The sequence below is a fragment of the Hyla sarda genome, chromosome 12 (assembly GCF_029499605.1).
Source record: "Hyla sarda isolate aHylSar1 chromosome 12, aHylSar1.hap1, whole genome shotgun sequence".
In the NCBI taxonomy this organism is placed as follows: domain Eukaryota; kingdom Metazoa; phylum Chordata; class Amphibia; order Anura; family Hylidae; genus Hyla; species Hyla sarda.
In genome coordinates, this window is record NC_079200.1 from 85,077,553 (window position 1) to 85,149,641 (window position 72,089).

Consider the following 72,089-nt stretch of genomic DNA (forward strand, 5'->3'; position numbering starts at 1 on the left):
TGGGAATCCGATCATCCAATATGGCGGTCGGAGGTCCCTTTACCTGCTCCGGCCGTCATCCCGGGGTCTTCTTCTCTGGTCTGACATCAAGCAGACAAGAGAAGTAGATTGTGGATAGTACTGATTAGTGCTTTGCCTATGCAAATGTTCAGTGTCTGCAATCCAACGATTGCTGTAAATAGTCCCCATATAAATCGTAAAAAAAAAAAGCTTAAAATAAAATGTCAAAGCCCACAATAAAAATTTAAATGGCCCCTTTTTCCCATTTTATCCCAAAAAGCCTAAACAAATGTATTAACTCCTTAACCCCTTAAGGACCAGGCCAATTTTATTTTTGCGTTTTCGTTTTCCCGCCTCCCCTTCTAAAATCCATAACTCGGAGACGGACGGAGGCAGGTGAGGAGACCTCCGTCCGCCATTACAGATGATCGGTGTGGTTTTCAGGGGGCCTACAGCTGTTGTAGATTGATATCTCTCACACCAAGCGATTGCTACACCCATTGAAGCAGACAGGTTCCCTGTCATCAGCTGACTAGTGAGTCAGGTCTCGGCCGCATTGCAACCTGGGAAAAATCTGAGACAACAGTTATTTTGTATGCTGGTAAAAATAAATATTGGAGTGAAAAACACAGAAGAATTGTGAGAAAACCGTCACACACAGGTACAGACACTATATTATGAACTACACTAACTTTACAGCCCCTGTAGTATAGTCTAATAAAAAAAAAATTCTGAATAAACATATTTGGTATTGCTGGGTGTGTAAGTGTCTGATCAATATATAATGTTAATGATCCTGTTCAGTGAACGGCGTAAACATAAAAAAAAAAAAAAAAAAAAATTGTCCAAAATTGCTGCTTTTTTTGTCCCATCACATTCCAAAAAAAAGCGATCAAAAAGTTACATATAGGCAAAAATGGTAGTGATAAAAACTACAGATCACAGAATTTAGGGCTACGGTCCCACGTAGTGCTAACGCAGCATATTTCACCCTGCGCAAAGGGAAATATGCTGCGGCAGCCCTGTATGTTCAGTTTGGAAGCGGCGCCATGCGTCAGTCGCACTGGTGTGCAGCCCCGCCTCCAATCCTCACTGAGCACACAGGGCTGCTGCCAGAGTATGCTCAACAGAAAATACGCAGTGTATGCGCTACATGGGATCGTAGCCTAATATGTACTTCCAACAGCCACTCGGATTTCACTTCAAACGAATGTTTCTTGGTGTACAGAAACCCATACAGTCCCATCAACCCTAAAAGCGTGAAACGTGCAGGAGAGCGTTAGAAAATAAGCGCCACTCACCACGTCCAAGCTAGCGACAACTTCTTTATTTCTTTAATGTGCAGTAAAACATACAGGTGCAGGGAGACAGGAACGCCGGAGAATGGTCTGACGAAGTGCGGAAGCACGATACGGCTGTGACCAGTCTGCCGGCGGATTCTCCGGCGTTCCTGTCTCCCTGCACCTGTATGTTTTCCTGCACGTTTCATGTTTGACTCTGTCCTGGCTGAGCACCCCACCAGCAGCGACATATACACACACCTGTTTCATCAAGAGCGATTCTCAGGCTATACGGCTGGCAGTGCCGAACGCTGTTCCTCATTACAAGCATCAACCCTAAAAGAGTACCAACAAAAACTACAGTTCACCGGGAGCGGCGCATCACGACCCCTCCAGATATCTCTATGGGAGAGCTGTTTGGCTATATATCGATATATGGAGGGGGGCATAACGGCCCTCGCTTCGAACCTGGGTTACAATGCGCTGCTCCCGGGGAGAGTCGGGCCCCGTACAGAAGATTGCTGGGGTCCCAGCGGTTGGAGGATAGGGTTTGCACTATGACATATCTCCTTTAAAGGGGTATTCCACTGGAGAAAAAAATGTCTAAATCAACTGGTGCCAGAAAGTTAAACAGGTTTGTAAATGTCTTCTGTTTAAAAATCTTAATCCTTCCAGTACTTATCAGTTGCTTTGTACTACATAGGAAGTTCTTTTCTTTTTGAATTTCTTTTGTCTGACCACAGTGCTCTCTGCTGACACCTCTAGATGCTTGCGATGGGGATTTGCTCCTGCACTGGACAGTTCCTGACACAGACACAGAGGTGTCAGCAGAGAGCACTGTGGTCAGACTGAAAAGAAATTCAAGAAGAAAATAACTCCCTGTGGAAAATACAGCAGCTGACAAGTACTGAAAGGATTAAGATTTTTAAATAGAAGTGTTTGACAAATCTGTTTAACTTTCTGGCACCAGTTGATGAGGAAAAAAAAAAAATGTTTTCCATTGAAGTAAAGAGACTGTCACCTGAAGGTAGTCTTAGGTAAATGGACCCTCACCTGAAGGTGGATCAAGTTAAGTGGACCCTCACCTGAAGGTAGACTTTACAGAAATGGACCCTCACCTGAAGGTAGACTTTACAGAAATGGACCCTCACCTGAAGGTAGACTTTACAGAAATGGACCCTCACCTGAAGGTAGACTTTATAGAAATGGACCCTCACCTGAAGGTAGACTTTACAGAAATGGACCCTCACCTGAAGGTAGACTTTACAGAAATGGACCCTCACCTGAAGGTAGACTTTACAGAAATGGACCCTCACCTGAAGGTAGACTTTACAGAAATGGACCCTCACCTGAAGGTAGACTTTACAGAAATGGACCCTCACCTGAAGGTAGACTTTACAGAAATGGACCCTCACCTGAAGGTAGACTTTACAGAAATGGACCCTCACCTGAAGGTAGACTTTACAGAAATGGACCCTCACCTGAAGGTAGACTTTACAGAAATGGACCCTCACCTGAAGGTAGACTCAGATAAAGGGACCATCACAGGAAGGTGGATAAAGGTAAATAGACCTCAACTGAAGGTAGACTCTGGTAAGTGGACACTCACCTGTAGGTGCACCTAGGTAGGTGGTCCCTCTCTTGTAGGTGCACCTAGGAAGGCGGACTCTCACCTGTAGATGCACCTAGGTAGGCGGTCCCTCACCTGTAGGTGCACCAAGGTAGGCGGTCCCTCTCCTGTAGGTGCACCTAGGTAGGCGGTCCCTCTCCTGTAGGTGCACCTAGGTAGGCGGTCCCTCTCCTGTAGGTGCACCTAGGTAGGCGGTCCCTCTCCTGTAGGTGCACCTAGGTAGGCGGTCCCTCTCCTGTAGGTGCACCTAGGTAGGCGGTCCCTCTCCTGTAGGTGCACCTAGGTAGACGGTCCCTCTCCTGTAGGTGCACCTAGGTAGGCGGTCCCTCACCTGTAGGTGCACCTAGGTAGGCGGTCCCTCTCTTGTAGGTGCACCTAGGAAGGCGGTCCCTCTCCTGTAGGTGCACCTAGGTAGGCGGACCCTCACCTGTAGGTGCACCTAGGTAGGCGGACCCTCACCTGTAGGTGCACCTAGGTAGGCGGACCCTCACCTGTAGGTGCACCTAGGTAGGCGGACCCTCACCTGTAGGTGCACCTAGGTAGGCGGACCCTCACCTGTAGGTGCACCTAGATAGGCGGACCCTCACCTGTAGGTGCACCTAGGTAGGCGGACCCTCACCTGTAGGTGCACCTAGGTAGGCGGACCCTCACCTGTAGGTGCACCTAGGTAGGCGGACCCTCACCTGTAGGTGCACCTAGGTAGGCAGACCCTCACCTGTAGGTGCACCTAGGTAGGCGGACCCTCACCTGTAGGTGCACCTAGGTAGGCGGACCCTCACCTGTAGGTGCACCTAGGTAGGCGGACCCTCACCTGTAGGTGCACCTAGGAAGGCGGACCCTCACCTGTAGGTGCACCTACGTAGGCGGACCCTCACCTGTAGGTGCACCTACGTAGGCGGACCCTCACCTGTAGGTGCACCTAGGTAGGCGGACCCTCACCTGTAGGTGCACCTAGGTAGGCGGACCCTCACCTGTAGGTGCACCTAGGTAGGCGGACCCTCACCTGTAGGTGCACCTAGGTAGGCGGTCCCTCACCTGTAGGAGCACCTAGGTAGGCGGACCCTCACCTGTAGGTGCACCTAGGTAGGCGGACCCTCACCTGTAGGTGCACCTAGGTAGGCGGACCCTCACCTGTAGGTGCACCTAGGTAGGCGGACCCTCACCTGTAGGTGCACCTAGGTAGGCGGACCCTCACCTGTAGGAGCACCTAGGTAGGCGGACCCTCACCTGTAGGTGCACCTAGGTAGGCGGACCCTCACCTGTAGGTGCACCTAGGTAGGCGGACCCTCACCTGTAGGTGCACCTAGGTAAGAGGACCCTCACCTGTAGGTGCACCTAGGTAAGAGGACCCTCACCTGTAGGTGCACTTAGGTAGGCGGACCCTCACCTGTAGGTGCCCTTAGTAAGCAGACCCGCATTGCTTTCAGCAGGGGCCTCTTTGGCAATCATACACAGAATCCTTGAGCGCCGTCAACCCCTCCCACCAGGATACAGCCATACACACAAGGATCTCACAGTGTGCGGGTCGCCACGGTAACAAGCGAGTTTTCCTCGCTTCCGGCACCACTACTGACGTCATCTTCTCTTCAGATATAGATCTGTTTCAGTACAGTCCGCCAAGTGAGATCACAGGGCGCTCTATCCTCTACTCTATGGTGCCGTACACCTTCATAAAGGTGTGCTAAGATGGCGGAGACGGAGTAAGTGTTCAGCTTGTATCATCGGGTGACCCGGTAGTAAGGCCTACGGGGGGGGAGTACTCATCTGTTGATATGTCTGGCCCCGTTTTATAGGCGAATTCCCTGACCCCAGTGGTGCTGTCACTGTCAGCTGCTACTAGACATTACCCTGTATGTGACACGAGGATTTATATCAGTATTATCTGCGGCTTAGAGTGAGGTGCACCCTGGGAGATCGGCTGCTTCCAGTGACATATGTTGTGTTATGTGCTCCATGTGTATCGGCTATCACATTGTGACGAAAAACCAGTGACCCCTCACAGTCCATGTATTGGATGTGGTGGGGGAGGGGTGTGTGTGTGTGTTGGATGGGGAGGGGTGGAGGGGGGATGTGTATTGGATGGGGAGGGGTGGAGGGGGGATGTGTATTGGATGGGGAGGGGTGGAGGGGGGATGTGTATTGGATGGGGAGGGGTGGAGGGGGGATGTGTATTGGATGGGGAGGGGTGGAGGGGGGATGTGAATTGGATGTGGAGGGGGGATGTGTATTGGATGGGGAGGGGTGGAGGGGGGATGTGTATTGGATGGGGAGGGGTGGAGGGGGGATGTGTATTGGATGGGGAGGGGTGGAGGGGGGATGTGTATTGGATGGGGAGGGGTGGAGGGGGGATGTGTATTGGATGGGGAGGGGTGGAGGGGGGATGTGTATTGGATGGGGAGGGGTGGAGGGGGGATGTGTATTGGATGGGGAGGGGTGGAGGGGGGATGTGTATTGGATGGGGAGGGGTGGAGGGGGGATGTGTATTGGATGGGGAGGGGTGGGGGGGGGTGTATTGGATGGAGTGGTGTGTGGGGGGGTGTATTGAATGGGGAGGGGTGGGGGTGTGTGTATTGGATGGGGAGGGGTGGGGGGTTTTGTGTATTGGATGGGGAGGGGTGGGGGGTTTTGTGTATTGGGTGGGGGTGTGTGTATTGGATGGGAGGGGTGGGGGGTTTTGTGTATTGGGTGGGGGTGTGTGTATTGGATGGGGAGGGGTGGGGGTGTGTGTATTGGATGGGAGGGGTGGGGGGTTTTGTGTATTGGACGGGGAGGGGTGGGGGTGTGTGTATTGGACGGGGAGGGGTGGGGGTGTGTGTATTGGACGGGGAGGGGTGGGGGGGTTTTGTGTATTGGGTGGGGGTGTGTGTATTGGACGGGGAGGGGTGGGGGTGTGTGTATTGGACGGGGAGGGGTGGGGGGGTTTTGTGTATTGGGTGGGGGTGTGTGTATTGGATGGGGAGGGGTGGGGGGGGTGTGTGTATTGGACGGGGAGGGGTGGGGGGGGGGTGTATTGGATGGAGTGGTGTGTGGGGGGGGTGTATTGGATGGGGAGGGGTGTGTGTGTATTGGTGGGGGGGTGTATTGGGTGGGGAGGGGGTGTGTGTATTGGATGGGGAGGGGGGGGGGGGGTGTGTGTATTGGGTGGGGGGTGTATTGGATGGAGAGGTGTGGGGTGTATTTGGTGGGGGGTATTGGATGGGGAGGGGGTGTGTGTATTGGATGGGGAGGGGTGGTGTGTATTGGATGGGGAGGGGTGTGTATTGGATGGGGAGGGGTGTGTATTGGGTGGTAAGGGGTGTGTATTGGATGGGGTGAGGGGCATGTATTAATCTGGCCCTGCTCTCTTTTCTGTAGGATAAGGAATGACAGTCATGGAGATGTTAATATTACGCTTCTTACAACTCTGGCGATTACAAAGATGGTTCTTCCCACCCCAGCCAAGCCCATCATCCCTGTGCAGACAGGGGTGCAAGCACAGCAGGAGGAACAGTCTAGCGGCATGTCCATCTTCTTCAGTCTCCTTGTACTCGGTTAGTGTGCATCACTTTTTCAGGTTTTGTCTAGAGTTGGACCCCTCCATTCTGGGGCTCTTCAGGTTGAGGATAGACTTATAGGGGGAGATTTATCAAAACCTGTCCAGAGGAAAAGTTTCTGAGTTGCCCATAGCAACCAATCAGATCACTTCTTTCATTTTTGAAAAGGCCTTTGAAAAATGAAGGAAGCGATCTGGTTGGTTGCTATGGGCAACTCAGAAACTTTTCCTCTGGACAGGTTTTGATGAATACCCAGCACAGTATCCATCTCATTTTATACATGTTATCATAACTAGGTCCATGAGCCTCAAATCACTCTCAGATGGGTACAAGTATGAGGAGCTGTTTTAAGGGTTTTCCACCATGAAGGAGCTGACTGCAGAGGCAGGAAGTTATAGTAGTAGTAGTAGCAGCAAGCGGCTCCTCGTAACTCAGTATCCTTAACCCCTATAAGGGTGCGTTCACACTACGTAATTCCGCACAGTGAATTTTTACATCAGTGTGAATGGGTTTCCACGAGACCCGTTCACACTAAGCAATTTCAGTGGCGGAAAATTCCCTGAGCACTGCATAGCTGTCAATGGTGACGGCGCAGTGCTGCGGGGTCCTACTACAGACGGCGGCTGTCAGGCGGAATCTTCGCTCGCTGAATTCTGCGAGCGGAGATTCAGTGTTCATTCCCCAGTGTGAACGCACCCTCTGTGTGATGGTGGAGGATGGTCCGGATCTAGAAGCAGTTGTTTTGGAATCCATCATGCAGTTTGGGGGCAGGTGTCCTTATGATGGGGATGTGTGTTCCCCACATCACAGGGGTCAGCAGGGAGCGGGTGACTGGCCCAATCACCGCCTTCACATAACTTCCTATGAGATGTGAGGGTGAAGTGTGTGTGAGGGCTGAGGTTGGGCTCCCTCTTGCTGTATGGGGCATATAACAGGATATTGTATAATGTATGGTCTCTGGTTAATCCCCCTTTTTCTCTCTCTTAGCGATTTGTATCATATTGGTTCATCTGCTCATCAAATACAGGCTGCACTTCCTGCCCGAGAGCGTTGCTGTGGTCTCACTGGGTGAGTGTGAATGGAATGGCAGTCATGCAGTCTGTATTGTGTGAGGCTTTATACCGTAATTCTTATCATGCTGTTATATTTGCAGGAATCTTGATGGGTGCTGTGATCAAAATCATCGAGTTTCAGAAACTGGCGAACTGGAAGGTATGAGTGTATGCCTGCAGGTTACCAAGGATGCATATACTGGTTGGGTGTAATTCTCTAGTCACCTCCAGAGCTGCAGCCCTGGTCATGCAGTATTTCCTCACTGAGGTTTTGGCAGATGTAGGGTTTAATCCAGCAGCCTTAAAGGGGTACTCCTCTGCTCAGCATTCGGAACAAAATGGTCTGAAAGCTTAGCACCGGCACGTGGGAGAGGGGGGGGGGGTTGTGCTTACGATGTCATAGCCCCACCCCCATGTGATGTCACGTCCTGCCCCCTCAATACAAGTCTATAGGAGGGGGCGTGACGCCCCCTCCTGTAGACTTGCATTGAGGGGGCGGGGCCATGATGTCACGAGCGCCCGCTCTAATAGCCCCCGTCACTTCTTGCAATAGTGTTCAGTGCTCATGGCATGATCTCAGCTTGGCGCTGAAGCCTTTGTGGTGTTCATCTTTAGATGTGACTGGAGTATTAAACATGATTGAGGATATTTTATATAAACTTGTGCGGAGGAAGAGTTGGCGATAATAACCAATCAGATTGCTTCTTTTATTTTTCAGAGGTCTTTTTAACAATTAAAGAAGCGTTCTGATTGATTATCTACGACTGGTCAGCTTTTCCTGAGCACAGGTTTTAATAAATCTCCTCAGATGTATTTCAGGATCTATAAAGTAGAGGATGTAAAGTGTGTGACTACTTTCCTGATCAGCATCGTGCCGCCATCTTGTCTACCCTCACATAATCATATATGTAGCCTCACCGACTTGCCAGCATGTTAGCTGTGTTAATCTGAATGCTGCCTATCAGTAAATGAGGTGGTGTTGGAGAACTGCGTCCTAACTTCAGACTGGTCTCCATTAATGTCTGGCCTTTTATAAGTCATGCCTTATAATGTAGACAGTAAAGTGTCAGCCTTTTTCTTGTTCTGTACGACTGAAGTTTCTTTGTCTTTTATCACACAGGAGGAGGAGATGTTTCGGCCTAACATGTTTTTTCTGCTGTTGCTGCCGCCCATCATCTTTGAGTCAGGTTACTCTTTACATAAGGTAAATGCTGTGTATGGGGCTCCCTAGTTTACATCATGTGTTTGTCTAGGAACACAAGTGAGGTATCATCTGATCTCCCCTGATGGCATGGATCCCTCGTCCAGCTCTCCTCTGATGTCACAGATTCTGTCCACCTCCTGTCACATATAAGGCCAAATTCCATAGTTCTGCCTTTTAATTGTTGTCCTTATGTCCTCTTTGTATACTAGGGGAACTTCTTCCAGAACATTGGCTCTATAACCCTCTTTGCTGTATTTGGGACAGCGATCTCGGCCTTCATCGTGGGCGGTGGCATCTTCTTCCTGGGACAGGTGAGTGCCCTTTGTGTGTTACCTGGACTGTATCTACCATACAGGGCCCCAGTTAATCTGTGAGAGTCTCATTCTGTCCAGGTGTCGAGCTAGAGGGGCTGAAATCTCATACATCTCCTGTAGACCTCCCGTCATGGAAGGTCCCCAACTGACTACTAAAGGTTACATGAGCTCGCCCCTCTGCTCTTTAAAAGGCACTGTCATTTGAACAAACTTGCTTAGATCAATATACAAGTGAATATAAAAAAACTCTTAGACAAACATGCTTCTTTCTCCTATTATCAAACCTTCCCCCTCCTGCAGCTCAAATCTTCCCTGAAAATAAAGTCTATGGAGGGGGAAGGAAAGAGCTCCACCTACCAGCTCTGGAAGAACTGCAAATTATACATGAATCCTGCAGAGCAGAAATCTGAAAAATACCATGTATAATTTATGTATGGGCCAGAAATAGTGCTGCTTCTCATATACACAGACAGGGCAGCTTATCCTGAAAAGTCTTTTGAAATGACAGGTACGCTTTAAGGCCACATTCAGATGTGAATCTTTGGTTGCAGATTTTCACACTAGACCTTACTCTTTGCTGTAGATTTGTTTTCTGCCATGTCTGATATAGAGTCTTTCTGGGGCCCAGGGTCAGAGTGGTTAGTGTTGCAGCACAATAGCCTTTCCTGTTAATAGTTTTTGCTCTTATCTCCCCCTGCAGGCTGATGTGATTTACAAGCTGACGATGACTGACAGGTAATTGTGGGAGTTCCTCCTGGGGAAATTAAGATGTGGTTTGGTGCCAGCATACACGCATTGTTCCTTGGACACAGTGTGTTAAACAGAATTGTGTGTGCTGAGAACGCATAGAGGATACGTTTTTTCCGCCGCATATCGTTCACACATACAGGATCCTGTGCACATTTGATGCGCAGGATTTGTAACTGCCGATTTGAAGCTGTGTTCAGTCATTTAGGTTACATTGAAATCTGCAGCAGAAAATCCTGTGTATCAAATCTATGTACATGTGATTACTTAAGCAAAAAAAGTTTTAAAGAGACAATAATATGTTTTAGATATTAGATTCCTCTTTTGCTTATATGACAGCTTTGCACACTGTTGGCATTGGGTTTAGTTTGGGTGATTGTAAAGTCCATGCCATCTGAAGGAGCACTCCATTACTCTCCTCTAGAGATGAGTGAAGTGACAGTGATTCAATTCGTCACAAACCTCGCAGCTCGGCAGTTGCTGACTTTAGCCTGTATAAATTAGTTCAGCTTTCAGGTGCTCCGGTGGCTGGAGACTCCCTCCTAGGTCTGTATCCACCTTTTCCAGCCCACCGGAGCACCTGAAAGCTGAACTAATTTATGCAGGATAAAGTCAGCAACCGCCGAGCCACGTGATACGTGACGAATCGAATTTACTGTAACTTCGCTCATCTCTACTCTCCTCCTTGGTAAAATAGCCTAACATAGTATGGAGGTATGTTTAGGGGTCATTGTCCTGTTAAAAAACAAATGATGGTCCCACTAAGCACAAACCAGATGGGGTGGCATGCCACTGCAGAATCCGGTTGTAGCCATGCTGTGCCTTAGATTTTAAATAGATCGCCATAGTGTCAGCAGCAAAGCTGTATCTCCTCCATGCCGTATGGTGAGAACCAAACATGCAGAAACTTTCCGCTCACCTTTTCTGAGCTTCACAGAGACATGGCCACATGATGTAGTAATGTCTGACTAATGCCCCTTTCACAAAGACGTTGTACCCCGTCAGAGAACGTCTGTCGGGCCCCCTTTTTTTTTTTTTTTTTTGTGCCTTAACGGACGTTCTTTTTGGCGGGGCACCACGGGAAACAACTGGTCACGATGGATTCTGTTTACTATTATGGGGTCCGTTAGGCACAGTTGCTTTTTGACAGAAATAGGGGGAGGAAAAAAAGTAGCATGATGTATTTTTCCTCCCACTATTCTCCCCGTCTTTCCCGACGGACGTCACACTGCCGTGTCCGAACGGCAGTTTGAAAGAGGCCTCAATAAACAATTTCAAGGGGGCCTGGATGTTTTTTTTTTGGGGGGGGAAAATTTACTATTACAGGTTATGAATACTAGTCTTATGTGGATAGAACTTTGATCCTTGTACTATGTAACTGTGCAAACTATAGCTTTAACAAACAAAAATCTAATTTTGACTTAACAGACCAAAGTACACATTTCTCAGTCGCTCTTCATTGGGGGACACCTTACTGATGGGTATATGCTCTTGCCACTAGGAGGCACTGACACTAGAAATAAAAAAAAAAAGTCGTCTCCTCCTTGGCTGGATATACCCTCCCACTGGAAGTGAGGTAACCAGTTTTAGGCTGGGTTCACACTACGTTTTGTCCCATACGGGAGCTCCCGTATGTCATTCATTTCAATGAGCCGGCCGGAGTGAAACGTTCGGTCCGGTCGGCTCATTTTTGCGCCGTATGCGCTTTTACAACCGGACCTAAAACTGTGGTCAACCACGGTTTTAGGTCCGGTTGTAAAAGCGCATACGGCGCAAAAATGAGCCGACCGGACCGAACGTTTCACTCCGGTCGGCTCATTGAAATTAATGACATACGGGAGCGCATACGGTGACATACGGGAGCGCGAGCTTTTAGCTCCCCCCTGCCGTATGCGCTCCCGTATGGGACAAAACGTAGTGTGAACCCAGCCTTAGCTAGTTTCAGCAGGAGGCAAGACACAGGTTTGGGAGCTCCCCAGTCTTTTTTTTATTATTTTCTAGTAAGGGCTGTTCAGTTAGGTTCTTTACTACCTTTTATTTCCTTTTTTCAGGTGGGGGTTCAGGACCATGGCGCTACCTGTTCCCCCCCCCATATGCGGCTAAGGGGCACGGGACATTAATGAATGCACCATTAACCCCTTCTCGCCAACGGTCAGCGCCTGGGGTTGCACCTTGGCTCCAGTTCCCCCTATTTTCTCTGTTCGTCCCGCTGTCGCAGCCTGACATGATGCAGGTGACTTAAAAGCTGGCTGAAGACATCTCTAGGTGAGTATAAGAAGATAGGTGAGTATATGAAGATGGAGTCCACGGGTGAGTATGCCCCCCCTCCTCCCTTCTGGCACAGGAATTATGGGGTTAATATGTTCCTGTGTTTCTTTTGGGGTAGTTTTAGGGGGTCATTGGCCCGAACTTTAATGGGGTCTGGGCTCTCACTGTAAGTCTCTCCTTTCTGCTATGTCCAGGGCAGCCACCGGCTTATGCGGCAGCTCCCTGTACTTATTGCGCCACAGTCACGGCTCTCAGCTCCTCCGGCGCTGTGCTGGCCGGCGGGAGTCATAATGGCCACAGGTAGCTCTGCCCCCCTTCTTCCCGAGTTCAAAGCGGGAACCTGGAGTTCAACTGTAGGGAGACTCTCTCTCCCTGCTCTGGCGGCGTTGCCTTCAGAGAGCCGACAGGGGAGAATCTGTCCCTCTCCTCCCCACAGCGAGCTCTCCAGTCTGGTGTGCGGCAGGGGTCTTTATTTGTACCTGGGATGTCAGAGGCTGTATCCCTCCTCTGACTCCCTGGTTCGGGGCCGTAATCTTCTAGCCGGTGGGCACCGCTTCTCTCCCTCTCACGCCCGGATGGACGGAGACTCTGAGCTTTTCTCCGTCCCCGTCCTTTCTCCTTCAGAGCGGGACCCGTCTCTCTCCTCTTCCGCAGCCTTTCTAGTGTGGGGTAGACATAGATCCGCCATCCTTCCCCTCCTCACAGGTGTCGGCGACTGTGTTGCTGTCGGGGTCTCGGTATATATCTCTGTCCACCCCTAACATTAGTAAAGTGGGGTTCTATTCCTCACCCCGGCTGGTCGCTCTTTTGGAGGTGGGGGAGTGGGCATAGCCCCACCTTCCTTTCTCCCCCCCCCCCCCCCAGGAGGTGGAAAGCACACACAAATAAATTAATAAAAAAAATAAAATAAAAAAAGTTAATCTCTTTTTGCTAGTCTTTAAGGCCATTTAGTGGTGGTTGGTGCCCTCTTGTGGCCTATAATTAGATTGTGCCTTCTTCTTTTCCATGCACCCTTGTGACCTCTGGGGGCACAAAATTTCAGCCTTCCTTTGCTATCTATCACTTCTGACCTATTGACTAAGATCAAGTGCAGTGTAGATTCTTATCAGTTTAATACCTGATACTTCCCCTCAGGGGAACATATAGTACATGGATTTTTCAGTGCGTGGGCCGATGTGGAAGCTTGCTTCTGTCGCCCCGTGCATTGACCCGCTATGGTGGTATCTTCGAGTACATTACACCAAAAAATATCGGTTGGGTTTTTCTGGGTATATGGGGGCCCCCCTTCCTGTCTCAGTCACCCTGTATGGGTCCTGTTATGACACACTGCATTGAGTCAGTGGAGGTATTCCTCTAGCATTCCTTCTTTCGCCAGGTTTCTGACTCTGTTGGAGACATATATGTGACTCGCTGTGGCGGGTCGTGCCAGGGATTTCATGATTTCTTGGAAGTATACCGGGGTTACTGTCAGGACTATTTCTCTTCTACCACTGGTTGTCAGGACATGTTTGCCGTTTCTGCAGGTGTTCTTGACGTGTACATACATTCCCTCCTCCACAGGATGCCACATCTGCGGCTGCTGCCCCGTATCCCCACATCCAGTGCCCATGGATTGCACCTGCTCTCATTGGGCCAGACAGTAGTGTGACCTGTCACTCATCTCACAACTGCCGCATCCGCAGCTGGATTTCGTTACCCCACTATCAGTGCGAGGTGACCGCCGGAGTGCATCGTTGTCTACATGGACCCGTACCAGTAAGCCAGACAGTGGTCTGCATGGTTTTCTCTGCCACCTGTCACTTCTCCAAGGGCTGAAGTGTCTATGGCTGCAGTTCCGGTACCTCACTGCTAGTGCGCGGTGTCCGGTGGAGTGACCTGGTGTGTCCTCTGGACCCTATGCTGGGCGAAGGGGATACCATTCACGGCTCCTAAGCCTCCCCCGATCTCCCAGGGTGACTGGGATTCTATTCATTGCTTCTCGGCTTCACTGCCTTTCCACATGCATCAAGGGGCACAGTTATTACTATCTGACTGTGTCCCCTTATCACCAGCGCCTGGAGGGGCACTCATTACGTCAGACCGTTGTCTACACAGTGTCCTCCGCTGTCGGTCTCCCATCTCTGGGCTGCCGCGTGCAACTGTCTGAGGGTTCCTGCAGGCAAGGGTCTGCTGTCAGTCAGCCAGTCTTCGTCTGCAGGGTCTCCTACACCACTGAGTCACCCATAAGTTTGGCTGCACTCCTGTGCCCCACTGACTGTGGGAGATCTCGAAGCAGTGTTCCTGTGTACTCAGGAATCCTTCACCTGTCAGCCGGCGGCTGTCTCCGTAGTTTCCTGCTACATCTGGTCAAATACCATACACTTCCCACTGTGTGGTGGAAGTTTTGGTAACCCACTACTTAGGTGTCCTTCCGAGTGGGTCTCCCAATGTTGCTCCATGAGCCCTCTGCAATGCACCACATGCTTATTCGTGGGGTTTCCTAATTCACCAGGTCCCTCTCCACATGCCTGCCGCTCTCATGGCTCAAGGCTAGCAGCCCACTTTTGGTATGTGGTTCTGGATGCGGGACCCGATGTGACCATGGTCGCTGTGCCAGGTAGCCAGACTGTGTCTGCATGACTTTCGAATCCACCAGGTCACCTCCTCCATTCCTGCTGCTTCCGTGGCCGCGGTCCGGTGTCTCCTTCCATGGAAAGTTCAACAAACTGTGCCTATGGGCTCAGGGGACCTCTTCTGGGTCTGCCTGTTTCCTGCCCCACATGCATCCCTCATCTCTTGCATCTGCGACTGCAGTCTAGGGGTGTATCACCATTAGGAGCTGGGGCGTGGGCGTCTTCTGCAGGTTCCATGGCTTTTCATAGCTACAGCGGCACTCTCTGTTCCCCCTTTCTAGGAGTGCCACGTTGGTCTGCTAGGGACATGGTGGTGACACACCATTGGGTGCTGTGTGTTTTCCATTCTGCCTGACTTTTGGATGTCTGCGGTTTCCTTCGTGTCTGCAGTTTGGTTCCCCTCTCCTATTGGGAGGTAACCATGTCTGTGTCCCTACATACGCTAGGTCCTCTGCACATGTAGAGTCCGCCCTCCCTTCTGCTCGGTGTTGTGTGCCTCGGGCCTTCCTGTGGTCTTGTTCGGCAGTCCTGCGATGGTTGAGCACCTCTGTTCTGGCAGGGGGCCTGTTGGGTGCGACATAGTCAGTTCAGGCCCCCCTCTGCCTCCAGGTATCTTCCTGGTTTCCTGTGCAGGGTGGCTCAGGTGTCTGCTCTGTTGCCTTCGACACGTCTAGGATGGCTCATCTGGTTCAGGGTTTCACCCTGTTGGGGTGTTCCTCTCAACGCTGGTGGTTGTTGTGTGCCTGTGTTTCTTACTCGCATTTGTAGCCATGTCTTGGTTCCTTTCCCAGCACCTTTTTCTAGGATTCCGATTCCATGATATCTCTGTATGTTGTCGTAGGGGTTTCTGGGGGACTACTTGTACCCAGTATTTTGTACTGTTCCCATAGGGCTGCATTTCCCTGCTTCGACAGTGCCCGGCTGAGCCAGCTTCTTACATGTCAGTGGGCTCAGCCTATCACTGGCAGGGGCGGGACATCGCTCCGGCCGGTGATAGGCTGACGGCTGTCCGACGTTCCAGGGCCGACGTAGGTAAGTTAAAAGTTTATTTTGTTTATCTTTTGCAGCCCGGGCATAGGAATACAGCGTACAGTAGTGGTCTCAAACCTGCGGACCTCCAGCTGTTGCAAAACTACAACTCCCATCATGCCCGGACAGCGTTGGCTGTCCGGGCATGCTGGGAGTTGTAGTTTTGCAACATCTGGAGGTCCGCAGGTTGGAGACCACTGGCGTACAGTATAGAGTTCCAGCGCCGGTGTCGGCCCGCAACAAAGAGGAGGAGGGCAGTGCTTGACATCTGTGAGTAGTAGCCCGCTGGCTGGGCTGATAATAAATTGGGGGGGAGCAGAACAGCGCAGGCGGGTCACATAGGATTCCCGATGTGGGGACAGCGCTGCGCTGATAATTAATTCCCAAGGGGGAGGGGCCCAACCGGTATTGCGGTATGGGCTAAAATTCATATCGTGCAGCCCAAAAATTTCGGTATTCGGTATGAACCGGTATACCGCCCAGCCCTAGCGCACGCAGACCCCGGCACGGACAGGTGCTTGCTGCCACCAGTTTCTTTGGAGTAACATCCATATGCAAGTACATCTGGCTGGTAAATATACATCCACTATTGGTGTCTTATATATGGACTTGGGTGTATATGCCCATACTTAATGTGCGGACTGTGTTCACAAACGCTATTCTGAACTAGCAAATGCCGGACTTTTAGAAGTATTGACAAATTATGCAGCGGTGTGATTATATTTTAATGTAATCTTGTTATTTACATTATAATTAGTTCCTCACAAGGGCCCTGTGATAGGAGGTTATTACCATCTAATTTAAGTATATGACTATTATGTGTTTTAATAAAAATATTTGATTTTTTTCCATCATATATTTGAAGCACGGTTCATTTACATTCATCATATATATCAGTTTATCTGATATTGTCCTTGAGGTTTATGGTTACAATCTCTTTTCTTTTTACAAATATACTTAAAACCTAAGGTGTAGGTGTTCAACCATAATATACTTCAGTCAATAAATTGTGAGCTCCACTTACTATTTTTATTTCAGATTTGTAAATAACTTCTATTAAAAAATCTGAAGCCTTCCAGTACTTATCAGCTGCTGTACACTACAGAGAAATTTGTGAAGTTCTTTCCAGTCTGACCACAGTGCTCTCTGCTGACACCTCTGTCCATGTAAGGAACTGCCCAGAGTAGGAGCTAATCACCATTGAAATCCTCTCCTGCTTTGGGCAGTTCCTTACATGGACAGAGGTGTCAGCAGAGAGCACTGTGGTCAGACTGGAAAGAACTTCACAAATTTCTCTGTAGTATATCTGTGGTTTACACATATGATAAATACTGGAAGGATTGATATTTTTAAATAGAAGTAATATACTAATCTGTTTAACTTTCTGGAGCCAGTTGATTTGAAAAAATTTTTTTTTTCACCGGAGTTCCTCTTTAAGGCAGTGTTTCCCAAGCATTGTGCTGTGTATTACTCCTATCAACTGATGTCTGAAACACATTATTAAGGCACAAAATTCCACAAATTAACTCTTGACAAGACAAACCTGTTAATAGAAAACCATTGTAGGTGACTACCTCGTGAAGTTCTTTGAGAGATTGCCAAGAGTGTGCAAAGCTGTCATCAGAGCAAAATGGGGGCACTTTAAAGAATCTAAAATAACCTAAAATATATTCTGGTTTGCTTTTTGTTTACCACAGTATGTGTTCCTTCATAGTTTTCATGTGTTTAAAGGGGTTGTGCGCTGCCCTGACTTTCGGAGCTCCGCTCACAGCGTCCGGAAGTTCATTACTCCGAACGCTGTGTGCGGGCTTCCGTGTTCGCGGCCGCTGGGCGTGACGTCTCGCCCGGCCCCTCGTGACGTCACGCCCGCCCCCTCTACCAAAGTCTATGGGAAGGGGGCGTGACAGCGGTCGCGCCCCCTTCCCATAGACTTTTGTTGAGGGGGCGGGCGAGACGTCACGAGGGGCCGGTCGTGACGTCACGCCCGGCGGCCGCGAACACGGAAGCCCACACACAGCGTTCGGAGTAATGAACTTCAGGACGCTGTGAGCGGAGCTCCGAAAGTCAGGGCAGCGCACAACCCCTTTAATATGAACCTACAGTGTAGCAAAAAACAACAACATGGAATAAAAAGATGATATTCATACATATATGTATATTTATGTTTCTCAACATGGAAAATGCAACACCGTGAAGGAAAAGTCTTAAAGTTATGGAAATCACAGGATTGATAGACATGTTAATTATTTGCGAATGATGGGAAAAAAAAAAATGTGAACAAAATATTTAAAGCCTCCTAGATATTTTCAGTATTGAATATAAGCGTCACACTCCTTGGCATGCTATCAATGTGGATATTAATGGTTGTCTAAGAATGTTCTGCCACATTGAATACACTTGGGCACTCAAATCATCAATATCCGCTGCTGGCTGCTCCCTATGTAATTGCTGGCCAATAGTATCCCAGATGTGCTCAATGGGAGTCAAGTGCAGAGATCTGCCGGGCCATGGTAGTATGTTTAGGCCGCACAGGCTGCATTGTTGTATTGAAAAATGGCTTGTGGGGCACTTTGGAGAAAGGCCCATATGATTGGTTCTACAAATAAATCTGTATAAGGCCAAGCTGTAAGTATACCTGTAATAAAGACTAGAGGTGTCTGCCTACTGTACATTATGCCACTGCTCATGATAATCCTGAGAGTATTGTCCCAGAAGCTGCAAAAGGAAAATGCCAGTCGGCATGTTACTTGTGCTACTATAAGCAGCCTGCGTGGCCTGCAGCGTTTTCAGACTTGTTTCCCAATGAGCAAATCTGGGACGTCATTGGTTGACAACTGCAAAAGTAGCTGCCAACAGTGGATCTTGATGATTTGTTTGGAAGAACCTTCCCCAGACAACCATTAATAACCTTAGTATGACATTGGAAATTTGATTTGCTTGCAAACTTTACATCCTTTCAGCTATTTGAAAAAAACAGTAAAACAAGAACAATGTAAATTTCTCAGCTTAAGTAAGATAGCAAGTGGTTTCTCCAGTCATCACAAAATGCCACTTTTTTTTGACTACTGCAGTGGAGTTGGCACTGCAAAGGGCATATACAAACCTCTTACCTCCTATTTTCCTGCTAGCTTTGCCTTCGGGTCCTTGATCTCTGCTGTGGATCCTGTTGCAACAATCGCCATTTTTAACGCCTTAAATGTGGATCCCGTGCTGAACATGCTGGTATTTGGGGAAAGTATCCTGAATGATGCTGTCTCTATCGTCTTAACCAAGTAGGTGATAAGATGTTCATATAAGATATTGGCAAACCCTTTCTCATACACGGACTGCTCCTACCTATCATGCAGTCCATATACATTGTCCACTCCTACCTATCATGCAGTTCATATACATAGTCCACTCCTACCTATCATGCAGTCCATATACACAGTCTACTCCTACCTATCATGCAGTCCATATACACAGTCCACTCCCACCTATCATGCAGTCCATATACATAGTCTACTCCTACCTATCATGTAGCCCATATACACAGTCTACTCCTACCTTTCATGCAGTCCATATACACAGTCTGCTCCCACCTTTCATGCAGTCCATATACACAGTCTGCTCCTACCTATCATGCAGTCCATATACACAGTCCACTCCTACCGATCATGCAGTCCATATACACAGTCTACTACTACCACCGATCATGCAGTCCATATACACAGTCTACTCCTACCGATCATGCAGTCCATATACACAGTCTACTCCTACCGATCATGCAGTCCATATACACAGTCTACTCCTACCTATCATACAGTCTATATATACAGTCTACTCCTACCTATCATGCAGTCTATATACACAGTCTACTCCTACCGATCATGCAGTCCATATACACAATCTACTCCTACCTATCATACAGTCTATATATACAGTCTACTCCTACCGATCATGCAGTCCATATACACAATCTACTCCTACCTATCATACAGTCTATATATACAGTCTACTCCTACCGATCATGCAGTCCATATACACAGTCTACTCCTACTGATCATGCAGTCTATATACACAGTCTACTCCTACCGATCATGCAGTCCATATACACAGTCTATTCCTACCTATCATGCAGTCCATATACACAGTCTACTCCTACCTATCATACAGTCTATATATACAGTCTACTCCTACCTATCATGCAGTCCATATACACAGTCTGCTCCTACCTATCATGCAGTCCATATACATAGTCCACTCCTACCGATCATGCAGTCTATATACACTGTCGGCTCCCACCTATCATGCAGTCTATATACACAGTCTGCTCCCACCTATCATGCAGTCTATATACACAGTCTGCTCCTACCTATCATGCAGTCTATATACACAGTCTGCTCCTACCTATCATGCAGTCTATATACACAGTCTGCTCCTACCTATCATGCAGTCTGTATACACAGTCTGCTCCTACCTATCATGAAGTCTGTTCCTACCTGTCATACAGTCTATATACACAGTCTGCTCCTACCTATCATGTAGTCCATATACACAGTCTACTCCTACCTATCATGCAGTCTATATACACAGTCTACTCCTACCTACAAACGCAGTCTGCTCCTACCTATCATGCAGTCCATATACACAGTCTACTCCTACCTATCATGCAGTCTATATACAGAGTCTGCTCCTACCTATCATGCAATCTATATACAGAGTCTGCTCCTACCTATCATGCAATCTATATACACAGTCTGCTCCTACCTATCATACAGTCTATATACACAGTCTTCTATCTATCATGCAATCTATATACACAGTCTGCTCCTACCTATCATGCAATCTATATACACAGTCTACTCCTACCTATCATGCAGTCTATATACAGAGTCTGCTCCTACCTATCATGCAGTCCTCATACAGTGTGCTGCTGTTGGAAATAATGTCATAATTGAGTTCTGAAAACAAAAATAAGCAATTTAGTAAAATGTAACCTTTATGAATTGCAATATAATAGTAATAAAATAACAGATATAAATAACATGCAAATTTATTGGTAACAAATAATAAATATCAATGAGTATTTAATCTCTTTAAAGATTCTTTAGTGTATGGCACTGCGGAGTGAAAATGTGTGTACTGTGCCATATTTTTTATAACGGGTGATAGCCATGGACTCGCCAATAATGGCAGACAACAGCAATCATGCTGATGTCCGCCATTAACCCTATAGATGCCGCACTCAATGCCAATCATGTCATCTATAGGGAAAATGGTGGTGCTGGGGGGGTTTGGGTAGAGACCTGGCATTAATTTGCGCACGTTGGACCCCTGCGATTGTACTGCCAGGGTCTCATAAGTGCAAATGGTCTTTTACCAGCGCGGCCTATGGGATGGCCGATCTTCTTGTGCAGCCTACTGAGCCAGGCTGTTGCAAGAATATTTTTATAACATACTACTCCACTGTACATAACATGATTTCTTATAACAGTCCCCTAAGGGGACTTAAAAAGCCTCTATCACTGCTGGGATCGAATTATGCCCATTGCATCAAATAAAAAAAAATAAAAAAACCTACTCTCCTCCACTGCCCCTGCAGTGCTTCCGGTATTTTACTCCGGCCCCTGGTGCGATCCTCTTCCTGCTTCCTGGGCCCAATACTACAGCAAAACTACAGCCCCCTGCATGGCTGTCTGGGCATGCTGGGAGTTGTAGTTTTTCAATAGCTGGAGGTCTACAGTTTTGAGACCACTGTGCTAAAAATGATGGATGATTAATTTCATTTTATTCCACTCCTAACCACACAGTGGACCTCTTGATTTAAGAATTTACTTATAAACTTGTCCCTCCAGCAAATAGTTAATATTAATTAATGATCATATTGACATAATCCTTTATCAACTTTTGGGTTCTAAATCATAGATCAGGAATATTTCGAGACAGATTTATGCATTTTTAGCTGACTTTCTAACCCCTTGCACCTACATCCTTTGTATGTTCAAGGTCCAAAGTAGGCTTACCAGCTGTTATAAACTTATGACCTTGAAAACCAGATGCAACTAGATGAGACAAAAACAATGTTGTAGTATGCAATTATATTCATTCTGTATGTGCGAAATAATATGCCATATATATTTGTGTACTTATCCTAACATTCCTGGTATCCACAGGATAGGGGATAAGTATCTGATTGCCTGGGGGTCTGACCTTGTGCACATCATGCAGGGTCGCCGGCTCCATGCACAGGAAGATCCAGGAGCCGTTCTGAAGATTGCTGGGGTCCCAGTGGTTGAAACCCCTGCGATCAGACACTTATCCCCTATCCTGTGGATAAATAGGTTTCAACATGCTGGAGTACCCCTTTAATGTAATTGTGCACATAATACACTGTTGTAGTACTAGATTACACCAAATCAGTATTAAATAGAAATCATGTAACCATTCTCTTTTGTCTGTTTAGCACTGAGACACTCACTAAACACTCTTTTTCTGGCATATTTCCCAACACTTTGGTATTTTTCTCAGCACTAAGTACTCTTAACCTCCGATTTTCTTAGGAAGTTGTAAATCTAATTTAATTAAATGAGATACAGACATTTCTTTACTTTTTTTTTTCTTATAGTAAAAAAAACTAAAAACAAAAAAATAAATAAACACGTGAACACTAGTAAGCGTCTGTTCAGCCAAGACGGCAAGATGGAGGCTGATATGTTATGTCTTTTGATTCATCCTCAAGTTGTTTAGCCCCACACTACTTATCATACAGTCCTCATACTCATTCTTCCTCTACGCATTTTTCGTTCCTCATTCAAAGTCTGCTCCTATCTGTCATAGCATTCTCATACACAGTCTGCCTACAGTGACCCATCATATTGTCCTTGCACAGCATCTGCTCATAGCTATCATCATACAATCTAAATACACAGTCTGCTCCTACCTATCTTACGTTTCTCATATGAATTCTACCTATCATACATTTCTCATATGTAGTCTACATATCATATTGTCCTCATACACAACCTACTCTTCATACAGTCCTCATACATGGTCTGCTACTTTCTCTCTTGCCTTGTTTTATTGGCAGCACAGCAGAAGGACTGAACAGAGGCCATGTTTCGGATGTGAATGGGTGGCAGACCTTCCTCCAGGCCTTGGCTTACTTCCTGAAGATGTTCTTTGGTTCTGCAGCTCTTGGGACACTGACCGGTCTTATTTCTGCATTAGTATCCTTCCTTAGGATTAGACAATGGGTTCCTTCCCTTCTCAAGCACAATGTTTCTGTTATTACTTATGTCACTCGATAATGTTACTTCTTATCAATGAAACTGTGGTTGTTTTTTGGTGCCCCACAGAAGGCTGTTATGCCACAAATTATAGTGCCCTAGCCAAAATAATGTCAAGAAAAATCCAAAAGGGTAAGGGGAGTGCACTTTAATACATAACTTTTAAAAGAGCAGGTTAAAATAACACCACTTAATGAACTCAGCAATAAAATCATCACCATGTAGCAAAGTTCATAGTCTATAGGTATTAACAGTATTATAAATATGCACATACACAAAGAACTGTATCCCAATGCATTTCTATTGCGTATGGCAATGTCCTTAAGGGATCAATCACATAGGGTTTTTACAACTGAAATCACACAAAGTATGTACAGCAGAAATAGGAGACAATGGCATCTCCCTTTTGAGAACACTGTATCACCTATTCAGGAAGCTATACAGCTCTAGTTAGTTATCTAGAGTACATGTTTATGCTAAGTGCCTGCTGGGAGTGATCCCCAGGGTGTAATGTAGGATATGTATTGGTGTAGTTATGGTATATACCGCAGTGGGTCACTCAATAAGTCATAACGCTGCACTCAGAAAAGGTACCAAATCAACCCTAGGTTTTTTTTTTTTGCAAACTTGTCCTCTCCACAACCTCGGATACCTGAAATTCAAAGTAATATAGAAAGGAGAAAAAAAAAAGCAACAAGAGGTGCGCCCCTAGTGAGGACAGTTTAAAGGGTGCATCCAAGGAGAAACAAAGATGGGTTCTTACCCTTAGGTGTTGCGCTCAGGGCACAACGCCTACAGTAGTGTCTGGAGAGAAAAGACGGCCGGACCGCTGCCACAAGGAACTTCCCGGGGTGTTGTCAGTCTATCCGGTGAAAGTGCAGTATGGAAATTTTGGAAATAAGTTCCTCTAAATGAAGGCTGTGGTCCCAAAGTATGTTAATAGGATTTTCTTTGCAACGTGTTTTGATCCCGGACATGGATCTTCATCAGGCAACAAGTATGCCCGACTTGGCGTCTGATGTAATATCCTTTGCGCCCAGGTCATGTGATCATGCGATACGGCAGCAGAACAGGTAATATAGCCACAGTCACGTAATGCTATCGCACATAACGCAATGCGGTCACGACCCTGATCGTGTGATTGGAGACCGCTACTGCTGTTATTGCCACATAGATCCCCAATATTAGAAACAATAGTGATTTAGGCTGGAAGTTTAAACCCTGAGACCATTGATCGTTATAAAGAGGTAACTGATGCTGTCGCTAAATAAAATAAAAAATTTTTTTTTGTTGAGGACAGAGAATGTTTCAGTGATTGTGCCCTATTATTCTGCCCGTTTCATTGATGACATATTCATACTCTGGCATGGAACTGAGAATTAGTTAAAATCTTTTGTGAACTCGAACCCTATCGACCTGTTCTTTACGTTTGAAATTAATAAGACCAATTTGGCCTTTTTGGATCCGAATATTGTCAAGGATGGAGTGGGCACTTTACGTACAACGGTGCACCGTAAAAAAACATCAACCAACAGTCTCCTGAGGTGGGAGAGCTGCCACCCGGGGATTCTGAGGGGGCAGTACCTCCGCCTCAGGATGACTTTACAACCCAGTCTCGGGAACTTAGGGAGAGATTCACGAAACAAGGGTTATCCCAATTATATACGAAGAACAGCATACAGACTGGTATTAGAAACCACACGTGATCACCTCCTTATCCCTAAGAAAAAAAGAATACATCATGTGCCCCATACGGGTGATTGGGACATTTGATGTGTCGTCCAGACTGGTAAAATCGATCCTGGAGAAGCACTGGGATATCCTCAAAATGGACCAAGACTTGTCCGAAGTAATCAGTGATCATCCTCAAGTCACATACAGAAGGGGGAAAAGTTTGGGAGACATCTTAGTGCAAAGTCACTTGGACCCTTACCAGGTGGTCAGAGACACATGGTTGGGTAGACTTGCCAGAGAAAGGGGATGTTTTAGATGTGGTAGATGTAGAGTCTGTCCATTTATTGACAAGACTAAAACCTTTGTGGACTCAATCACGGGCACACGCATCATGATCTGAGACTTTATCAATTGTGGCACCCCTGGGGTCATCTACATATCCACATGTCCATGCCCTCTGAAATATGTGGGTAAAACCATAAGAGAGTTTAAAAATCATGTCCTGGAGCACCAGGGGGATATTAGAAACAGAAAGGACATGTCTCTAGCCACGCACATGAACCAGGTGCATTGTGGACACGTGGATGGTCTCACATTTATTGCCATTGAGAGGGTCAGACGATCACCACTGACTGCCTTCTTTTACAGAAGGAATGTCGGATCTACCGACTACAGATAACTACTCAGACAGGACTAAATGAACAACAAAGCTTTGCCTGTTTTCTATGATTTCAGGGGGACCATAGAATGAGGGCAATTCCACATGTGGTGACAGTTAGGTAGTTAGAGGATCCGGTGCGGGGCCACACTTATCAGGGGCTAAACTCCGCCTAGGATCAGGGCCTTAACCAGGGGATTTCAGGGGCAGTGTAGACCCCCTAGGCCCCTGCAAAATACCCCCTTCCCTTGGTGTTTTAGGGTTGTCCCCTTGGAATGGCCCCCCTCTTCTAGGAAATCTTCAGACTGATGGGTCTTCATTCTTATTCCCCCCCCCCATCCCCCCCCCCTTTCTAGCGTAATTGTTGCCCACTCCGCCCTGACAAATAACGTCTTTGTTATTTTTTTTTTTGAAAGAGAGCATTTATCACGATTCTCTGTAATGCAAAGAGGAAAATTCTTCCCCTTTAGAGTGGAGAAAGAAAACAAGATCTATTTTATAGGGTCACCATAAATACATTTTTCTCTCTACATTTATCATAGTTTCACTATCATACATTAGCTATGGACTTTAATATACTTGTGTACATTTTTTATTTAGCTATAGGTGTCAGTTACCTCTTTATAACTATCAATAGTCTCAGGGCTTAAACTTCCAGCCTAAATCACTATTGTTTCTAATATTGGGGATCTATGTGGCAATAGCAGCCTTCCCCTGTACTTTAATGCGGTAGCGGTCTCCGATCACATGATCGGAGTCGTTGCTGCATCACGTGATTTGTGGCTGCATCGCATTATGTGCGATAGCGTTACGCGACTGTGGCTGCATTATGTGTTCTGCGGCCGCACTGCCTGATCGCGGTGCGTCACATGACTGCGGACGAATCACATGACCCGATCGCAGAGGATATTACTTCAGACGCCAAGTCGAGGGGAACACTGCTCCCTGCCAACGCAGGTGCCTCCAACCCTGCTAGCACAGGCTTCCAGTATCCGTAGTTTCAGGTGCTGCACATCTCGTATCTTCACAGCATAGACAATTGCCTTCAGATGACCCCAAAGATAAAAGTCTAGGGGTCAGATCGGGAGACCTTGGGGGCCATTCAACTGGCCCACGACAAACAATCCACTTTCCAGGAAACTGTTCATCTAGGAATGCTCGGACCTGACACCCATAATGTGGTGGTGCACATCAGTGGCAATCTCTGGGGAGGATGGTGTCTTGCGGTATATATGACTGACGGTGGTGAGTACTGTAGGGCAGCATGAGCTGTGGGAATGACTAATGAGTCCTCTACTTTTGTCCATAGCAGCCCTGGCAGCATGATATCAATCCTTTTTGGGTTGTCCAGTTCTCACACCCAGGCAAAGACTATTGGGCCCTTACCAGAAGCTGCCTTCTTGCTGCCTTCAGTAGGTTCAGGCATTTATGTGGAGGCATTACGTTCAGTGTACAGATATGTTCTGCTTTAGGTAGGCCTGGCGTAAGGAACCCTACAATGTTACTTAGGGCTGTGCAGTAGGGTCCAATATTTAAGCCTACATTTAGAGAGAAAAATCATTATCATTTGAGTCCTCAGGACGTACCCTGGTGGCTTCTGCCTACCCCACCGACTTTGAATCTGCCAGCAGTTTTGAGCTAGCAGGGAGGAGAGAGATTCCAAACCTTACTTCTCGGTCATGCAGATTTCCTGACCAAGAATACTGCTGTTTCATGTCCTGGGCACAGCCTTATGATATGTCCAAAAGGCAGTCTCTTCTTGTTCCAGGCATTAGGATCCCTGTATTAAGTTTTCTTTTCCCTGCCTTTCTTATGATTGACACCTTTAGCATCTGAAAACCACTAGAGCTGTCTTTGATGACTGTGAGGCAGGGCAGGGGAGGCTTTCAGTACTGGGAGCTTTGTGCACTGATCTGAAGAGCTTGTTTCCTGGGCACTTGACAATGTGGCGGCATTGGACATGTGGACATTAAACAAGTTTTCTTTGTATGCAGGTGACATAACCGAGGACGCAAAAGGTCATATAACCCATTGTAGGTGCCTTTATATAGATACGTGAGTTATATGTTGATAGTAACATATTGCAGACTACTTCAGGCCCTGCTATATTCCCAAATCCATGATGGTGGGATAACATGCATTACTTATAGTCCTGAGAGTATTCTTAGCCTGGGTTGCTACTTTTTAACCATGCTTAAAATGGCTTTACAAGCTACCACATGTGCTATAGAGTGTCATTTTTATATAGCCGCAATATACTTTTGCTGCAGTAAATAAGGTAGAGAAGGGAGCAAAACAGAAACACCCTAGCAGGGTTGGTATGGAAGAAGACTGTTACAATGCTTGGTAGGTCATGTACACTGGACACAGCTTTCTTTGACATTAGTGAAGTTCCCTTTGGGTTCTGCTTTCCGGATCTGCTCTTGGGACAATGTCTGCCTGTGGGAGTGAGAAGGTAGGCTTGTATCCTTATGTGAGGTGCACATTTGAAAGGAGAAAGTGTAATTTTTTGGATACTGATTCAGACTGACCCTTGTTTGCTCCAAGACTGTGCTTTGGCGATGATTCTGCTGACTATTGAACAGATGATAGTCAGGTAGGATTCTATACCATGGTGGCAGTAACCGCCTGCTGCAGTTCAGTGTTATGGAATTATAGCAAAAGATTGATCTTCCTGCAGATCAGGTCAGACTTCAAGGGATGCTCTGCCCCTAGATAGGGGATAAAATGTCCGATTGTGGGGGTCCCGCCGCTGGGACCCCCCGTGATCTCTGCTGTGGCACCCCAGTCATCGGTGCACAGAGCAAACTTCGCTCTGTGCCGGTGTGGAGCGGTTCGGTTTCTGCATGGTTTGGAAATCTCACCTCACACCAGATGACTAGCGATGCGGCAGCAGAGGCTTGTGATGTCACGCATGGAGGGGGCGTGGCTGTGACGTCACAAGCCTCTGGCGCCGCAGCTGGCGTTGGTGCTGCAGGGAGATCGTGGTGTCCCAGTGGCGGGACTTACCGTGATCAGACATCTTATCCATTATCCTTTGGATAGGGGATAAAATGTCTAGGGGCGGAGTACCCCTTTAAGCATATAAGCTCACACTGACCACACTACTCAATCTGCATGCACTGTACACAATCACCACCACAGTATATAACTCTGGGCAAGACGTTATTGCAGGTGATCAGCATCCTGTCTCTTCAGGTTACCTCTATAACACACAGCATAGGCGTGGCCACAGCACCATCTTGTATAGAGAAGGGGTCCCAGCAGGTATATTTTACTAGCTTACCGTCAATTTTACATTAGGTGGGTTCCTACTATGTCCGTTTCTCCTTTTTAGTGTGTACCCCTCACATAAAGATCCCAGTTTAATATATTGTGCTGGTCTCCCCGGGTATCCACCATCAGCAGTCTTCTGCATCCTGTTCCTCTTCACCCCTTGCTGCCTGTCCTGCCTGTCACCTAAACAATTTCAAGACCATTCATAATGAGACCCAAAAAGAGATGCCACTGGAAAGGCAGCTGAATTCTGACCACATAAATGCCCGATGCACCCCCTCCTTGTGTCTCACCTCCCTTGTTTACTCTCTTATGCTGACATCATGAATGTAAATAATCATTGCGAAAAGAGAATCCGGGTCATTACAGTGTCTTTATTTTCCTGTCCATTTTGGTGCTAAATGCTCTTAACTTACCATCAGGTATTGAAGCATCTTGACCTACGCAAGACTCCATCCCTGGAGTTTGGAATGATGATAATTTTTGCCTATCTTCCCTATGGATTGTCTGAGGGTATTTCTTTATCAGGTGTGTACCGGTGGTCATTGTCTTCTCTTTGTGGTGTCTCAAGTAAATTACAACTGGGTTTTGGATGGAAAAGGACCATCAATGATATCAGAGTGACACAAACTAAGCTGTATATTCTTCTATGTTATCATATTTAGGTTTATAGTATGGGAATCTAGATGCAGTGTTGCTTGTTTATGTGGTGTATTTTGGTCTAGGCACGTTGTAGTCTGGTGTATTCTGGCCTTGGTACAGGGTATTCTGTCTGATGTGGTGAATTCTGGCCTGGGTACCGTGTAGTCTTGTGTATGCTGGCCTGGTTATAGTGTTCCCCTCCCAGCACATACGCTGAACATATTTGAATAATAAGAGGTTAACTGAGCCCAACATTTCCGTGTTCTTTTTTCAGGCATTATGGCCATTCTGTTCTCAGGGATTGTGATGTCTCATTACACTCACCACAATTTGTCCCCGGTTACTCAGATTCTCATGCAGCAAACATTGAGGACAGTGGCCTTCCTGTGTGGTAAGTGATGGTGTGGCCTGTCTGTGCTGGGCACTGTATTTACTCTATATACTGGTGGGTGGTGGTGATGCTTGTCTCATGGTATAACTCAGTTTGTTCTTGTCAATTCCAGAAACCTGCGTTTTTGCTTTTCTCGGCCTGTCAATTTTCAGTTTTCCGCACAAGTTTGAGATGTCCTTTGTGATTTGGTGTATTGTAAGTAAATCAGCTGTTTTTGCACGCGCGCACACACACACACACACACATATATATAATATTATATATATTTATACATGATAGATACAGAGAGAGAGAGATGTTATAGAGAGATTTTAAATAAATATATACACACAGAGCTATATTACAAGTCCTCAGACCCTTTGACTTGATTAGTGAAGTGCTGCAGTAATGGTTGGCCCTCTGTAAGTTTCTTCCATCTGCAAACCGGATCTTCAGAGCTTATACATTTGCAAACTTTTCTATAAATCGGTTTCCACATTCTGGGACAGTGGGACAGTGCAGAAAATGTGTTAAGAAAATGCATTGTATGTTATCTCTCCCAGTTTACTCACATTCTCCTTGTTACTGGTGTTGCAGGTGCTGGTGCTCCTGGGTCGTGCCATTAATATTTTCCCCTTGACCTATCTACTCAATTTCTTCAGAGATCACAAGATCACCCCGAAGATGATGTTCATCATGTGGTTTAGTGGTAAGATGCTCTCATTCTGTCCTCCACCAATGAAGTTACAGGGTTATTGGGTCACACAACCATTGTAAATGTGATGGCCACTACAATCTGGTGAAGGAAACACAAAATGAACCAATCTGCCATAACATTCACCCCTTCCCCTATTCTAAGAGCCATAACTTTTATTTCTCTATCGGCTCCATTGGGGAACACAAACCTTGGGTATATGCTGTTGTTGCTAGAAGACTTGACACTAAGGAAACCAAAAAAGTCGGCTCCTCCCAGGAGGATATACCCGCCTACAGAGCCTGAGGTAATCAGTTTTAGCTTAGTGTCGCAAAAGATGGACACTAGTCTGGGGTTCTCCCCAGACTTGGTCTAACATTTTTTATTTTTCCAGAATAGGGATGTTTAGTTTTTCTTATTCCCTTTTATTTTCCTTTTTTCAGGTGGGGTCTCGGGAACATAGCGTTCACTGTTTCCCCATTTGCGATTGAGGGGGCACAGACATCGTGGATGTACTGTCAACCCCCTCTCGCCAACGGCCAGCGCCTGGGGTTGTACCTTATGGTTCCGGGTCCCCCACCTTTCCCTGCTCGTCTCAAGCCCGGCATGATGCAGGTGACAAAAGCTGGCTGAAGACTTCATGACTAAAGACTTCATTAGGTGAGTTCTTCAGATTGAGGTGAGTATTCCCCCCCCCCCTTTTTCTTTCAGGTGCGGGGGCTTGCATCCTCTGTAGACCCGTGGTTTGGTCCCACTCCTTTTTATTTTATCTAGTTTTAGGTCCCTATTGGGCAAGGGCTCCCTAACGTTTATTGGGGGAACTCAGGGGGCTGGAGTCAGTGGTGTAAAACTGTGTTTTATTAACTTTGGCAGTTATTCAGCAGCCGCGGCTGCCTTCTCACTCCGGCCTTTTCCTCTGTGCTCTGGTCTTGTCGTGTGCCGACGCGGCCGGGCGCAATTTACTTTCACTTTCGCAGCGGCTCGCTGCGCCGGCACTTTCGCCCGCTCCCGTTCCCCTGCACTCACATATGCTTCGGGGATGGGAGCGGGCGCCATTACTAGCCGGCATCTTTCTTTCCCGGTGGAGTTCGCGCCCTTGGGCTAGCGCAAATCTCTTCAGCCAAGGGGAGCTGTGCAGGGGGCTTTGAGCCAATCAGAGGTGCCCCAGTCTAATCCGGCCCCTCTCTTCTGATTGGTCCGGCCGTCCCTGCCTGTTTTCTCTCTCCTTTTCTCGTTCCTCTCCTCACAGCATCTGGCTGGTGGGGGACACGGACGCTGGTGAGACTGTTTTATTTTACGGTACCTGGGGCCCTGGTCACCTACTATTCTTGTAAGGGCTGCAACTCCAAAATGCCTGGGTCTGCTGAACCCACTTGTTCCGCCTGCACCACTGCACCTCCTGACCCCCCATGGTATTCCTATTCAGGATGCTCCCCCAGACCCAGTGGGCTCTGCTGCCCCTCCAATATGGGTGTCTTCCCTCTCCCAGTCTATCACTGACTTGGCGCAGGTCTCCCGCTCCTTGGTGACTGCCTTAGAGAGGTCCTCCTTACACCGTTCCTCAAGAGAGTCTCGCTCTCCCTCACCCTATGTTAAATGCTCTCACAAGCGTAATAGGGGTCATTCCTCTGACTCCTCTCCGGAGTCTTTGTACAGATGTAGACGTTCCCCTCATGGGCATCGTCCCTCTGCTACGTCTTCCCGCAGGCGTCTCTCTTCTAGAAGACGCTCCCCGAGTCGCCGTTCTGATTCCCCAGAGCGGCGCACCAGGTCAGTGTCTAATTTTCTAAAGCTGCCTCCACCCGTTCTCACTCCCCTCGAGAACTAGTTGATGAGGCTTCTGCTTCTGCCTCTGATTCAGAAGACTGCACATGACCGACACCTAGAGGACCCAGGAACTTCGGACGCTGTCCCAGAAGTTTCCTTTAATCGTGCCCGTCCGGCACCCAAGATGTTCAGCTCCCATGCTGAATTTGAGCGCGTTATCCCTTTGCTAAGGACCTCATTGCCCCGTGGACTTCACCTCCTACGGTGGACCCACCAGTCTCCCGTCTATCTAAGACTACTACCCTGCTTTTGCCCGATGCTGCTTCCTTTAAGGTTCCAGCGGACAAAAAGGTGGAGACCTTGGCCAAATTTGCCTTTTGAGGTGCGGGTTCATCTCTTCTCCCTGCTTTTGCCTCTGCTTGGGTTTCCAAGGCCCTTATGATCTGGGTTTCCCGACTCCATCAGGGCATTTCTTCTGGGGCTTCCTCGGAAGAACTGGCCGACTTAATTCTCCTGCTTTCTAAAGCGGGAGATTTTCTATGCTCTGCTTCCATGCAGTCAGCCCGCTGTGCTGCCTTTGCCACAGGTAACCTTGTGGCTCTCCGTAGATCCGCGTGGCTCAAAGCCTGGGATGCGGACGCAGCCTCTAAAAAGCCTCTTACTGAGCTTCCTTTTACTGGCTCTCAGCTTTTTGGTAAGCGCCTAGGTGAGATCATCTCGGAAGCCACGGGAGGGAAGAGTTCCTTATTACCTCAAAATAAGGCCCGCAGTACTACCTCCCGCCGTAAATCTACCTCTTTTCGGTCCTTTCAGACCTTCGGGGTCACGAAGGGGGCCAGGCAGGCGCCTTCTCGGGACAAAAAGGCTCCCTTCTTCCAGACTCGCCCATCCTCGAAATCGAATAACCGTTCGGGCCGCTTTGCGGCCAAGGCGGGAACCCGCAAACCCACCTCTGCCTGAAGGGATGCCCCCACCCGCAGATTTTTCTTGGGTGGGAGGTCGTCTGTTGCTCTTACGGGATGTCTGGACCACACATGTACAGGACTCCTGGGTCAGAGATGTGGTATCCAACGGTAACCGGATCGAGTTTGCCTCTCTTCCAAAGGATCACTTTTTCCTTTCCCGAGCCCCGCGGTCTCCCTCTCTGGCTTCAGTCCCTTCTCATTCAGGTGGGGTGCGCTTCAGACCCTTCTCATTCAGGTGGTCATTGTCCCGGTTCCTCCCAGGGAACGCTTACGAGGTTTTTATTCCAACCTCTTTGTAGTTCCCAAGAAAGGGGATTCAGCATGCCCCATCCTAGATCTCAAGCTCCTCAACCGGCACCTCCTCCTGCGCCACTTCCGCATGGAGTCTCTCCGTTCGGTCGTGAAGACCATGTATGAGGGGGAGTTTCTTTCCTCAGTGGACATCAGGGGCACCTACCTCCATGTTCCGATTTTTTCCGGGACACCAGCGGTTCCTCCGCTTTGCTGTCCTGGAGGGACATTTCCAGTTTGTGGCTCTCCCCTTCGGCCTAGCCACAGCCCCGAGGGTATTCACCAAGGTCCTTGCGCCGGTGATCGGCCTGCTACGGACAAGGGGGGTCTCAGTGATTCCTTACTTGGATGACCTTCTAATCAAGGCCCCATCCAGGGACCAGAATCTAGAGAGAATCGGGACAAGTTCTACCTATCCCCCACTCAGTCCTTGGTTTTTCTAGGACTTCAGTTTGACACCCAATCCACCCGGGTTCACCTCCCGGGTGACAAGCGGGTGACCCTTCTTTCGGGGGTTCGTATACTCAGGAACCCCATCCCCAGTGTCCATTCGCCTTTGCATGGAAGTCCTGGGTCAGATGGTGGCGGCCATGGAGGCCGTTCCCTTCGCTCAGTTTCATTTTCGACCCCTTCAACTCGCGATTCTATCCTGGTGGGACAGGTCTCCCTTGTCCCTCGATCGCAAGATTGTACTTCCTCGGACATCTCGCCGCTCCCTTCTGTGGTGGCTACGCTCCCCCTGCTTCTTCAGGGGCATTCCATTGGCTGGTTGTCACGACAGATGCCAGCCTTTCAGGGTTGGGGGGGGGGGGGGGGGGGTTTCTGAGACCGGACAGTCCAGGGCCTTTGCTCTCCCAGGGAGACACTCTTCCCGATCAACATCTTGGAACTGAGGGCAATCTACCTTTGCCTGTTACATTGGGAGATCCTTCTCCAGGGCCGCCCAGTTCGTGTCCAGTCAGATAGCTCTACTGCGGTGGCGTACATCAAACGCCAGGGCGGCACTCACAGCTTGGTGGCGATGGCCGAAGTTTCCAAGATCCTTCTCTGGGCGGAGCTCAAGGTTCCGGCCATCTCGGCAATTCACATCCCAGGCGTAAACAATTGGGAAGCGGACTTCCTAAGCCGGTCATCTCCCAACCACGGCGAGTGGTCTCTTCATCCGGAGGCATTTGCAGAGATCTGCGAACTCTGGGGAACTCCAGATGTGGACCTCTTTGCATCCCGCCACAACCAGAAGGTTCCCCTCTTCATGTCGAAGTCGCGGGACCCCCGTGCTCTGGCAGCGGATGCACTGGTGATTCCTTGGTCGGGGTTCACCCTACCTTACCTGTTCCCTCCACTTCCTCTCATTCCCAGGGCCCTGAGGAAGCTCAAAGCGGAGGGCATTCCCGCCATTCTCGTGGCTCCAGATTGGCCTCGGGGGGCGTGGTACGCCGACGTTGTCCGGCTCCTGGACGACGTTCCGCTGCGCCTTCCGCTTCGTCCAGACCTTCTCTCTCAGGGTCCCGTGTGCCACCCCAATTTACCGTTGCTGCATTTGATAGTGTGGCGGTTGAGACCGTGGTACTAAGGGCCCGTGGCTTCTCAACACAGGTGATTCGCACCATGCTCAAGGCGCGCAAGCCCTCTTCCGCGAAGATATATAACCGTACCTGGCAATCTTATTTTCGTTGGTGTGAGTCTCAATCTCTTTCTTCAGTGGTGTTCACCCTTCCCCGACTCATTTTTGCAGTCAGGGCTGCAACAGCAATTAGCTCTCAGCTCTTTAAGGGGTCAAGTTTCGGCCCTTTCCATTCTTTTCCAATGCCCTCTGGCATCTGATTCTCACGTTTGGACCTTCCTTCAAGGAGTGGCCCACGCGGCTCCTCCTTACAGGTCTCCTACACCTTCTTGGGATCTGAATTTGGTCCTTGGCGCACTACAGGGCACGCCCTTTGAACCCCTTAGGGAGGTTTCCCTTCATCTCCTTTCCTGGAAGGTGGCGTTCCTTATGGCAATTACTTCCATCAGACTGGTTTCGGAGTTGGCAGCTCTTTCTTGCCACTCTCCCTTTCGAATTGTCCATCAGGACAAAGTTGTTTCTCGTCCAGTTTCTTCCTTTTTACCTAAGGTTGTTTCTGCCTTCCACCTTAATGAGGATATCGTCCTCCCGTCCTTTTGTCCCGCTCCATCTCATCCCGGGGAACGTTTGCTTCATAAACTTGATGTGGTATGGGCAGTGCGCACCTACCTCTCTGTTACGTCTTCTTTTCATCAATGTGATTCCTTTTTTGTTTCTACGGACGGTCACCGTAAAGGTCACCCTGCTTCCAAGGCAACCATTTCACGGTGGATCAGGTCTTCCATTTCAGAAGCTTACCGTTGCAGGGGGAAGACCCCTCCTTTCAGGGTTTCAGCTCACTCCACGCATTCTGTCGAAGCTTCCTGGGCTCTCCATAACAGAGCTTCAGCCTCTCAAGTCTGTAAGGCGGCTACCTGGTCGTCCTTGCACACTTTTACTAAATTCTACCAGGTTCATTCCTTTGCATCCGCGGATTCTAGTCTGGGCTGTAAGGTGTTGCAGGAGGCGGTGGCCCAGCCTGCCCCTTGATTATTTTTTGTTCCCACCCTAGGGACGGCTTTGGTCTGTGTCCCCCAATGGAGCCGATAGAGAAAAAGGGATTTTTGTCTTACCGTAAAATCCTTTTCTCGGAGGATCCATTGGGGGGGACAGCTCCCGCACTTACTTTGGTGTTCAGGTTTTGGTTACCTGTCCGAGGGTGTGTTCAGTAAATTTTTTGTTCTGATTACCTCGGACTGGTCTTGGTTTTCTGCCTCTCTGTCCTCTCCTACTTCTTGGGGACTAAACTGATTACCTCAGGCTCTGTACGCGGGTATATCCTGCTGGGAGGAGCCGACTTTTTTGGTTTCCTTAGTGTCAAGTTTCCTAGCAACAACAGCATATACCCAAGGTCTGTGTCCCCCAATGGATCCTTCGAGAAATGGATTTTACAGTAAGACAAAAATCCTTTTTTTCCACATGAGGGCTTGTTTTTTTGTGGGAACAATTGAACTTAAAAGCACCCCTCATTTTATCATAAAATGTACTGAGAAACAGAAAAAATAAATTTGTGGGCTTAAATAAATGAATGTAATTTCTAAATCCAACATTTGGTATTATTTTTTTTCCGTTCACTGTTGGGGATCAGTATTGTGTTCTATTATAGTTTGGACATTTATGCATGCGGCGATATCAAATATTCTTTTTTTTTTTTTTTTTTTTTAAGACACATAAATAATGCAAACAATTATACAATCTTTATTGGTTAAAACCACAACAGACATATAAAAAAGAGAGAAACGGCATCTGAAAAACAATGGAGACCTCCTGGAAAAAGGATAGCACTAGGACATACATAAATCCCATATGTATGGGATTATGAGCTTGCCATAGCAGCATAACTAAATACCAGTAATGTGCATTATAGATAAAGTGCATGTGCCAAAAATACATATGCCCAAAATCAGGCAAATAATAATGCAGCAAACAACAATGTAAACTTCCCACATGTGTGAGCAAAGAAGTGCAGCCAGGAGTCCATCCCTACGACTGTTTCGGTCTTCCGTCCTTCTTCCGGGAGTGGCTTACTCATGGGGGAGGTGGGTATTTATTGCCTATAATAGTCAATCGGGTATGTGCCACATAATGTGAATTAAGCTCAGCTGCATACCTGGTTGATCCTGGCGCGAATCGTGCAATGGCCCCGTCATCATGCTGGCCCCAGAGGTGCAGACATAGTGTCGGGATCATGTGTCCGCACCTCTGGACCCAGCATGATGACTAGGCCATTGCATGATTCGCGCCAGGATCAACCAGGTATACAGCTGAGCTTAATTCACATTATGTGACACATACCCCTATTGGCTATTATAGGCAATAAATGCCCACCTCCTCCATGAGTTAGCTACTCCCGGAAGAAGTATGGAAGTCCGAAATGGTCGTAGTGGTGGACGTCTCCTGGCTGCACTTCTTTGCTCACACATGTGGGTAGTTTGCATTGTTGTTTGCTGCATTATAATTGGCCTGATTTTGGGCATTTGTCTTTTTGGCACATGTACTTTATCTGTAGTGCATAGTACTACTTATGCATTACTGGTATTCATTTATGCTGCTATGGCAAGCTCATAAACAGATACATATGGGATTTGTGTATGTACTAGTACTATCCTGTGTCCAGGAGATCTCCATTGTTTTTCAGATGTCTTTATATGTCTGTTGTGGTTTTAACCAATAAATATTGTATCATTGTTTTGCATTATTTTTGTGTCTGCTACAGCTTTTTTGTGCATAGGTGTTGTAGTTTACTGCTGTATCAACAGATCCAGTGCTGTCCATTATTATATTCCTAGGAGCACTATTGGGAATTTATATATATTTCCCCTCCAATACTGAGTAACAGCAACTGTGTATATCAGTGTATTCAATAGGTTTTTTTTGAGGAGTTTATAAAAAAACATGTATACAATGGGAAGGCAGGTGATAGATCTTTTTACCAATAATAAAAATATAAATCTATATAATTTTTTTTTAAACACATTTTTTTCATTCTCTTTTTACAGAAGTCCCCCAAGAGGACTATTATAAGATTGCTTTTATACTTCACTGCCATACTACTATATGGCAGTGAACTGTTAAATTGGTAATCGTCTAGCACAGCCTGCCTGAGGCAGACTGTACAAGATCTTCCTAGGTCAGGCACAGAGCCCCTTGTCACTGGTTGTCCTTCCATGGCGCTCTCCAGAACACTAGCCATTCTAGAGGTGCTCTGACCCAGTTGTCTAGACATTACAATTCAGCCCTTTTTACAGTCTCTTAGATCCTTACACTTGACATTTCTTCCTGCTTTCAACACCCTCTTCAGTAACTGACTGGTCACTTGCTAATATATTTTGCCAACACCATTGTCTCCAGATAATCCATGTTACTCCCTTCTCTTGTTACTGGTTTTATTGTTTCAGCTGATCAATATTTATTTTGTCCTAGGGAACCATTGCCTCTTGTGAACTGATGACTTATGTGTGTCTCTTGTTAGGTTTACGAGGAGCCATCCCATATGCCCTGAGTCTTCACTTGGAGCTGGAGCCAATGGAGAAGCGCCAGCTTATCGGCACCACTACGATAATCATTGTGCTCTTCACTATTTTGCTGATGGGTGGAGGCACCATGCCACTTATCCGACTTATAGACATCGAGGACTCCAAATCTCGGAAAAAAAGCAAGAAAGACATCAATCTGAGCAAAACTGAGAAAATGGTGCGTAGGTGTGTTATTTAGAACACAATGATGGTGGTATAGACGGGTGCTGCCTTTCATGGGCTTTTCATAGTTCTTGCTTCCAAGTTGATGATCACTTCAGGAAACGGACACTTGTCCACTTTTTACGGACACTGCAGTCATCCTTATAACAGAACAGTAGCCTGCAGTTACTTATACTCTAGTTTCTTGGTCTGTACCATTGGGGGGACACAGAACCGTGGGTATATGCTCTTGCCACTAGGAGGCGCTGACACTAGGCATACAAAGAAAAAGTCGGCACCTCCTGGCAGGATATATCCCGCATACTGACCCTGAGCTAATCAGTTTTAGTTTAGTGTCATGGGAGGCAGACACAGGTCTGGAGCTCTCCAGACCTGGTCTTCTTTTTGTCTTATAGTTAGGGCCAGTTTCAGGTTCAGGAGCATGGTGCTACCTGTTCACATATATGCGGCTAAGGGGCACAGGGCATAGAGTATGCACCGTTAACCCCTTCCCACCAACGACCAGCGCCTGGGGTTGCACCTTGGGTCCAGGTCCCCTATCTTCCCTGCTCGTCCTGCTGTCTCAGCCGGACGTGATGCGAGTTACTAATAAGCTGGCTGAAGACTTCATTAGGTAAGTATGGCGGGTATAGGGTAAGTATATCCCCCCCTCCTGTGATAGGCTGAGCCCACTGTCATGTAAGAAGCCAGCCAGAGCTCCTTACATGACAGTGTTCTCAGCCTATTACCGGCCGAGGTGGAACATTGCTGCTGCTGGTGATAGGTTGACGGCTGTCCGACGTTCCCTTCCCCAGCGTAAGGCCATCATAGGAACATGCGCTAGTTTATCTTGTTTACCTTTTGCAGCCCGGGCATAGGGATGCCACACAGTATAGTGTCAGCGCCGGCAGCCGCAACAAACAGCACGAGGAGGGCAGTGCATGTGGATGATATGTGAGTATTTACCCCGATGGGGGCAACGCTGGGTTGATAATTAATTGGGGGGGGGGGGGGGGGAGACAGAACAGTGCAGCGCTGGGCTGATAATTAATTGGGGGGGGGGCAGAACAGCACAGCGCTGGACTGATAATTAATTGGGGGGCAGAGCAGGGCAGAGCAGTGCAGCGCTGGGCTGATAATTAATTTGGGGGGGGGGGGGGGAGGAGGAGGAAATACCGTTATATACCGTGGAACCGCCAAAAGATACAAAAGTACCGTGATACACACATTTGGTCATACCGCCCAGCCCTAATAGACAGCCTCCACCATGGACTGTTAGACCCTCCCCTTCTCTCTTCTGCTCCGTGGGCCATATCGCACAGCTGCTCCTGGTCTCCTCAGTTCCAGCACTACAGCCTTCTGCCCCAGCAGCAGGACACAGAATTGGGGACATTGCTCCCTTTCTCTTTTGGCTGACTATTTTTACTAACGGCTAAATCCACGTGCTCCACCTGCTCCTCCAAGCTTGCCATGCCGTCTGTTTCGATATCCCCTGAGGTCCCCCTGGAATGCGTGGGGCCCTTCCCTCCCCCAGAGTGGGTATCTTCCCTTACCCAGTCGATTTCCGAACTGGCTTGTGTCTCCAAATCAGTGGTTTCTGCCTTGGAGCGGTCTTCTCTGCGGGCTTCGCACATCCCCTGACCCTCTATTCCAACACGCTCACAAGCTCTCTAAGGTGATTGCTTCTGGCTCTTCTACAGAGCGCACTCGGAATAGACACTCCGCAGGTCTAACTCCTCTTCCCCAGCTCACCGGCAGCGCCCCCTCTCCTGGGGCCGTTCTCCGGGTCATCATCCTAGGTCTCCGTCCCCTCGTTTCAGGTCTCGCACACCTCAGTCCAAGACTACCTCTGCAGGTTCCCACTCCCCAGGGGAAGTAGCGGATGACTGGTCGGAATCCGCCTCAGATCATGAGGACCACTATGCAGTGTCTGAAATGGTGGACGGATTGGTTTCAGCCATTAGGGACACTTTTCAGCTGGAGGACCCAAGAACTTTGGATCCTGATCCGGAGGATTCTTTTCTCCGCTCTCGGCATACTCCCAAGGCTTTCAGTTCTCATGCGGAATTTGATGTTTTGTTGGATATGGCTTGGAAGCACCCGGAGAAACGATTTCAGGGAACCAAGAAGATTTAAGCTCAGTTTCCCTTTCCTCCACACCTGGTTTCCAAGTGGTCGGTGCCACCTGCAGTTGATCCTCCAGTCTCCCACCTGTCCAAATCCACTACTCTGCCTCTTGTGGACTCAGCATCACTTAAGAAGATTGAGAACTTCTTAAATTTGCCTTTGAAGCGGCAGGGTTGTCCTTGCTTCCCACCTTTGCTCCCGCTTGGGTGGCTAAGGCTGTTTCGGTTTGGGCTTCCCAACATCGCCAGGGCATCCTTTCGGGTGCTCCCAGCTCTCTTCGCGTCTCGCCACAACAGGAGGGTTCCCCACTTTGTTGCGAAGTTACTAGACCCTCTGGCGGTAGACGCTCTGGTAATTCCGTGGTCGTCCTTCCAACTCCCTTACCTCTTTCCGCCTCTCCCTCTCCTGCCCAGGGTTCTGCGGAAACTCAAGGCGTAGGGTGTTCCCGCCATTCTGGTGGCTCCAGACTGGTCGCCGACGCACTGCTACATTTTCCACTTGGCCCCTATCTGCCACCCCAGTTTACTGTCGCTGCGTGGCAGTTGAAACCGCGGTTCTGAGAGCACGGGGTTTTTCCTCCGAGGTGATTCGCACCATGCTTCGAGCACGAAAGCCCTCCTCGGCCAGGATTTACCACCGCACTTGGAAGGCTTATTTCTGGTGGTAGGAAGACTAGGTTTGTGCCCAAGGTTTCTTTGGTTTTTGTCCGAAGGGTGGTTTGGTTCCTTTTTTTGTCTGGTTCCCTCAGACTCCTTCTGGTCTCTTTCTTTGTCGGTTACCTCCTACTGCTTTGGGACTAAACTAATTAGCTCAGGGTCAGTAGGCGGGGTGCCCGTCGGAATGACTTGTCTACTATGGACCCGTACCAGTACGCCAGACAGTGGTCGGCATGGTTCCTACACCGCCTTTCGTCAGCGGATGTATCTGCAGCTGGCATTCTGGTGCCCCACTGCCGTGTACATTATACGTAGAACTGACCAAGCATGTCCTGCGGACCATGTCAGATGACAAGGATGCATTTCACAGCTCCTCAGCCTTCCTCTATCTCTAAGGGGGTGGGGTTTCTAGATTCTGGAGGAGGGTCCCTATAGATTCACGGGTTTCATGCCAGTCAGACAGTCCTTCGTCTGTTGGGTCTTCTACGCCACCAGGTTGCCCGTTGGTTTGTAGGGTTCCCTACTTTACCAGATTCCTCTTTGCATGCCTTTTACTCTGTCTAAGGCTGGGATCTCACTTCGCTGTGTGTTTCCGTATGTGGGACCAGCATGGCCATGGTCCCTATGCCACATAACCAGACTCTGTCTGTATGCTTTTCTGGTCCACCAGGTCACCTCCTCCGTTTCTGCCGCTGCCGCGGCTGAAGTCTGGTGTCTCTCTTCCGGGTGACCTTCCGCAAAGTGTATCTTTGTGGGTTCATGGGTACTTTTCTACCTGTAAGGTCCAACGGTGTCTGCGTGTTTCCTGCTCCACATACATTATTTTTCTCTTGATTCTGCGCCTGCAGTCTTGGTGTGTGGTACCATCAGTAAATCAGGTATGGTTTTTTTTCTGCAGGCTTGGCTCCAGGGGCTTTCTCAGCTACAGCAGCATCACTCTGTTCCCCTTACTAGAGTTGCAATGTTGGTCTGCTAGAGGCATACCTCCCTTCCTGCAGGTCCCTTGGATGTCTGCGGTTTCTTTTGTGTCGGCAGTCTTGGTACCCCACTACTCGTGAGGTACAATGTCTGTGTCCCTCCATATGATAAGACTGCTCTGCCAGTGTAGAGCCCAACTTTCCTTCTGTTCAGTGGGGTGTGCCTCGGGGCTTCCTGGGATTTGTTTCCGCAGTTCTGTTGAACACTTCGGTTCTGGCATGATTCCTGCTGGGGCGACACAGTCAATTCTGCCCCTCCCTATACCTCCAGGTACCTCCAAGTTTTCTGTCCTGGGTGGCTTAGGCACCTACTCTGCTGCCTTAGTCATCTTCCGGACTGGCTCTCCATACATCTTGTATGTTTGCCCAGCTCCGGTGTGCAGGATTCCTATCCCCCCGGGGACACGAGGTGGTCCTCCATGCAGTGATGGGTTGTCACTGGGGCCTGGGGGCTACATTCTCCTATTCTTGGCATGGTCAGTACCTGAGTTTCATCTTGGTCACCCTTGTTTTCCCTCCTCTAGGGGGACTATTTTTGTGGAGGTTTTTCTGCCGCCAAGATGATGCCATCTCTCTGTTCCCCCTATATAGGTGGGGTATCTGGCTGGCCCCTTGTTTTTTGATGAGAGCAAACACCAGGGTTTTTACTGTCTAGGCTTGTGTGCTTCCTGTCCACCTTTGCAGCCTGGCTCTATTTCTGTTTCTTGGTTATCTATTGCTGCTCACGCAGCCTTGACTCTCTCCTCTGTTGGAGGAGTTTATGTTATCTTGTATGGCCGGCAACAGTTGGTCTAGCCACTGTCTGTTGTTCCTCCCTTCGCACAATCTCCCTGGAAGGGTGTGTTCTTCCTTCCCGTTTGTCTGTGTCAGTTGTACTGCACTGTCACCATAGTCTTCTGGAGTAACTTTCCTGTGCCCAGAACCGGAGGGTCCCGGCTGGGTCCTCCTTTTGTTTCTCTCTTCGTTCCCGCTCTGGCAGGATGTTTCTTCGGAGTGCTCTGGTCCGCTCGGACTACTGGGATCCAAGACCGGTTAGTCCTTGGCTTGGTCTCTGTCCTAGGATGCTGTGGCATGCCTTCCTTTCTGGCGGCTCTTCCGGTCCTTGGACACCTTGAGGTGGGCATGTGTAGTAATCCAGCCCGGGCTCCTCCACAATCCCTGTGTGATCGTTCGGTTCTTCACTTCTTCATTTTCCACATGAAAGTTTGTCATCTGGAGGGTTTTCACGGACGTCTGTTTTCCTTATTTTTCACGTATGAGTCTTCCAGGTGGCTCATTATCCTCCATTTCCCATATTGGCCACTCCAGTGTTCTGGGATGTTCCCTTTCGAAGTGTTCCGCTTGTTCCTTGACCATTTACTTTACGGGTTCGTCTTCCGGGTGAATCAGACCTCTCTAGTTTCCATGTCTGTCTCTTCGTTGCCCGGGAAGCCCCTTTTCTGGGTGATCCGCTCCTTCGTTCGGGGTTCATTCCTCCCGAGTTAGAGGGTGTTCCAGTCATCCGGATTACACCAGCCCAGCTACTGTCGCCTTCCAGGTACTCATGGTGGGCCCCTGGGACAGGGTTTTTTGAGTCTGCATCTGTTTAGGTCTTTGTTCTCATGCACCAGACCTTTCATGTCTCTCTTTATGGCCCGTGGACGGGGGATCTTCCGGGAGCCCAATTTCTGGGCCTGGTTTGTCTCTGGCCTGGGGACACATGAGTTCAGTCTCGGGACTTATTCCTTTTCTCTGGTGTTTTTTTCCCACCCTAGGGGACAGCTTTGGTACGTCCCATCAGTAAGGTGTCCCCCAATGAAGAACAGAAAGAAACAGGAGGGGCTCAACCTAGTATATGCGGGGTGCTGCCAGTGAAGAAAAGCATAGAATACAAGAACAAGCCATCACTGATAAATGGTAGCACACCCAATATCATCCATTAGAAAAATATTTTATTGGTACAAAATGTATTAGAGACAAACAATTGCACACAAAAAGGAGGTTAAAAACATTAAAATCCCTGGCTTGCTAAAGCCAGCACACAACTTAGGGGAGGGGCCATGAACCCCCTCTCCTAACCTGACACCCGCCCTCAGTGATACAATAAACGAGTTGTGTGTCACATCTGTAATTCGCATGCAGGTAACAATAATATCAGTTATACAATATGTAACACCATGTCCATACGAATACTATATTGTATCCCCAATGAAGAACGACAGAGAAAAGGAGATTTTTTTTGTACTGACCGTAAAATCTCTTTCTCGTAGCCTTTATTGGGGGACACCGCACCCACCCTTTTCTTCACTTTTCGCCTTGATGATCATATCAGGTTGTTGTTTTTTTTAATCTGAGTTTCATTTCAAGGGTCTTTCGGACATGTCCTTGGTTGGCTTCTCCTACTGCTTTGTGACAAAACTGGTTACCTCACTTCCAGTGGGCAGGTATATCCTGCCAGGGAGGAGCCGTCTTTTTTTCCTAGTGTCAGCGCCTCCTAGTGGCAAGAGCATATACCCATCAGTAAGGTGTCCCCTAAAGAAGGCTACAGGAAAGAGATTTTACGGTGTGTACAAAAAAAATCTTTTTTTATATACAGCAAAATTAGTTTAATCTGGCATAGTGTAATTCAGCTGACCTATTATGACCAGAAGTTGACGCTTCTCTGGTTAAATGATTTCACTATGACCTCCTCTTCCTAGTTTCCTGCAATATGGGTTAAGTATCGTGCACTTTTCTACTTTCCTGCAGTATTATACCATTTTATTACTTTTCTTCAGTATGGGTTTAGTGTGATGCCCTCTTGCTACTTTCCTCTAGTATGGTTAGGTGTAACACCCTCTGACTACTTTTCTGGAGTCTGATGCCCTCTTATAAGCTTCATGCAATATTGGTTTAGTATACTCTTTCCAATTTCCAGCAGTTTGACAGCCTCCTTAAAAGGGGTTTTATGGTAACATTTTTTTTTATTGTGCCCAGACTGCCTAATAAAACCTTTAACTCACCTTCTTTGGACCTTGTGGTATCAGGAAGCCCAATCTGTGGCAATCCTTCGCTGGATCTCACTTCCCTGGAGCCAGACTGAGCTGCAGATGTGATGTCACAGCGCCGCTCAGCCAATCACTGGCCGCAGCAGTGTTCCACCTCAGCCAGTGATTAGCGATCGCCACTGTCAGTTCCCCCAGCTGCTGCTTCTGGGAAAGCGGTGTCACCAGCCACAGACGGGTGATTTGGACCCATCTGGTCTCATTGATGCTGGATCTAAGGAATGTAACTGCTTAGTCGTGCCTTCCCTGTATGGGCTTTTGGATTATCTTATTGTTGAGTCCTAAGGAGGCCTTGTACACACACGCAGCCACACTGTGAAAATCCATGTTATAAAATGTGTTGTTAGATATATAGTGGCTGATTGGGGTACAAGTCCAAGGCTTACCCCCAAAGGAGAGCTCCAGCTCCTGTTGACTTTTTACTTGAATTTCTGGCTATTTTGTGCTGTGGTCATTGACAGCCATTGTGTGAAGTGTAGCCATAGAGACAAAGGTTACCACTCTGTGGAAAAGGATGACCCCTTTCCACACTTGGCAGTCATTTATGGAAGATGCATATACACCCAGTGAGCTGCCCAATTTAATGAAGGAGTTTTCTGACTCCTCCTGATACTGTAGAGCGAGTCTGAGTGGCTCACTGGGTGGTCTTAGAGTTGACTGAGGATGGGGGGGAGGGGTGCTGTTGTGGCGAGGATCACTTACCTGGTTTTGGTCTAAATCTTCTTTGCTAATCCTTCTTTCTTCTTTTTCTTTTCTTTTCTTACCAGTCTTTTTCTTCTTCTTTTTTCTGTTTACTGTCTTTTGTCCCTTGGTCCTGTGTCTGAATGTTATTTGTTGATGTTGTTGTCCCAGGGATAGGGCTTTAACGTTGCTGGATGTTTTATCTCAGTAATGATTGGTGGGTTGTTGAGGGGGAGGGGTGGGACGGAGTTCACTGGCTCGTTTGGTATGTTGGAATGTTGCTATGTTCGTGAGTGTATTAGATCCTGCTCATGATCGATACAGCACCTCTTTTCTTTTGTTACACATCATCCAACTAGCTTACCTTGCCTGATAGTATGAGTATATCCCCCCTACGATCCTGTACTTGCCACGGATTGCTGCCAATGTAGGGGTTTATCCCGTTTACCGTTTACGGTGACCTCCACATACATTTCTATATTTACCTACGGACACACTCTGATTTCTTGTATGTATTGGTGAGGAGTTGATACTGTTTGAATTAATGTTATCTTCCAAGATGGCTTATTTACATGGAAAATGTGCTGTACTATGGAGAGTGATCCTCCTGTTCATTGAAATTGAATTAATTTGTACTTTGTACATGATACGCTCTCTTCTTATGTAGGTTTTTTTTCCTTATATCTTCAATAAAACATTGTTTAAAAAAAAAAAGATGACCCCAGTGTGAGATCCTGGTATGTTATCCGGTTGTGACGTGATGCCGTTGGCTGTCCTCTGACTGGTCTTTGTTTCTGCAGGGGAATACGGTGGAATCTGAGCACCTGTCGGAGCTGACAGAGGAGGAATATGAAGCACATTACATCAAGCAGCACAATCTGAAGGGTTTCATGTGGTTAGACGCCAAATACTTGAATCCTTTCTTCACACGGCGGCTGACACAGGAGGTAAGATGCATGCGTGTAGTCTGAGTCTACATCTTCCTCCTGGCCATATAATGATCTCACAGTTCAGCCACATTGGGCACAGGAGGTAACCAGTGTTTCCACAATTAATAGCCAATATTTACTCTGTGTACTGTTAATACATGTGTGCAGAGAATAAACTGTGGCCTCCTGCTGGTTGGTGAGGGATCTCTAGGATTGAGAACTTCTCCCATATGTTTCATTTCACTGTGTGTTGTTGTTCTTTACCACTCAGGATCTTCATCATGGGCGCATACAGATGAAAAGCCTAACAAACAAGTGGTATGAGGAGGTGCGCCAGGGGCCCTCTGGATCTGAGGATGAAGATGAGCAGGAGCTCTTACAACAGGCATTATAGACTTCAGATATAAGTGGTGGTGTACGCTAAGGTCTGCTCCACTGTATGCATTCCACCCCTCTCTCTGGCTTTGAACACCTTGAACCTCCCTCATCTGGCAGTGAGATCATGTGATGCCCTGGCAGGGTGGCTGGGCCCTCACAGAGCACTCTGAATGTCCTCTCACTGCATTCTGCAATTTCAGATAGATTGTAAAAGGGAGAACAAGAAATTCTACAGATTTTCAGCAAAAGTGGAGGTGCAGCCAATCGTAATGTGATTGTTGGAGTAGTTACCTAACTGGTTGATCTGCCCTTTTGACCAGTGTTGTATAACAACCTGGTTATTGTTGGCTTCTTGTCATTGTCCATAATGCTTTAGTCTCCTTTTCAGTGCATAGCTGCTGCCCCCAAGTGCCAAATCAGGCTTAATAGGTTTAATTTGGGCCACAGTATCTCCTCATGTGTGGCCCTGCCTGTGTACAAACCTCCCTACCACTTACCCCCGGACAGACACTGTCCCCTCTATGCAGCTGCTTTATTGAAGTTCAGTAGCGACCTTACATGATGTACGGAGCATCTGACTGCCTGCTGCAGGGTGGCTAAGGATGATGGCTGCTTACTTTATCTCTTCTCACTGTCAGCACTTTATAGCGGTGTATATGAAGTGATGTCACCATCTCATGTTTACAGGGTATTTACAACTCCCAGCTTTTCAAGTTTTGGAGGAACAAGGGACTGGGTGATTTTTCTGATGTTGGGTGATGGGATGTAACTGTCCTAAAAGTAATGTTATTTATCTTATTCATGAAGGGAAATCTTGTCTGTTCAATTTTTGTCACCGTAAAAATAAATTATTTTCACATCACTATAGACACATAATTAAGACCTGGATGACTCTGGAGGCATGAGGTGGAAGAAATTACACACCTTTTGTGTTACATGCGGTGTCTGTCTGGTGCCATAAGGGAGTGGCATATATATGGCTATAATAGTGTCCTAGCAATTGAGTGCAGTATGATATCGGTGCAAGACACAATGTTCTGCGCTCAGGGTTCTACTTTTGTCTCTATACTTTTGGAGGTTTATTGTTCCCAATAACAAACAAAATTACAATCCTACAAAAGATTTGAGGTTGAATAGCAACTAGTACTTTTCCAGAAAACTCAGTAGGCATGATATAACAGGGAATCTATATTTAAAAGTTATAGCAAAATAAAAACAATAGAGAATAGTGCAAAATATGAAAGGAAAGGGTAAAGTTCAAGCCCAGGTAGAATAAATACAATATACTAATACAAAAAGACCCATTGACATTGCAATTTAGTTCCCAAATAGTGCCTGTCATGCTTGGCAGGGATAAGTGCAGCCCTGACTTCCTCTGTCCCTGCCTTTTGGGGTGCTCACCTCCTTAATAGAGTGGCCCCAAACACGGTGCCAGTCCCTATGCTACTAAGGTGCAGGGCAAAGTCAAAGTAACAAACACAGTATGGATGTTAGGGAATAGGTCAGGGCACAAAAGGTTAACTAATAGCCAAACAGCAATAGGAGCACTTACAGGGAATGCAAAACAAACATATAATCAGGGTCAATCAAGCCATGTCGGTAACAGAGAGAGTGGTATGGTACAAAATCGGAATTAAAAAAAGGAGCTAGGAACACAGGCCAATAATATACGCAAGATACACAGGTAATAGCAAACCAGAGACAAGGGAAAGATCCTTTTATCACAGACAAAAGCACGAGGGGAGATTTATCAAAACCTGTGTAGAGGAAGAGTGGTGCAGTTGCCCTTAGCAACCAATCAGATTGCACCTCTTTCATTTCTAAATAGGCATAAGAAATATGTCATCTGATTGGTTGCTGCAGAACATCTATCTTTTCCAAACCAAGCTTGTGCAAAGCCCGATCAAGATTGACCAGTGCCGCATGCCTACAACGGCTTTATATGTAATGTACCTTGTCTTGTCATGAGAACAAGACTGGCTGAGATCCTGTAACCAGGAATGCCTCAGGTCTTTTTCGGGTTAGATTTCTCTTCAGAGTGCCTTTTCAGGCTCTTATTGGTATACTGTAGCTCCTCCTGGACGTCTCAACTGCACGAAAGAAGATCTTGCAGTGACCGCAACTTATGCTGCAGCCTCCTGACGTTTCTCTTCTTACACGTTGTTACTTTCAACTGTGTATGGAGCAGCTCTAAGGTTTTTTTTTTTTAAAGGACTTTTTAGGTATTCCAGAGGTGCATTATAGTCCCAATAGTGGGTGAAGATTTGTTATTTTAGTTTTGAAAAGCTATACTGCTAGTAAGATGTCCATAAGAGAGGACATACCCATGAAAAGCAATTCCATTTCCACCCATAGCTGAGACCTGTCCAAAGACTTAAGCTGGTCGAGCAGGGTTGCTCTATAATTAGTGGGATGGAAGGGCCTCCAACACCACTGTCCCTCAAGGGTTTATATAAGACCTCTGCCCTAATTCTAGACTTTTTGTTGAACTGAATATATTTCATGAGAATGGATTGTAGCCCTTTAAATAAAGACATAGGCAAATAGATGGGTACATTTCTAAAAATACAGAATACTTGATAGAACCATCATTTTAATAGCTGCTAGCCTGCCTAGTCATGATATGCCAAAGAAGGGCATTAGAGAAGTTATATGTTATTTTTTTTTCATTAAATCAATAAAATTAGCTTAAAGTTTTTTTTGCTGGGGTAAGTTAAGTTGACCCCTAGATATGTAATTGAATCTGATGACCATTTAAACAAAAAACAAGATAAGGGAGTTTTTAAGATTCATTTACTTTGTAATAGGATATGGTTCCAAATTCATGTAGGATTTTAAAAATTATTGGGAGTGACGTGAGAGGATTAGTACAAACTTATAACATCATCTGTGAAAAGGCCTATGCAACGATCTCTATTGCCCATTGTAAGGCCTGTAAAATAATTCTTTGATTGTATTTTTTCTGCTAGTGGTTCCTTTATTAGGGCGGGAATTAAGGATGACAGGGGGCAGCTCTGTATAGTCTTGTTTGTAATGTGAAATTTGTTTGACTGAAAGCCTGATGCATAAACTGTGGCAGACATTTTGGTATATAGGGCCCCCATAGCCCTGTGTATATGGCTCATAAATCCTGATTTGGACAGAAGGAAGTTCAAAAAGCCCCATTGCACTCTGTTGAATGCCTTCTCTCCATTGAGTGACAACAGCAGAGAAGGCATCTGACACACCCAAGCGTAATGGATGAGATTGATGAAGCTTTTTATACCGTCCACAGTTTCTGTTTTTGATTAATCCTACTTAATCATGCTTGACCAAAGATGGAAGGATTTCATAAATTTTATTTGCCAACATTTTCAGGTAGATTTTTAAGTTGACATTCAATAGGGAGATTGGTCTGAAATTTTTAGGCTTGGGTATTTGCCTGATTTTGGGAGAGTTATTATTAAAGTATTCAGCATTTCCGGGGGAATATAGCTGGAGGAAAATATCTGGTTATAGATCAGGTGCAGTTGTGGAGATAGAATATGGATGAATTCCTTGTAGTATTCCCCTGTAAACCAGTCTGGCCCGGGTGATTTAAGTTTTAGTCCTGTAATGACTGACGATATTTCTAAAGAGGTAATGGGGTCATTTTGAGTTTTAAGTGTGCTTTCATCTATGAAGGGGCAAGTTAAGTGGCCTCAAGAACTTGTTAATGGAGAATGGAGATGACTGGGTTGTTGTAGGGTCAAGATGTCAGTTATAGAGGTCATTATAATAGTCTGCTAGGGCATGAGATATCACTTGAGGGTTAATGAGTTTTTGTCCTTGTTTATCATAGATGTAGGGGATTTTAGACCGTGTTTAGACGGTTAACTAGCATCTTGTTTGCTTTATTGCCTTGTAGGAGCTATTTGTTCTTGCAAGTAGTTTTTTCTTGTATGCGGATGCTAGTTTAAATTTCACGTAACTCTGCCTTATGCTTCCAAAGGTTGACCACAGTTACATAATATATTTATAAGTGATATATACAAATCCAAATGCATTGTACATGGGGCTGTCCCACTATATGAGAAGCATGGTGCCTCTATTCTGACATCTATAAAATCAAAGGGAAAAGGCCTAAAAAAAACAACCTTGCAACCCTGGTAGGGACTGAGCACCACCTAAGTAAGGCCTTTCAGTCCACTTCATGCAAAGTTAACATTATTTGAGAAATTAGAGGTAGTAATAGCCATTTGGGCCCTTTCTTTCAGCTCAAAAGTGCGGCCCAAGTCAGATTCCCAAACTAACATATATGCAAATTTGCCAGGTTAAAAAATGGAATTGCTATAGGTAGTGGAGATAAACCATAAACCCTTTGCTCTCTAAGGAAGTGATACATAAAGACTCATATCGAGTGTAAATGTAACTACAACTCATCACTCTTCCTTCCCCCATATATGTATTTAAAACGTTAGTCATTAGAAACAACTTTTTTAATGTAATCCTTCCTTACAACTAAGCATTTTCCTAATACACTTCATTCAAAAATGTTATTGCTAAAATGTGAAAAAATTGTTTAAAGAATTGACCACGAGGGGTCTCTGTCTCTTTAATTTTGCAAACAAACCCAGGTAACAAAGTCTTTTTGGTCCATCACCTAGATATTTAAAGGGGGGAGAGTGGTGTAGTTATCTCCCTGCTGAACCCCTGTGAGGTCCAGACAGCTGGCAGTCTTTTCAGAAGAGGAGCCATGTCCATGTACACTGACACGCTATACAAGGTGCTAAATTGGTATTTCTATGCAAAATTGTTTCTCTTTGGTCATTTTTTTAAATGTATTTCTTGTTTACTTGCACCATATAGGTTCACATGGCTGCACTGGAGTTATAAAAAGCATGCACTTTTAGGCACAAAGCTTTATAAATGTAAAAATATTTGTGCAGACCTCATGGCATGGGGGAGGAAAGTAGCAGGTTTTTCATGGTTCTGAAGAAAAATTCCCACCCTTTAAGAGGTCAGCTAGGTTGAGATCCACACATATTGTATTGATCACGGCATCTGAGGGGATAATGGCGGGATCGCGGATGTCCGCCATTACGGACGGGTCCCTGGCTGCGATCAGCAGCCAGGACCTGCCGCGCTTGAACCGTCCTGGTGCGTTAAGTACCACCTAACCAGGAAGTACATTTACGTCCTGCGTCGTTAAGGGGTTAATGGGTGGGGTGGCTGATGTGTGGGAGGGAGGAAAGTGACCTCATACTTACAAACTATGGGATGTGTAGTTTAGTGAACAAAATTCAACAGGAAATACCCTGTTCTGGCAGGTACCTACTACAAAAATCACCTTATGGTGGTTAACCCCTTTAAGTCGACATTGCTGTGAAAACAGGAGCATTTAAACCGGGCACCCAACTGGATTAATTTACCTCAAATGGTAGCTTTATGAGTTGCCCATATTATAGAGGGAGAAACCTCATCAGCAGAGTCGGTTTCAAAATTAAATTTGAGCTCTTTAGAGAGCTTAAAAAGGAAAGTGGTTCTAGTTCCTAAAACTGAAAAAGTCTGAAAAGCTAAATTTTATTAGACCTATTAAAGTAGAAAAAAACCTGTAGACATGTCAATAAAAGCAACTTTGTAAAAACAACTTCACAATTAACAGGAAAGTAGGTGAGGACGCCAGAGGTGTGGTTGGAAAGATGCAATTGAATCACATGGGCCGTGAGTGATGTAGGAAGCCTATACATGTTAATAGCTAAACAATGCGCTATATATAATATAACATAGCAACACATAAGGATACTAAAGCTTGAGATATGTGCTAGATATAAATGTATAAACAGAAATCGAAGAAAAAGTTTGCTTTTCATTTTTTTCAATTTTAAAGATGGAACCTTCCTTTTTTTTTTTTTTTTTTTTTTTTTTTTTAAACTTAGGATCCTGCTTTCTTAATTGGATTGTGTTCATATGGGTGGTAGACTGACTTGCATTTTTTTCTTTGAAATTTTGTTCCTTAGAGAGCTCTTCAACCTGGGCAAGATCAGATAGTAGGGAGTCATTTAAATGCCACTAAAAAGCCACTGGTTTGGACCACCAGTCGCTAAGGCAAATACATAAAATGTCGTAATCCGACCGAGCAAGGGAGAATCTTTGCATAGGGATTAAGGGCAGCATGGAGGCTAGGAGACATATGTGGTCTATTCTAGAGTACATAAGGTTAGAAGAGGAGTAGAAAGTACAGTCTTTCATAGAGGGATTACGATTCTGCCAGGCATCTGTGAGATCATGTGTTAATAAGAGTGTAGCCAACTGGAGGCCGTGAGTGAAAGAAGCCTAAAGTCTGGGTGTGTTGTGATTCGATTTACTCATAATGTGATCTAAGACACAATTTAATTCAACCACTATCACCAAGAAGCCCTCTATATGAGGGAGGATAGCAGAAAGTATGTCATGGTAAAACTGACATTGATTATTATTTGGGGCGTAATAAGAGACAAAAGTAACCACTGAATCAAGACTCGTGACCGAGATCAACAACTAGCAACCTACTGAGCCCTGAGTCATATTTTACAATGTAAAAGAAAAATGTGTATCTTGTAAATGTATATGTTGTAGGAAAAGTACCTCTGCTTCTAAGGGGTGGTATTGGAGAAATGCCTTACTCGTGAATTGAAACCCTTTAAATTGTAGGATAATATCTTGAAAGAAGCAGTGCTGGAAGTACTTCTCAGATTAAAAGTTATGAGGAGACCAGAAGAAGTGCCGATTGTAGGAAATCAAATAAAGGGGACTTTTTGACCTTAGAGCCTGGGTGGCCCCCACTACCGTTACGCTGCAGTCTCTCTGAGGTCTAGACTAAGTAACTAGACCTTCCCCCTCCATAACGTCTACCCAGACTGCAAAAGGACTGTTTGGAAAGGTTCTTATCATACAGTCCCTCCATAATGTAGTCTATTTCTGAGTCAAATAATCAGCCCAGCTCAAATGAAAGGCTACATATTATACTTCAGAACATATTCTGCTTTTTAAAGCTTCATCCGTAAAGGCCGATGTCCTGCTGAAATCGGTGCTGGTTGTTGGGGGAGCATAGATAATCTACTACCAGATTGATCATCTTGAATGAAGCCAGAATGTCATCCCAAGAGACTCCACCTTCAATGTCCATCAGGACTTGGAAACCTCTGTGGAAAATGTTGCCACTGAAGGAGCTTAAAAACCTCTAAGTGCATAATCTGCCCTTCTTTCCATAAGGTTCTGCAGATTAAACCCCTCATCTGCAGGCACCACAGTGTGCTTAACCCCTTAAGGACTCAGCCCATTTTGGCCTTAAGGACTCAGACAATTAAATTTTTACGTTTTTCATTTTTTCCTCCTCGCCTTCTAAAAATCATAACTCTTTTATATTTTCATCCACAGACTAGTATGAGGGCTTGTTTTTTGCGCGACCAGTTGTCCTTTGTAATGACATCACTCATTATATCATAAAATGTATGGCGCAACCAAAAAACACTATTTTTGTGGGGAAATTAAAAAGAAAAACGCAATTTTGCTAATTTTGGAAGGTTTCGTTTTCACGCTGTACAATTTATGGTAAAAATGACGTGTGTTCTTTATTCTGAGGGTCAATACGATTAAAATGATACCCATTATTACATGCTTTTCTATTATTGTTGTGCTTAAAAAAAATCACAAACTTTTTAACCAAATTAGTACGTGTTACGCCGAGCGCTCCGGGTCCCCGCTCCTCCCCGGAGCGCTCGCAGCATCCTCTCATTCGCAGCGCCCCGGTCAGACCTGCTGACCGGGTGCGCTGCAATATCTCTCCTAGCCGGGATGCGATTCGCGATGCGGGAGGCGCCCGCTCGCGATGCGCGTCCCGGCTCCCGTACCTGACCCGTTCCCCGTCTGTCTTGTCCCGGCGCGCGCGGCCCCGCTCCTTTAGGGCGCGCGCGTGCCGGGTCTCTGCAATTTAAAGGGCCACAGGCGCAGCAGGCCTAATCAGTGTTATCACCTGTGCACTCCCTACTTATACCTCACTTCCCCTGCACTCCCTCGCCGGATCTTGTTGCCATTGTGCCAGTGAAAGCGTTCCCTTGTGTGTTCCTAGCCTGTGTTCCAGACCTCCTGCCGTTGCCCCTGACTACGATCCTTGCTGCCTGCCCTGACCTTCTGCTACGTCCGACCTTGCTCTTATCTACTCCCTTGTACCGCGCCTATCTTTAGCAGTCAGAGAGGTTGAGCCGTTGCTGGTGGATACGACCTGGTTGCTACCGCCGCTGCAAGACCATCCCGCTTTGCGGCGGGCTCTGGTGAATACCAGTAGCAACTTAGAACCGGTCCACCAACACGGTCCACGCCAATCCCTCTCTGGCACAGGGGATCCACCTCCAGCCAGCCGAATCGTGACAGTACGTTTATAATCCCTTTATTTTGATGACCTCTAACTTTTTTATTTTTCCGTATAAGCGGCGGTATGGGGGCTCATTTTTTGCGCCATGATCTGTACTTTTTTTTGATACCACATTTGCATATAAAAAACTTTTAATAAGTTTTTTATAATTTTTTTTAAAATAAAATGTATAAAAAAAGTAGCAATTTTGGATTTTTTATTTTTTTTTCGTTCACGCCGTTCACCGTACGGGATCATTAACATTTTATTTTAATAGTTCGGACATTAACGCACGCGGCGATACCAAATGTGTCTATAAAATTTATTTTTTACGCTCTTTGGGGGTAAAATAGGAAAAAACGGACGTTTTACTTTTTTATTGGGGGAGGGGATTTTTCACTGTTTTGTTACTTTTACTTTTACATTTTTAAAAAAATTTTTTTACACTTGAATAGTCCCCATAGGGGACTATTCATAGCAATACCATGATTGCTAATACTGATCTGTTCTATGTATAGGACATAGAACAGATCAGTGTTATCGGCGATCTTCTGCTCTGGTCTGCTCGATCTCAGACCAGAGCAGGAGACGCCGGGAGCCGGAAGGAGGAAGGTGAGGGGACCTCCGTGCGGCATTCTGAATGATCGGATCCCCGCAGCAGCGCTGCGGGCGATCCGATCATTCATTAAAATCGCGCACTGCCGCAGATGCCGGGATCTGTATTGATGCCGGGATCTGTATTGATCCCGGCACCTGAGGGGTTAATGGCGGACGCCCGCGAGATCGTGGGCGTCGGCCATTGCCGGCGGGTCCCTGGCTGTGATCAGCAGCCGGGATCAGCCGCGCATGACACGGGCATCGCTCCGATGCCCGCGGTTATGTACAGGACGTAAATGTACGTCCTGGTGCGTTAAGTACCACCGCACCAGGATGTACATTTACGTCCTGCGTCCTTAAGGGGTTAAACAGCTTTGATATGACCATGTCATCCTTAGGCACTGAACCATAGGTACTAAGCTGGTCATCAGTGATGGAAAACAAGGACCAGAATCTTTTGGTCAAAACGAGTCCCTTCTCCAATTATTTTCCAATATGTCTTCATGACAGATGTAAGGATCTCATCCGCTTTGAAGGCCCTTGGCCCCCTAAATATGGGATATGAAGCTTTCCCAGCATCAAAATCATGGTTCCCCGACTCAATGGACTTCTGGGTTTTCTTTGGAGGAAAGAAAAAATAAATAGATTTCTCCTCATTCAAAGAAGAATATGGCTGGGAGTAATCACTACTACCATGGCTTTGTGATGTACTTGATGTCTTCCTCTGTTGTGAGAAAAAGAGTTTATTCAAGGAGCTTTGGACGTAGTCTTTAAAGGAAAACGGTCACCTGTTCACCCGCACTATAACCCGATACACCGGGTTATAGTGCGGGTGAACAGGAGACTGACTATGAAAGAGAAATAAATAATTGGGGAGACTGACTATACCTACTTGCAGTCCAGAACCCCGATCCTCCAAAGGTCCCCCTTCCAGTACTCTCATGCACTCTGAGGCGGTCCCGCTGGCTAGATTTAAATATATGCGCCGGTCACGTTAGCGCTCGTGCCTACTAAGTGCTCACTGGACCGGTGATACGCTGGCGTTTATGAATATTTAAATCTAGCCGGTGGGACCGCCTCAGAGCGCAAGAGAGCGCCGGAAAAAGGGGGACCTTTGGAGGATCGGTGTTCCGGACTTCAGGTAGGTATAGCAGTCCGAGAACCTGCATCGGTATCCTGTTCACCCACACTATTACCCGGCATATCAGGTTTTAAGCCAGATAACTGCATCCTGTTTAGATGGCTCCTTCATCTAGCAACAAGAATATTGATAAGCATTCTCCAACGGAGTATCACAATCCCAGCATTTGAAAAGCTTGCTCTTAGAAGATGCCTTTCTTGCTGCTGAATGCCTGACAGCTGATCTGTTTCTAGTAGAAAACATGACTATAGAGATGAAAAGAAATGTTAATAAAACTGTTAAGACACATAGCCTTATGGTCACTTGTAAAATGATGCACCAGCAAGAAAATGTGCGAAAAAGAATAATTTGCCGAAAAATGCAAACCTACAGTAGACTATGAAGCGAGGAGGGGAAAGTGAGGTCACTGAACTCACCTATGTCACTTCCACAAGATGGGGGGTGCCCATAAGATGCAATTTGTTTTCAACAAATATGTGCTGCTGGTAGTGTCAAGGATGGCTCGAGGAGAGGCTCTCAAATGTGATTTGACTGTGCTGTTATATACTGCTAAGTGTCGACACAAGAATTATACACCAAATATGATGTTGGTATAAACTCTCTCAGCATACTCGCAGCTGCCTCAAAGGAGTTCTGTGTAATCCAGGAAGTACATTTAGTTTTTACATTTGACAAAGGAGGTTTTGTTATGACGTCAAAATCAGCATGTTACATTTTAATTGGTTGTTTGATTATTGCATCCGTATATATTAGCATATCTAGTGTCCATTAATTTCTTGTCAGAAGTTCCTCTACAGGGAAATTCCAGAGTTCTCTGTCCGTCAGATATTTTGTCTTTCACTTCTTATCTCGGTCTTGCCGGCGTCATGGCAAGGCCTCCATCGTAGTCACGAGCAGATTGCAAGCTGGTTTATGGGTTAAGGGGTAGGTAACAAATATATATATATTTTTCCATTTCAGCAATGGCATATTAGTATTAATATATTGATCAGTCATTAGAAACATAAGGGTCATCCCTATCAATTCCCCCCTAAAAGATATTTGTTACCGTTCACAACATCTTTCCCTAGAATATATTGCGCCTAATAGTCTCAGGTTCAGGTCGGGCAAAGAAAAAAAAAAAGGGTATGAGATGCTTCACTGGTTTGAGACGAGCGGCTCATTGTGAACCACCCCCCTTTGTACCCAGACTGATCCTTCACCTGAAACTCCTATATTAGCCCTACTCTGTTGGGTTTGCACTTGCACCATTGGCAGACAGGATAGTTGTTCTCATGGGGGGAATTCTCTTGGTCATGCTTCGGTCTGATGTACTAACTAGGTTCAATATCCACATACATTGTGTTACGCCGAGCGCTTCGGGTCCCCGCTCCTCCCCGGAGCGCTCACAGGTTTCTCCTATTCGCAGCGCCCCGGTCAGACCTGCCGACCGGGTGCGCTGCGATAATGTTCCCAGCCGGGATGCGATTCGCGATGCGGGACACGCCCGCTCGCGATGCGCATCCCGACTCGCTTACCAGACCCGTTCCCCGTCTGTGCTGTCCCGGCGCGCGCGGCCCCGCTCCTTAGGGCGCGCGCGCGCCGGGTCTTTGCGATTTAAAGTGCCGGTGCGCCACTAATTGGCGCATGAGGTTTTAATCAGTACCTTCATCTGTGCACTTCCCTACTTATACCTCCCTTCCCCTGCACTCCCTTGCCGGATCTTGTTACCATTGTGCCAGTGAAAGCGTTTCCTTGTGTGTTCCTAGCCTGTGTTCCAGACCTCCTGCCATTGCCCCTGACTACGATCCTTGCTGCCTGCCCTGACCTTCTGCTACGTCCAACCTTGCTCTTGTCTACTCCCTTGTACCGCGCTTATCTCAGCAGTTAGAGAGGTTGAGCCGTTGCCAGTGGATACGACCTGGTTGCTACCGCCGCTGCAAGACCATCCCGCTTTGCGGCGGGCTCTGGTGAATACCAGTAGCAACTTAGAACCGATCCACCGACACGGTCCACGCCAATCCCTCTCTGGCACAGAGGATCCACCTCCAGCCAGCCGAACCGTGACAGTAGATCCGGCCATGGATCCCGCTGAGGTCCCGCTGCCAGTTGTCGCTGACCTCACCACGGTGGTCGCCCAGCAGTCGCAACAGATAGCGCAACAAGGCCACCAGCTGTCTCAACTGACCGTGATGCTACAGCAGTTACTTCCACAGCTTCAACAATCATCTCCTCCGCCAGCTCCTGCACCTCCTCCGCAGGGAGTGGCCGCATCCAGCCTCCGTTTATCTTTGCCGGGCAAATTTGATGGGGACTCTAAATTTTGCCGTGGTTTTCTTTCACAATGTTCCCTGCATTTGGAGATGATGTCGGACCAGTTTCCAACTGAAAGGTCAAAGGTGGCTTTCGTAGTCAGCCTTCTGTCTGGGAAAGCCCTGTCATGGGCCACACCGCTCTGGGACCGCAATGATCCTGTTACTGCCTCTGTACACTCTTTCTTCACGGAGATTCGAAGTGTCTTCGAGGAACCTACCCGAGCCTCTTCTGCCGAGACTGCCCTGCTGAACCTGGTCCAGGGTAATTCTTCTGTTGGCGAGTACGCCATCCAATTCCGTACTCTCGCCTCCGAATTGTCCTGGAATAACGAGGCCCTCTGCGCGACCTTTAAAAAAGGCCTATCCAGTAACATCAAAGATGTGCTGGCCGCACGAGAAATCCCTGCTAACCTGCATGAACTTATTCATCTTGCCACCCGCAATGACATGCGTTTTTCCGAAAGGCGTCAGGAGCTCCGCCAGGATATGGACTTTGTTCGCACGAGGCGGTTTCTCTCCCCGGCTCCTCTCTCCTCTGGTCCAATGCAATCCGTTCCTGTGCCTTCCGCCATGGAGGCTATGCAAGTTGACCGGTCTCGCTTGACATCTCAAGAGAGGACACGACGCCGCATGGAGAACCTTTGCCTGTACTGTGCCAGTACCGAACATTTCTTGAAGGCTTGTCCTATCCGACCTCCACGTCAGGAAAGATGCACGCTGACTCCGCACAAAGGTGAGACAGCTCTTGATGTGAACTCTGCTTCTCCACGTCTTACTGTGCCTGTGCGGATTTCTTCTTCTACCTTCTCCTTCTCAGCTATGGCCTTCTTGGATTCCGGATCTTCAGGAAATTTTATTTTGGCCTCTTTCATCAACAGGTTCAACATCCCGGTGATCAGTCTCGCCAGACCCCTCTACATCGCCTCTGTTAATAATGAAAGATTGGACTGTACTGTGCGTTACCGCACGGAACCCCTCTTAATGTGCATCGGACCCCATCACGAAAAAATTTAATTTCTGGTCCTCTCTAACTGCACTTCAGAAATTCTTCTTGGATTACCGTGGCTTCAACGCCATTCCCCAACCCTCTATTGGACCACCGGGGAAATCAAGAACTGGGGTACTTCTTGCCACAAGGACTGTCTTAAGCCTGCTCCCTGTACTGTAAGTCAAGACCCTGTGGTTCCTCCGATATCTGGTCTCCCCAAGGCCTATCTGGATTATGCTGATGTTTTTTTGCAAAAAACAAGCAGAGACTTTTGCCTCCTCACAGGCCTTATGACTGTCCTATTGACCTCCTCCCTGGTACTACTCCACCCCGGGGCAGAATCTATCCTCTGTCTGCTCCGGAAACACAAGCCATGTCTGAGTACATCCAAGAGAATTTAAAAAAGGGGTTTATCCGCAAGTCTTCCTCCCCTGCCGGAGCTGGATTTTTTTTCGTTTCCAAAAAAGACGGCTCCTTACGCCCTTGCATTGATTACCGCGGACTTAATAAAATCACTGTAAAAAAACGCTATCCCCTACCTCTTATCTCGGAACTCTTTGATCGCCTACGAGGCGCTCACATCTTTACCAAGCTGGATTTAAGAGGTGCATATAATCTCATCCGCATCAGGGAGGGGGACAAGTGGAAGACCACATTTAACACCAGAGATGGACACTTTGAATATCTGGTTATGCCCTTTGGGCTTTGCAACGCCCCTGCCGTCTTCCAAGACTTTGTAAATGACATTTTTCGTGATCTTCTATATACCTGTGTTGTGGTTTACCTGGACTATATTCTGATTTTTTCTGCTAACCTAGAAGAACACCGCCAGCATGTCCGCATGGTTCTTCAGAGACTTCGGGACAATCAATTATATGCCAAAATGGAGAAATGTCTCTTTGAATGTCAATCTCTTCCCTTCCTAGGATACTTAGTCTCTGGCCAGGGACTACAAATGGACCCAGATAAACTATCAGCCGTATTGGATTGGCCACGCCCCTCCAGACTCCGTGCTATCCAACGTTTTTTGGGGTTTGCCAATTATTACAGACAATTTATTCCGCACTTTTCCACTATTGTGGCTCCTATCGTGGCCCTTACCAAGAAAAACGCCAACCCTAAGTCCTGGCCTCCTCAAGCGGAAGACGCATTCAATCATCTCAAGACTGCCTTTTCTTCTGCTCCCGTACTCTCCAGACCTGATCCATCTAAGCCCTTCTCGCTGGAGGTAGACGCCTCCTCGGTGGGAGCTGGAGCAGTACTCCTACAAAAAAATTCTTCCGGGCATGCTGTTACTTGTGGTTTCTTTTCTAGGACCTTCTCTCCGGCGGAGAAAAACTACTCCATTGGTGATCGAGAACTACTGGCCATTAAACTGGCACTTGAGGAATGGAGGCACCTGCTGGAGGGATCCAAATATCCAGTTATTATATACACTGATCACAAGAATCTCTCTTATCTTCAGTCTGCCCAACGGCTGAACCCTCGCCAGGCTAGGTGGTCGTTGTTCTTTGCCCGTTTTAACTTTGAAATTCATTTTCGCCCTGCTGACAAGAACATTAGGGCTGATGCCCTCTCTCGTTCATCGGATGCCTCTGAAGTGGAAGCTTCCCCGCAACACATTATTCCTCCGGACTGTCTGATCTCCACTTCTCCAGCTTCCATCAGACAAACTCCTCCAGGGAAGACCTTCGTCTCTCCACGCCAGCGCCTCAGGATTCTCAAGTGGGGACACTCCTCACACCTCGCAGGCCATGCTGGCATCAAAAAATCCATCCAGCTCATCTCTCGATTTTATTGGTGGCCTACCCTGGAAGCTGATGTTGTTGATTTCGTGTGGGCTTGTACAGTCTGTGCCCGGGACAAGACCCCTCACCAGAAGCCTGCTGGTCTCCTTCATCCTCTGCCTGTTCCTGAACGACCATGGTCTCAGATTGGTATGGACTTTATTACTGACTTACCTTTATCCCATGGCAACACAGTTATTTGGGTGGTCGTTGATCGATTCTCCAAGATGGCACATTTTATCCCTCTTCCAGGTCTTCCTTCTGCGCCTCAGTTGGCGAAACAATTTTTTATACACATTTTTCGCCTTCACGGGCTGCCCACGCATATCGTCTCGGATAGAGGCGTTCAATTTGTGTCTAAATTCTGGAGGGCCCTCTGTAATCAGCTCAAAATCAAATTAAACTTCTAGTCTTCTTATCATCCCCAATCCAATGGGCAAGTAGAAAGAATTAATCAGGTTCTGGGTGACTATTTGCGACATTTTGTTTCCTCCCGCCAGGATGACTGGGCAGATCTTCTACCATGTGCCGAATTCTCGTACAATTTCAGAGTCTCTGAATCTTCCGCTAAATCCCCATTCTTCGTGGTGTACGGCCGTCACCCTCTTTAACCCCCCCCGTCCCACTCCCATGCCCTCTGGTTTGCCCGCTGTTGATGAGGTGACTCGGGACTTCTCCACCATATGGAAAGAGACTCAAAATTCTCTCTTACACGCTTCATCCTGGATGAAAAAACATGCCGATAGGAAAAGAAGAATTCCCCCCATTTTTTTCTCCCGGAGACAAAGTATGGCTCTCCGCCAAGTATGTCCGCTTTCGTGTCCCCAGTTATAAACTGGGACCACGTTATCTTGGTCCTTTCAAAATCAAGTGCCAAATCAACCCTGTCTCTTACAAACTCCTTCTTCCTCCTTCTCTCAGTATTCCCAATGCTTTCCATGTCTCTCTCCTTAAACCACTCATCCTTAACCGCTTCTCTCCCAAAGTTGTTTCTCCCACTCCAGTTTCCGGGTCCTCTGACGTTTTTTCGGTGAAAGAAATTCTGGCATCCAAGACGGTCAGAGGTAAAAAAAATTTTTGGGTTGATTGGGAGAATTGCGGCCCAGAGGAGAGATCATGGGAACCTGAGGACAACATCCTGGACAAGAATCTTATCCTCAAATTCTCAGGTTCCAAAAAGAGGGGGAGACCCAAGGGGGGGGGGGGGGGGGGGGGTACTGTTACGCCGAGCGCTCCGAGGCCCCGCTCCTCCCCGGAGCGCTCACAGCGTTCTCCTATTCGCAGCGCCCCGGTCAGACCTGCCGACCGTGTGTGCTGCGATAATGTTCCCAGCCGGGATGCGATTCGCGATGCGGGACGCGCCTGCTCGCGATGCGCATCCCGACTCGCTTACCAGACCCGTTCCCCGTCTGTGCTGTCCCGGCGGGCGTGCGCCGGGTCTTTGCGATTTAAAGTGCCGGTGCGCCACTGATTTGCGCATGAGGTTTTAATCAATACCTTCACCTGTGCACTTCCCTACTTATACCTCACTTCCCCTGCACTCCCTTGCCGGATCTTGTTGCCATTGTGCCAGTGAAAGCGTTTCCTTGTGTGTTCCTAGCCTGTGTTCCAGACCTCCTGCCGTTGCCCACCTCCAGCCAGCCGAACCGTGACACATTGCCCCTGTTTGAATTGCGGCCTCTACAGTGGAGATTGTTTTCTTTACACAGGGGACTACGCAACATCCAATTATTATTGCAATGAAAACCACTAATGTGATAACTATTTGGAGAAGCCATTTTATTCCCTCAGTCTCCTAACCATGAGAAATGTTGATACCCTGAATTTTTCTTCAATTCTACAGGCATACTAGAACCAGTTTTTCCATTCTCCTTTAAAGAAGCCTGATTTAGTAAGTGTCATTCTCTGTAGTAGAGATTTGCCAGTATTGTCTTTTCTTCTATTGGCACTCTGTGGTCTATAGTCCCAGTCAGTCCCTGTGTTCCATCCCACTGCTCCCCATTAGTCACATTTGTTCCCCCAGTAGTCATCCATCACACATATGTATATTGAATTGTCATCCCTATACATAGTAAATTGTCCCGAGGTGCCAAAAAATTTCTTATGTCACAGTAGTCAAATTTAAAGGTAGCCACTTTGGCACTGGAAGAGTTATACCAAAATGTGGGATACAACTCATGGGTCATTGTCAAGTCAGCCCAGTAGTGTGGTGGAGTTGGATTGGGTTGCTGGGTTTGCACCCCACTTATACGGAAAAGGATATGTATCAGGAGCAAGGTGTAGGGACCCTCTTGCAGTGTGAGGCGTATCCATGTTGATTTTCCTTCCAGTTTCACCGAAGTCACAGTTGCCAGTAGAACCTGATAAGGACCTTCAAATCTAGGTTCCAGTGGCCCCCTTATGTGTCTTTTCACGAGGACGAACTCCCCGGGCTGCAGATTGTGACTTTCTGGTTCAGCGTCTGGATCTGGAATGGAAGAGTAAACAGCAACATGTGTTACTCTCAGCTTATTACACAGTGTGATAAGGGTAGTAACATCCTAGCTTAGGTCCCCCCCCACCCTCCCAAGAGTGTCTCATGGGGTTAGGCCTGTTGGCTGTCGGGGTGAGTTTCTAACAGAGTACAAAGCTATGTTCAGCACTTCTGGCCATGGAAGGGACAGTTCTTTACTGGCTTTTAGGATTTTTGTTCTTTAGGGTGCCATTTAGTCTTTCAACTTTCCCACTGCTCTGGGATGATATGGGGTATGGAGTCCGAGGTCTGCTCCCACCATTTTCCTAAATTCTCTTGTAATATCCGCAATGAAAGCCGGTCCTTGGTCACTTGGCCTTGGCCAAGTGTTTCTTCGGAGTAACTTCTGTTCTTCCAGGGTTGCAGGTGTTGCAAATGTCACATCCCTTGACATATTGTTCAACTGGTGTTGTTATTCGTGGTACAAGGTAGATCTTATTGATAGAATTGATAATTTGTTTTATTTCCCCTGTGGGTGACTCCATGAGCCCCTTGAGTCACCCCCGAGTAAAGGGCTTAGGGAAGACAAATCTTGTTTGCTTTTCTCCATAGGCCGTCTGATTCACTGAGTTCAGCTCCCATTTTCTCCCATATACTCTTTTCCTTGTCCAAGGCTTGAGCCTTGAACTGTTTCAGTGTCTTGAGTCCAGGGTTTTCCTTTTCCTCTTCTGGTTCTTCTGATCCTTTCTTCTGTCTTCCTGTCACCACGTATACCCCTGCTTCCTCTCAAGCAAGGGGCTGTTTTGCATCTTCTTTAGCTGCCTGGTCTGCCAAGAAATTTCCTTTTGATGATTGCCACTTATTCAGGCAATTTTAAGGCTTCAATCAGGGTCCTGAAAGCTTCAACGTTCTTTATAGGGGTTCCATTTGCAGTCATGTACCCCCTCAAGGCCCATTTCAATCCGAAGTCCAGCGCCACTCCATGCCCATAAGCAGAGTCCGTGTAGATGTTGGCGGTTGGTCCTTTCCGAAATGCGGCAGGCTTCAGCTAAGGCAGTGAGTTCTGCCTCTTGTGCTGAAACACGGGGAGGGAGTGGTCTTCAGAACTTTTAAGGGGCTAACCACTGAGTATCCTATTTCTGGACCGTGTGTGTAGAGAGTAAAGGTTGCATTGTCCAATGGTGTTTCTTGGACCGTTGGTAGATGTGATGTCTCCATTTCCATAACCTCTAAACAATTGTGCTTTGGGTCACTGAGGTCTTCATCATTTTATTGAGAGAGGAAGCAGGGTAGCTGGGTTCAGGAGTAACAGAGAGCATTGAAGCCTCACTTGTCTTTGTAGAGAAAGTGGATTTCTTTGGCATAGAGTCAAAATAGCCTTTAGATCATGTGGAGCGAGGATAATGATAGAATGTCCAAGAATGGTGTCCGAAGTCTTGTCCAAAAGGTCTTTAGCAGCTATCACAGTTCGAAGGCAGGTGGGTGCAGTTCGTGCAACAGGACCTTATCTGCATGAGTAGTATCCCAAAGGTCTCAATTTGTCTCCATGTTTCTGTGCAAGGACTCCAGAGGCATGGCCCTTTATTTCAAAGAGAAACAGATCAAACGGTAGTTCACAGTTCGGGATGCCAAGTGCTGGAGCGGACATGATAAGGTCTTGTAGATGGTTCAAACACTGTATCTGTCTTCTGCCAGGTGTTTAACACCTTGAGAGATACAGTGTCCTAGGAAGACTACTTTTTGTTGTGCCCATTGAACTTATTCAAGGGACAACTTGCAGTTGATTGAGGCAAGGAAAGATAGTAGATCAGCTGAAGTGGTGGCACACTTATCTATGTGACACAGAGTAGAAGGTCATCCACATATTGAAGTAAAATCACATTATGATGGGTTCCTACCCATGGATCCAGACAGGTGGATAAGGCTTGAGAAAAGTGATTGGGGGAGTTCTGAGCTCCTTGTGGCAAGCGGGTCTAGGTGTACTGCCCACCTTGGTGAGTAAAGGCAAAAAGATATTGGCAGTCTGGATGCAATGGAACACTGAAGAAAGCATTGGCCAAGTCCAGAACAGTAAAGAACTTGGCATCTGGTGGTATAGAGCTAAGCAGAGTATGCAGATTGGGAGCAATGGGAGTATCTAGAATTGTAGCACGAAGATCATGTACCATGCAGAACTTCTCAGGTTGTCCTTTTGCGGTCTTCTTTACCGCAAACAAAGAATTGTTTGCTGGTGAAACACATTTGATTAACGCTCCATTCTTGAGAAGAGTTGTAATTTGTTCAAATAGAGAAGCCTCTTGATTGGCTCTTAGAGATTGGGGTACTTTTGGTATCTTGGCACCAGGTTTAAAAAAAGACCTTAATAGGTGGAACAGGCAAGAGTCCAATATCATCTGGGCCTTTGGACCAGACATGGTCAGGAATTTGTTGCAGGTAGACATCGGGTATAGTCTTTGTTGGGATGTTCATGACCATCAGTGGAGAGGCTTGCAGGACACAAAGTTCTTCAGGTGTAAGTGGTTGGCCTAATTCAAGGTGCATCCCATCATCCTCATATTTATTGGTGGCTTTGAGTTTCAGGTGTAAATCTACAATCCAGATTTTTGATAATTTCTATATGAGACATGATTAGCTGTATTCTCTTGAGTTATTCTGTTGTCGGGTCTTCATTGTTGATTCCTCCTTAATGAAGAGTTTCTTATGGAATTTTGCTTCCTAGGTCATAACCTTGATCCTGGAACAGATTAAGTAGTCTGGAGAAAAACTTTTCAGCTGATTCCGTAGGTTCCGTAGGTAGAGGCATCAGAGAAATTGATGGAGCTTGAAGCTAGCCTGCCTCTAGCCCAGGCTTGTAGTTGTCGGCAGAATTCTATTCCAGAAGAGTATGTCTCCTCGTCCACATCAAGACTGGCGGAAATGATAGGCCAGAAGGCGTCTCCAGTTTTGATAGAGACTAGATTATATAAATCCTTCCATACTGATGAATAGGTTTGTTGAATTTGCTTGATTCTTCTGTAGAAAGGCATTGGCTGTTTCTCTGGGTCAGGGACTTGTGTTACGAGATTATTTATTTGCACCAAGGTAAACGGAACATATTTATAAAGAGTTTCTGAAAGATGTTTTTCAGACCCTTTATTTCCACCACTATGAGTAAGTGGTATTGGCATAGTTTGCGGTGAACTGGATTCACTGAAACTATGCAGGAGATCTCTGGATTCATCAGGCTGTATGGGCAAGAGTTTAGATGGCGTGGATCTGGGTAAGCCATGTTGTAGGTTATCTGAATCATCATGTAGCATGGGATGTTCACCCAAGAGGTTAGGTTTCTTGAACAAGTTGACAGCATTCACCAGAGCTTGGACTGTTTCGTATGTTTGAGATAAGCCTGATTTCTTGCAGTGTTGGTACTGGCTTGTGATTCTTAATACTGGACACTATTGTATTGGCACAGATATCAGGAAGAAATCCAAAGAGTCCAAAACTGATGGGGGGAGTGGCCAGGGTGGACATTTATTTCTTTCCAGCAAAATCAAGAATGTGGTGTATTGCGGACTGAAGTTGCCTTATGCAGGCATCATGTTGGGCAGAGGAATATCTGGGACCAACAACATGTATTATGTTGCAAGGCAGTGTCCCAGAGCCTGTAATGGCCAGTTGGGAGGTTGAAATGGGCCCTTGCTGTAATACCAACAGATCATAGTCATGCTGTATACTAGTCTCCCCTGCATGCACTAAGGCAGCACCAAGGCCATCATTATGCTGAAGATATGAATTTGCAGGGTTAACTATAGCTTGCACTTGCTGGGTTTCCATGGAACCCATGTCAACCCAGGGTAGGGTGTTACACCAGATTTTTGTTTCAAGGGCCAGTTGAATATTTTCAGACACCATACTCGATCTAATGGTTTGGTACATGTTACTGCTGGAGGTATTGGGTGGTATCTTTCCTGGGGACTGATGATGATAATCAGTGATTGGAGACTGATTATAATGATCATTGATAGGAGACTGAAACTGTACATGGGGTTCATCTTGGGCTGGAGGACTGTGTTCACTGGGTAGAGAGGTAGGACTTCTTGGTGAGGCCCAGCAATTATTAGCAGAATGAAATACAGAGCTTTCTGGTGAGGGCTGATCTGGGAGTGTGTGGGTTTGATTTGGGTATAGGCCAGTGATCTGGTCATTAGGTACAGAGTAACCCCCATCCTGAGTCATAACTGGAGGCTTGAAATTCATTCTTCTTGGTCATGCATATCTTCATTTTGAATGAATGGGCATCAAAAATGGAAAAAGGGAGAGAGAGAGAGATTCTGCATAGAAGAAAAATGGTCACTTGTGTATGATAGCGCTTGTCCCTTGTATAAAATACAGTGCCTCACTCAGACATGGTGAAAGCGCTACACATCACCAGCAAGAAATCGCTAACGTGGTCTCCAACAACGATGAAGCAGGGCAGATCAGAATCTGAATTGACACACAGAAGGTGGAACCAAAAAGGAAACTCTCAAACGTAAAGAAGTATGTGCACCAGAGACACTAGATGGCAGTAGAGGATTATGTAAAGGAGCCTGGTGCAAGCTCCAATCACTTGAAGCAAGTCTCAGCAAGCCGACTGAATAGCATAGACTCCTATTGAAAAGGCAAATACAGAGCGAGACAGTTAATACTGTGATGAAATGGTCACAGGGCCTTTTGAATGGCTGAGTAAAGAAATCAGGGTGAGGGTTGTTAGGCATACCCTCATAGTCCTTAGCACCCTGGCTAGATCTCTCCTTGGGCAGATTTCCGCTCAGCCAATCAGTGGCATGCCGAAGCAGAACATGGATTCAAGATGCCAGAAATTGATGTAATTGAACCTGAGAAAGGCAAGCGCTGAAACGCGTTGTCCACTGTTGAATTTATTTGAATAAAAAGTCCTGTGCAAATGTGGCATCTAAAGTATACATATATGTGTTCTGGAATAGTAGCACTTGACCAAGTACTTATTTTCTCTTTGCCTATGCTCCACCTTATTGGATGATCACAGCTTGCTGACATTGGGTATTATGGTTGGGGAAGAACTCCTGAAGATATGAATGCAGAATAAAATAATTTTTCTATGTTATGGAAGCTTAGACAGATATTTGAAGGGACCATGTATCTTCTTCCCTGTCACTTCTGACACGTCACAGAGACATCTTAAAGGGGTACTCTGGTTTTTTTTTTAACCCCTTGGGGACAGAGCCCATTATGACCATAAGGACGGGGATTTTTTTTTCAAATCTGACCTCTATCACTTTATAAGAAACAAAATTAAATAATAAAGATAGTGCCTAAAACGTTGCTTTTATTAGTGTTTTATTAAAAACACACCCAAAAAAAATGTTAGACAATCACCATTAAATATGATATATATCTAAAGGCTATCTTATCACCTGACCAATTAATACTCAGGGTTTACATGAGAGCAGTACAGCGTTTAGTCCTCAAAATGTAAATTCTTATACATAGGTTTTTCCCCAAAGGGACAAATTTACTCCAATACTCGCGCCTTCAACGCGTTTCTATTGATCTGTAACGATCAACGTCCTCAGGATGGCAGAGAGCCGTTATGGAGATTTATACAATGGAGTACAAGGTATAAGCACAGGGAATTGCATGTGTTATAGCACTAGTTTGGTTTCACTATGTTGTGCTCACGAGCAACCCTATGGAAAAGAATACCAGAAAACATGTAGACTATATACACAGATAATCACTCATGTTGTGGCAATAGTTTGGTTACACTATTTTGTGCCAGTTAGGAAAACCAGTGGACATTGTAGTGTAGATTTCCGCCTGTAAAAAGAAATCAAGGGAGCATCATGCACGAGCAGCAGTAGCTGGCAAGTCACGGCTCCCTGCGCCACGGCAGGTTATGCTCAGCAGCTTCAACACTGAGTGAAGCGGCGTCCCAGCACTTAAAGATTATTTAAGGAGGGTAGATGTGACGAACACCTCCGGTCTGGGATACATGATGCTCCCTTGATTTCTTTTTACAGGCGGAAATCTACAATGATTTATATCCACAGGTTTTCCTAACTGGCACAGAATAGCGTAACCAAACTACTGCCACAACATGAGTGATTATCTGTGTATATAGTCTATATGTTCTCTGGTATTCTTCCATAGGGTTGCTGGTGAGCACAACATAGTGAAACCAAACTACAGGGTGGGCCATTTATATGGATACACCTTAATTAAATGGGAATGGTTGGTGATATTAACTTCCTGTTTGTGGCACATTAGTATATGTGAGGGGGAAACTTTTCAAGATGGGTGGTGACCATGTTGGCCATTTTGAAGTCGGCCATTTTGAATCCAACTTTTGTTTTTTCAATAGGAAGAGGGTCATGTGACACATCACAAGAATTTCACAAGAAAAACAATGATGTGCTTGGTTTTAACGTAACTTTATTCTTTCATGAGTTATTTACAAGTTTCTGACCACTTATAAAATGTGTTCAATGTTCTGCCCATTGTGTTGGATTGTCAATGCAACCCTCTTCTCCCACTCTTCACACACTGATAACAACACCACAGGAGAAATGCTAGCACAGGCTTCCAGTATCCATAGTTTCCGTGCTGCAGAATGGGCAAAACAAAACTTGGAACAGGACCCTCAGTTTACGCAGAAGATTTTGTTCAGTGATGAGGCAAACTTTTATGTGAATGGTGAAGTTAACAAACAAAACCACCGCTATTGGTCTGACACTAACCCACATTGGATAGATCCCTCCAAGACTGTTGGAACACAAAAATTTATGGTATGGTGTGGTATATGGGGTATAAAGATAGTGGGCCATTCTTTATCAATGGAAACCTTAAGGCCACTGGAAATGCAAAATTGCTACATGATGATGTGTTTCCCTCTTTATGCATTGAAGCTGGCACGTTCCCTGAGTTTTTCCAGCAAGATGGTGCACCACCACATTATGGGTGTCAGGTCCGAGCATTCCTAGATGAACAGTTTCCTGGAAAGTGGATAGGTCGTCATGGGTCAGGTCGTCATTGGCCCCCAAGGTCTCCCGATCTGACCCCCTTAGACTCTCATCTTTGCGGTCATCTGAAGGCAATTGTCTATGCTGTGAAGATACGAGATGTGCAGCACCTGAAACTACAGATACTGGAAGCCTG

General features: G+C 46.7%; 1 protein-coding gene and 1 non-coding gene across 2 annotated transcripts; both read left to right on the forward strand.

Moving 5' to 3' along the window:
• Nucleotides 1-4,458: 4,458 nt before the first annotated feature.
• SLC9A8 (solute carrier family 9 member A8) lies at nucleotides 4,459-48,187 on the forward strand. Its single transcript, XM_056547407.1, has 16 exons — nucleotides 4,459-4,610; nucleotides 6,265-6,440; nucleotides 7,431-7,511; nucleotides 7,597-7,655; nucleotides 8,616-8,699; nucleotides 8,909-9,010; nucleotides 9,714-9,748; nucleotides 18,798-18,941; nucleotides 22,739-22,877; nucleotides 28,968-29,073; nucleotides 29,462-29,578; nucleotides 29,691-29,773; nucleotides 30,155-30,266; nucleotides 38,350-38,570; nucleotides 46,819-46,965; nucleotides 47,219-48,187. Exons 1-16 carry the CDS (start codon nucleotides 4,597-4,599, stop codon nucleotides 47,339-47,341), a joined length of 1,743 nt encoding a protein of 580 aa, XP_056403382.1. The 5' UTR covers nucleotides 4,459-4,596; the 3' UTR covers nucleotides 47,342-48,187.
• LOC130297156 (U2 spliceosomal RNA) lies at nucleotides 13,087-13,274 on the forward strand. Its single transcript, XR_008849433.1, has one exon. It is a non-coding gene; the product is annotated as a U2 spliceosomal RNA (small nuclear RNA).
• Nucleotides 48,188-72,089: the final 23,902 nt, after the last annotated feature.

Excerpts from the sequence above, each read along its gene's own strand:
- SLC9A8 (XM_056547407.1), top strand. Across the intron at positions 7,512-7,596 it reads CGTTGCTGTGGTCTCACTGG|GAATCTTGATGGGTGCTGTG; the intron begins GTGAGTGTGAAT and ends TTATATTTGCAG. Across the intron at positions 46,966-47,218 it reads CACGGCGGCTGACACAGGAG|GATCTTCATCATGGGCGCAT; the intron begins GTAAGATGCATG and ends TTTACCACTCAG.